At 40.0% G+C, this 72,089-nt stretch overlaps 2 protein-coding genes across 2 annotated transcripts; both read right to left on the minus strand.

Moving 5' to 3' along the window:
- Window positions 1-9,860: 9,860 nt before the first annotated feature.
- On the minus strand, window positions 9,861-44,389 carry LOC129040640 (zinc finger protein 117-like). Its single transcript, XM_054495396.2, is given in 6 exon segments — window positions 9,861-12,247; window positions 12,249-12,297; window positions 14,143-14,238; window positions 14,746-14,787; window positions 14,790-14,871; window positions 44,294-44,389. Coding segments are annotated over 6 exon segments (2,556 nt in total). The 5' UTR covers window positions 44,297-44,389; the 3' UTR covers window positions 9,861-9,963.
- On the minus strand, window positions 28,313-44,432 carry ERV3-1 (endogenous retrovirus group 3 member 1, envelope). The gene is made up of 2 exons (XM_054495397.2): window positions 44,294-44,432; window positions 28,313-31,355 (listed from the first exon to the last, which is right to left on the minus strand). The coding sequence occupies exon 2, from the start codon at window positions 30,965-30,967 to the stop codon at window positions 29,153-29,155; it is 1,815 nt and encodes a 604-aa protein (XP_054351372.1). The 5' UTR covers window positions 30,968-31,355; window positions 44,294-44,432; the 3' UTR covers window positions 28,313-29,152.
- Between the last annotated feature and the right edge of the window lie 27,657 nt (window positions 44,433-72,089).

The following is a 72,089-nucleotide window of genomic DNA, read 5'->3' on the forward strand; positions in this document are numbered from 1 at the left end:
TCATATAACAACTTAGGAAGGATTAGTACAAGCTCAACTTTGTATATGTGGTAGAATTTAGCTGTGAATTCATCTGATCCAGGGCTTTTTATACTATGTAGGGTTTTTTAAATTACAAATTTAATTTTGTTATAAATTTTTCCTCTGTTCAAGACTTCTCTTTCTTCCTGGTTCAGTCTTGGGAGATTGTGTGTATACAGTTTACCTATGTTTTTAAAATTTTCTAGTTTGCATGCATAGAGATATTTATAGTAGTATCTGAGGATGTTTTGTATTCATATGGGGTTAGTTGTGATTTCACAAATCTAACATTCAAATAAATACAGAATAAAAGTTTCAAAGAAATTCAACATTCCCTCACAATAAATCTCTGAAAAAAACAGGTACAGGACAAATGCATCTCAAGCCAATAAATGCCATGTATAACAAAAAAATGCAAAGCTAACAACATACTAAACAGGAAAGTGTTGTAAGCTTTTACTCTAAGAGCTAGAACAAGACAAGGATGCCCACTTCCTTCAGACTTACTGAATGTAGTACTAAATATTCAAGACAGAGAAATTAGAGAATAAAATAAAAGGAACCCAGATTGAAAAAACCAAAAAGTTAAATTATCCCTCTTTGCACATAACATAATCTACAGTATAGAAAAGACTAACACTTCACTAAGAACCACTAGAATAAACAAATTTATTAAACTTGCAGAATTTAAAATCAACATTAAATAGTATCAGCTTGATACATTAAAAATTAACTACCTCAAAATGAAATTTAAAAACAATTCCATCTACAATAACTGTAGTAACTATACTTTGAAATCACTTTAATCAAAATGTTGAAACACAATATATTAGAATCTAAAGAACATTAAAGTAAAAATTAATAAACAAATGGAAAAATAGTACTTATTCACGAATTGGCCTTATTAATACTGCTAAATATCTTTATTAAACAAAATGACCTACAGATATAATGCAAACTCTATCAAAATACCAATGACATACTTAATAGAAATTTTTAAAAAATATCTAAAATTTGGCAGGGCATGGTGGCTCACGCCTATAGTCCCAGCACTTTGGGAGACTGAAGTGGTTGGATCACCTGAGGTTGGGAGTTCGAGACCAGCCTGAGCAACATGGAGAAACCCCATCTCTACTAAAAACACAAAATTAGCCAGGCATGGTGGCACATGCCTGTAATCCCGGCTACTCGGGAGGCTGAGGCAGGAGAACTGCTTGAACCTGGGAGGCAGATGTTGCGGTGAGCTGAGATCACAACATTGCACTCCAGTCTGGGCAACAACAGTGAAACTGTCTCAAAAAATAAATAAATAAATAAATAAATAAATAAATAAACAAACCTAAAATTTATATGGTACCACAAAAGACCCTGAATAGCTAAAGCAACGAAACAGAAAAAAAATAAAAAAATAAAAATAGGCTGAAGGTATCAATATACCTGACTTTGAAATATACTACAAAGTATAGTAACCAAAACAGTATGGTACTTGAATAAAAACAGACACATAGGCCAATGGAGCAGAAAAGAGATCAGAAATATATCCACGTATTTAAGCTAACTTATTTTATAATTTCTTTAAAAAAGGACAGTCTCCTCAACAAATGGGGTTGAGAAAACTTTATATCCACATGCAGAGAAATAAAATGAGACCCTCTTCTCACACCACATATAAAAATCAACTAAAATTAGATACTTAAATGTAAGGCTTAAAACTCAGAAATTACTATAAAAATATAGAGTGAAAGCCCATAACATTGATCTAGGCTGTGACTTTTATTATTTAACCTCAAAATCCAAGGAAATCAAAAGAAAAATAGATAAGTTAGATTACTTGAAATTAAAAAGCTGCTTCATGGAATCTGATACAATCAACAAAATGAGACAACTGAAAAAAATGGGAGAAAATATTTGCAAATCATACGTGGGACAAGGGGTTAATAACAGAAACAGATAAAAAACGTAAATGACTATACAACAGAAGACAAATAACTATTAAAAATGAATAAAAGGCTTAAATAAATATTTTTCAAGAAAAGAAAAATGGTTGAGATATATAAAAAATGCTCAATAAAATTAAACCGTAATACAGCAATTTTACTGTTATATATCCAAAACAAGTGAAATCAGAATGAAGAAACATTTATGCTTCTATGTTGTTTGCAACACTCCTCACAACTAACAAAATATACAACCAACAGTTCAACATTTATAAGTAAATAAAGACAATGTGGTATATATACACAATGGAATACTCTTCATCTTTAAAAAAGAAATTTCTATTATTTTCAATCACATGAATTAACCTGGAGGACATTATATTTGTCTACATGAGCCAGGCACAAAGATTATTTTTCATGATTTTACTTACACAGGATTCTAAAAAACTTAATCCCATTAAAGTAGAGAGTAAAGTGGTGACCACCAGACACCGAGGTATTTAGAAAAAAGGGGGGTTTTGAAAGATGTTGGTCAAAGAATACATAATTATAGTTTAATAGGAGGAATAAGTTTAAGAGATCTTTTTGTACAGCATAGTGACTACAGATCATAATAATGTAGTTGTGTTTTTGAAAAACATTGACAATGTCACATAGTCTGACCACAAAAATGTTAATGATGTGAGGTAAAGCCTTAATTACCTAGAATTAAGCATTTGACAACATATACTTCCAAACATCATGTTTCGCAGAATAAAGTACATATTTATTTATTACAGATGGTAATGGCATGAAAGACACTAAAAGGGCAGCTGTTGATTATGGTCTCATGACTGGCCACCCTGTGAACACAATAAACAAATTTGCATAAAATAAACTAGAAAATCTGGAAGAAATGGATAAATTCCTCAACACATACACTCTCCCAAGACTAAACCAGGAAGAAGTTGAATCTCTGAATAGACCAATAACAGGAGCTGAAATTGTGGCAATAATCAATAGCTTACCAACCAAAAAAAGTCCAGGACCAGATGAGTTCACAGCCGAATTCTACCAGAGGTACAAGGAGGAACTGGTACCATTCCTTCTGAAACTATTCCAATCAATAGAAAAAGAGGGAATCCTCCCTAACTCATTTTATGAGGCCAGCATCATCCTGATACCAAAGCCTGGCAGAGACACAACAAAAAAAAGAGAATTTTAGACCAATATCCTTGATGAACATTGATGCAAAAATCCTCAATAAAATACTGGCAAACAGAATCCAGCAGCACATCAAAAAGCTTATCCACCATGATCAAGTGGGCTTCATCCCTGGGATGCAAGGCTGGTTCAATATACGCAAATCAATAAACGTAATCCAGCATATAAACAGAACAAAAGACAAAAACCACATGATTATCTCAATAGATGCAGAAAAGGCCTTTGACAAAATTCAACAACCCTTCATGCTAAAAACTCTCAATAAATTAGGTATTGATGGGACGTATCTCAAAATAATAAGAGCTACTTATGACAAACCCACAGCCAATATCATACTGAATAGGCAAAAACTGGAAGCATTCCCTTTGAAAACTGGCACAAGACAGGGATGCCCTCTCTCACCACTTCTATGCAACATAGTGTTGGAAGCTCTGGCCAGGGCAATTAGGCAGGAGAAGGAAATAAAGGGTATTCAATTAGGAAAAGAGGAAGTCAAATTGTCCCTGTTTGCAGATGACATGATTGTATATCTAGAAAACCCCATTGTCTCAGCCCAAAATCTCCTTAAGCTGATAAGCAACTTCAGCAAAGTCTCAGCATACAAAATCAATGTACAAAAATCACAAGCATTCTTATACATCAATAACAGACAAACAGACAGCCAAATCATAAGTGAACTCCCATTCACAATTGCTTCAAAGAGAATAAAATACCTAGGAATCCAACTTACAAGGGATGTGAAGGACCTCTTCAAGGAGAACTACAAACCACTGCTCAAGGAAATAAAAGAGGATACAAACAAATGGAAGAACATTCCATGCTCATGGGTAGGAAGAATCAATATCGTGAAAATGGCCATCCTTCCCAAGGTAATTTACAGATTCAATGCCATCCCCATCAAGCTACCAATGACTTTCTTCACAGAATTGGAAAAAACTACTTTAAAGTTCATATGGAAACAAAAAAGAGCCCGCGTCACCAAGTCAATCCTAAGCCAAAAGAACAAAGCTGGAGGCATCACACTACCTGACTTCAAACTATACTACAAGGCTACAGTAACCAAAACAGCATGGTACTGGTACCAAAACAGAGATATAGATCAATGGAACAGAACAGAGCCATCAGAAATAATGCCACATATCTACAACTATCTGATCTTTGACAAACCTAAGAAAAACAAGAAATGGGGAAAGGATTCCCTATTTAATAAATGGTGCTGGGAAAACTGGCTAGTCATATGTAGAAAGCTGAAACTGGATCCCTTCCTTACACCTTATACAAAAATTAATTCAAGATGGATTAAAGACTTAAATGTTAGACCTAAAACCATAAAAACCCTAGAAGAAAACCTAGGCATTACCATTCAGGACATAGGCATGGGCATGGACTTCATGTCTAAAACACCAAAAGCAACGGCAACAAAAGCCAAAATTGACAAATGGGATCTAATTAAACTCAAGAGCTTCTGCACAGCAAAAGAAACTACCATCAGAGTGAACAGGCAACCTACAAAATGGGAGAAAATTTTCGCAACCTACTCATCTGACAAAGGGCTCATATCCAGAATCTACAATGAACTCCAACAAATTTACAAGAAAAAGACAAACAACCCCATCAAAAAGTGGGTGAAGGATATGAACAGACACTCCTCAAAAGAAGACATTTATGCAGCCAAAAAACACACGAAAAAATGCTCACCATCACTGGCCATCAGAGAAATGCAAATCAAAACCACAATGAGATACCATCTCACACCAATTAGAATGGCAATCATTAAAAAGTCAGGAAACAACAGGTGCTGGAGAGGATGTGGAGAAATAGGAACACTTTTACACTGTTGGTGGGACTGTAAACTAGTTCAACCCTTGTGGAAGTCAGTGTGGCGATTCCTCAGGGATCTAGAACTAGAAATTCCATTTGACCCAGCCATCCCATTACTGGGTATATACCCAAAGGACTATAAATCATGCTGCTATAAAGACACATGCACACGTATGTTTATTGCAGCATTATTCACAATAGCAAAGACTTGGAACCAACCCAAATGTCCAACAATGATAGACTGGATTAAGAAAATGTGGCACATATACACCATGGAATACTATGCAGCCATAAAAAATGATGAGTTCATGTCCTTTGTAGGGACATGGATGAAATTGGAAATCATCATTCTCAGTAAACTATCGCAAGAACAAAAAACCAAACACCGTATATTCTCACTCATAGGTGGGAATTGAACAATGAGAACACATGGACACAGGAAGGGGAACATCACACTTCGGGGACTGTTGTGGGGTGGGGGGAGGGGGGAGGGATAGCACTGGGAGATATACCTAATGCTAGATGATGAGTTAGTGGGTGCAGCGCACCAGCATGGCACATGTATACATATGTAACTTACCTGCACATTGTGCACATGTACCATAAAACCTAAAGTATAATAATAATAATAATAATAAAATAAATAAATAAAAATAAAATTATTAAATAACAAAAAAACAAATTTGCATAAAAATAACAGAAAATGTTTAATTTTCTGTTTTGAAGATTAAGCTGCCATAATCTTCAAAAGTTTTCTAGAGAAAATGACCAAGAAGCTGACTATAGTTCGGTGACAAAAAGCAATAACTGTACACTCACCTTCACCCACTAAAAAAATAATGAGTGAAAAATTCCTCGGAATAGTAATATCAATATAAAAAAGAAATATTATTCCAAATATCAAATCCACAGAAGTCATTTTATTATTTTGCAACCTTTAAATTTCACATTTAAAAATAAAAGATTCTGCATGGAAATGTATGTTATGCTATATCATAGAAAATTAAATTTAAAATTCTTCACTTACCACTTGCTCTCTTATAATTTAATTTCTAAGATGTATTTTCTAGCAAATTTTATATTTGCCACAATATATTTGCACTCCAGCCTGGGCAATAAGAGCGAAACTCTGTTTAATAACTTCGTTTAAAAATTTAATAAGTTTTTCCTTTTACAAAGAGAAAAAAAAAATGCTAACTGATTTAATCCTCTCACCTGTGGACAATGTATGCATTTTATCTTAATTAACTGATCAGAAAGTTATATTGATAAGCACTCTCCAATAAAAAGCAATTTTTGAGTGCATTAAAAATACCAACTTTCTCATCAAAACCTACAAAGTACCGTATAAAATGACGGGCATGAAGACAACAGTGAGAAAAGTGTAGCCATCACATAAAAAAAGAAGGAGAAGGGCTGTGATGAATACACAGAAGTCACATAATAAGACAAACAAAACTAAAGGTAATTAGGAAATAAAAGAACCAAAATTTCTTTTTAAATTCACGAAGATTTAGCTTTGCAGCATGGAAAAAAAATGTTATCTGCACATGAAGAATCAATGTTATTTCTTCACTATTGGTATTTTCCATCTCTGACTTGAAGTTACAAACTAACTCCAGCAGGAATGTTTACAGGTTATTATGGAGCATCTGTTACACAGCAAGCCCTGTCATATTTGTTTGCCACATTTATATATAAAAACATCCTCATGACTTATGAAGCATTCCTAGTTCTTACCTGAACAAATTGGCTCAATAAATAAATAAATTTACTTATGTCAATTATAATAAGAGAAAAGAATAAGAAATATAGGCTTATATAGGATTCTCCAATTAAAAGAACAAATGGAATGTTCTAACTAAATACAATTAATATACAATTTTGGAAATACATCTAAAACGTATCTTGTGTACAGTACTAAATTTTATAAAAATCATTTATCATCCATGAATAGCTCACAAAATAAATACCTCATAAAGTATAAAAGAAAAAAATGGTAAGAAACAAGAAAATTATAGGTCTAGCATGACTAACAGGCAAGTAAAAACATAATTTGCATGGAGAAATTCTGAATCATAAGTCAGAAGATTTGGCAGTAATGAATTCAATACAAAGCAGAGTATACATTTACTTTCAGCATTTTTGAAGTTTTCAGTTGTCTAGTACATTACTTTATTAAAATATTTGTTTTGTTCCAATATTGCTCTTTTCTTTTGAAAATAGGTACAAACTCACACTCACACAAAAACAGTCCATAACTTTCTTGCACTTAACATTTATTTTTAGAGTAATATATGGGTATAGTTAACTCTATATAAACCAATACTAAAATTCTGTTATGTTTGCAGGCAGAGAGACATGTTCAAAGAAAAATACATAACAAAATTTTTAAAATGTTTAAGCAGAACCCAGAATTTTAAGACTCAGGATTTTATTTATCTTGTATATAATTTTTATTATACTCATGAAAATGACCCTATAGTCAATAGCAATTTACTTGTACATTTTAAAGTAACTAAAAGTGTAGAATTGGTTTGTAATACAAATGATAAATGCTGGAGTTGATGGATATTTCATTTGCCCTGATGTGATTAATACATATTCATATGCCTGTATCAAAATATGCCATATATGGGATAAATATATACATACACTATGTACCCACAAAAGTTAAGAAAAATACGTTTAAATAAGAAAAAAGAATAAAAATTTAACCTAAGGGAACAATGTTCTTTAATTAAGTTCTTTAGTTTAAAGTCACTGGCAAGAGAAATTATTAGAGATGTTAGTCCACTATGTTATTAAATAGCACATTGTTACTATCTTTTACCAACACCCTTGAGTAAGGTGGGATAGGTTAAAGTTAGTGGCATAATAACACTTCATTGAATGCACAATGGTCTTAACATGTTAAAAAAAAAGTTTAATTAAAAAATTAAGTTCACAATAATCTAAAATTTTTAAAATGTGCTGCATTTTATTACATAAAAGTACAATTAGTAAAATGATATGCTACTAATTTTAATTTAATTTTAACTAAAATAAAAGATATTTTCACTAGAATGCAGAACATTCCTCTGAACACCTCCCTCATACATCATTCAATATTATAAATTAAACACAAAGAGCCTCTCCACTTAGATTTTTATCATGCATCCTACATTGTAATGTCTTTACTCTTCCATAGAAAAGGTAAAAAATATTGCCCATCTAACAAAAAAGAATGTCTCATATCTTTGATGAAGCAACAATTGATCACACGCTTTCACATGTGAATACAATAGAATGAAGAGCATGAAGTAACTTGAGTTGAATTACATCATTCACTTTTTAAAAATTTTGTAATTTTTTAAAAGAAAAAAGTATATTTTAAATGTAATTATAACTAAAAATATTTCTACCTCTTTTAAAGTTATATACAAATAATTTATCTACCAACTTTAATTTTGGATTATTTTCTGTACTCAGCACACTGATTAAGTGCAATGTCTAAAATGTCAGTGCCTTAGATATTTCTACTGTGAATTCTCTGATATTTACACACACTTAATTTTGGATTAAATTTCTTTTATACTTACTGCATCTGCAAAAATATATTTTAGTATAAGTCCCCTGGTGTTTTCTAAGCAGTAGTTTTTGAAAAATGTTTTTCCAAATATATTACATTTGCAGTTTTTCTCCAATATAAACTCCCTGATGTTGATCAAAGCTTGAGCACTGCTTCAGGATTTTCCTTTAGTACATAATGTGTACAATAAAATCTGTGATACAAGTAAAGACACTACAACCCTCTTTATGTTCCTAATGTTTGTCTTCAAAATGAAAACCTTCTTCTCTTTAAAGGTTTATATTTGTCAGGCACAGTGACTCACACCTATAATCCCAGCACTTTGGGAGGCAGAGGCAGGTGGATCACTTGAGGTCAGGAGTTCAAGACCAGCCTGGCCAACATGGTGACAGCCAGTCTCTACTAAAAATTAAAAAATTAGCCAAATGTGGTGGTGTGCGCCTGTAGTCTGAGCTACTCTGGAGGCTAAGGCAGGAGAATTGCTTGAACCTGGGAGGCAGAGGTTGCAGTGAGCCAAGATCACACCACTGCGCTCCAGCCTGGGTGACAGAGCAAGACTCCATCTAAAAAAAAAAAAAAAGCTTTCATTTTCTGATTTTACACTAATTGCTTTTATAATGCTTTTATTAAGCACTAACTCTCTAATGTTGAGTAAGATGTAAGCAGATATTAATGGCTTTTCCACATTTATATTTGTACAATTTTTCTGAAGTGCTTTCCTGTGCTATAAGGTGTGAAAATTAACTAAAAGTTTTGCCACATTCTTCACACTTCTGGGAGTTTTCTCCAGTATAAATTATCTTACCTACAATCAAGTGTGACAACCACTTAAAGGCTCTGTACCATTCTTCATATTTTTAAGATTTCTCACCAGTATGATTTATTTTATGTTTAGAAAAGTTTGAAGGTGTTGTCAAAATCATTGTCACATCTTTCAGGTTTGTAAAGTTTCCAGTATTAATTTTCTTATGTTTAATAAAGTTTGAGATTTAGTTAAAAGCATTGCCACTTTCTTCACATTTGCAGGGTTTCTCTCAAATATGAATTGTCTTATGTGGAGTAAGGGTTGATGATAGGTTAGCTTTGCCACATTCTTCACATTTGTAGGGTTTCTCCCCAGTATGATTTTTCTTATGTGCAGTAAGGTTTGAGGATAAGTTAAAAGCTTTGCCACATTCTTCACATTTGTAGAGTTTCTCTCCAGTATGAATTATATTATGTATAGCAAGGTGTGAGAACTGTTTAAAAGCTTTATCACATTCTTTACATTTGTACAGTTTCTCTCCAGTATGAATTACCTTATGTTTAGTAAGCGTTGAGGACCAGTTAAAGGCCTTGCCACATTCTTCCCATTTGTAGGATTTCTCTCCTGTATGAAATTTTTTATGGTCTGTAAGGTTTGAAGATCGGTTAAAAACTGCCACATTCTTCACATTTGTAGCATTTCTCTCCAGTGTGAATTATCTTACATGTAGAAAGGGTTGAAGACTGGTTAAAAGCTTTAGCACATTTTTCACATTTGTAAGGTTTCTCTCCTGTATGAATTTTCTTATGTGTAGTAAGTTTTGAGGATCGATTGAAAGTTTTGCCACATTCCTCACATTTGTAAGGTTTCTCTCCAGTATGAATTCTTTTATGTATAGTAAGAGTTGACACTTGGTTAAAAGCTTTGCCACATTCTTCACACTTGTAGGGTTTCTCTCCAGTATGAATTTTCTTATGTGTAGTAAGGTTTATGTATAGGTTGAAAGCTTTGCCACATTCTTCACATTTATATGGTTTCTCTCCAGTATGAATTATTTTATGTGTAGTAAGAGTTGAGAACTAGTTAAAAGCTTTTCCACATTCTTCACATTTGTAGGGTTTCTCTCCAGTATGAATTTTCTTATGTTTAATAAGGTTTGAAGATTGGTTAAAAGCTTTGCCACATTCTTCACATTTGTAGGATTCTTCTCCAGTATGAATTTTCTTATATTCAGTAAGGTTTGATGATCAATTAAAAGCTTTGCCACATTCTTCACATTTGTAGGGTTTCTCTCCAGTATGAATTATCTTATGTGTAGAAAGGGTTGAAGATTGGTTAAAAGCTTTGTCACATTCATCACATTTGTGTAACTTCTCTCCAGTATGAATCATCTTATGTTTAGTAAAGGTTGAGAAATGGTTAGAAGTTTTGGCACATTCTTCACACTTGTAAGGTTTCTCTCCAGTATGAATTTTCTTGTGTTCAATGAGTTTCGAGGATCGGGTAAAAGCTTTGCCACATTCATCACATTTGTACTGTTTCTCTTCAGTATGAATTATCTTATGTGTAGTAAGTGTTGAAGATCGGTTAAAAGCTTTGCCACATTCTTCACATTTGTAGGGTTTCTCTCCAAGATGAATTTTTTTATGTGCAGTAAGGTTGGAGGATAGGTTAAAAGCTTTGCCACATTCTTCGCATTTGTAGGGTTTCTCTCCAGTGTGAATTCTCTTATGTCCAATAAGGGTTGAAGATCGGTTAAAGGCTTTGCCACATTCTTCACCTTTGTAGAGTTTCTCTCCAGTATGAATTTTCTTATGTGTACTAAGTTTTGAGGATAGGTGGAAAACTTTGCCAGATTCTCTACATTTGTGGGGATTCTCTCCAGTACGGATTATCTTACGTGTATTAAGGGCTGAAGACTGGTTAAAGGCTTTGCCACATTCTCCACATTTGTAGGGTTTCTCTCCAGTATGAATTAGCTTATGTCTAGTAAGGTTTGAGAGTTGGTTAAAAGCTTTGCCACATTCCTCACATTTGTAGGGTTTCTCTCCGGTATGAATTTTTTTATGGTCAGTAAGATTTGAAGATTGTTTAAAAGCTTTGCCACATTCTTCACATTTGTAGGGCTTCTCTCCACTATGAATTCTCTTATGTGTAGTAAGGATTGAGGACTGGTTAAAGGCTTTACCACATTCTTCACATTTGTACGGCTTCTCTCCAGTATGAATGTACTTATGTTCAGTAAGTTTTGAGGATTGGTTAAAAGCTTTGCCGCATTCTTCACATTCATAACGTTTCTCTCCAGTATGAATTAACTTATGTTCAGTAAGCTTTGAGGATTGGTTAAAAGCTCTAACACATTTCTCACATTTGTAGGGAATTTCCCCAGTATGAATTATATTATGTGTAGTAAGGGTCGATGACTGGTTAAAGGCTTTGCCACATTCTTCACATTTGTACGGTTTCTCTTCAGTATGAATTCTCTTATGTCTAATAAGGTGTGAGGTCTGGTTAAAGGCTTTGCCACATTCTTTACATTTGTAAGGTTTTTCTCCGGTATGAATTCTCTTATGTTTATTAAGGGTTGAGGACCAGTTAAAGGCTCTTACACATGCTTCACATTTGTAGAAATTCACTCTAGTTTGGATTCTTTTATGTTGAGTTAGGTGTGAAAGCATGCAAAATGTTTTGCCACATTGTTGACATTTAAAATGTTTATTTTCAGTATGTCTCATCTTGTGTCTATTTGAATTTGAAATTTTATGGAAAACTTCTACATATTTATTACACTGAAATATTTTGCTCAAGGTAGTTTTCAAACATTGGTTAAGTCCACTATAATCTCCTTTGTGCTGTTTACACTCAACCACACTTTTACAGCCTTTTCTTAACTGTAAATTCTCATATCCACATTTTCTATATCTTCTTAGGGTCACTTTCTGGAAAGAATCTCATGTTCTGCTCTGGTCAAAGGTGTTGGGCAAAATAATAAAACATAACTGAAAGAAATAAAAATAACAAATTACTTCACTTGCTCGACTCAGATGAATATACTTTACAAATCTAACCCATAAAGTTACACAAACTACATAAGCAAGATGGCATAGCAAAATACCACAGGTTCAAATTCCTTCATAGACATATAAATGTAACAAAAGCATATTGACCAAAATACATTTGTAGAAAATTTATAAATGAGTTAAGTGTGTGCAGTGTTCCAGGTTAGCACAATTCCAAAAGCCACACGGAAGGAAAAGAAAAGCTTGTTACATTTACCCAACACAGCTCTTTCTGCTCCTCAGTATAACATAGTGTCTTTAGAAGTACATTACCAACTTTTGCTTTCTTTTTCAAAAGACAAGAAAAATAACACACCCACATCTTTATTTCTGGCTTTATTAGGTGCTTTTGTGGACACTGGTTTCTGTCTCCAATGACATAAAGTGCTGAAATTAACAGTGGTATACTTTGGAATGACATTTTGAGTCTGCTGAGATCAAAGGTAAATGTTACAGCAGGAAAGAGACTGTACTACAGACAGGGAACAGTTGTGGCAAGTGATGACTATTAAGAAGAAACATGAATAAAGTCTTTTAACTAAAAAACAACTAGAACATTTCAGACAAGACACATCCTAAGAACATGTTTGAAAGACTCTCAGGATCTCTAGCTAAGACAAATGGTTTCAGACTTTGCCAGGACAAAGCTACATTATAGACACTGTGACAGGTAGCTTGTTTTTAATGTTCAAATTTCAATTAAAGATTACAATGTATACAAAATTTTAGGGCAACATAGCTCTATCAAATATTATAAAATTTTCAGAAAGCAACCATTAAAAAATTAATTTTAAAAAGTTAACATAAATTGAATAATATTCCATGCATGAAATAGAAACACAGACCACTATTAAAAATCATAAAAATTGGGATAACAAAAATATTAAAAATATCAAAAAACAGAAATTGTGGAGGTAAAAAATATAAAAAAGGAACTGAAAAATTATAAGAAAAACTGATGTAAAAATGAAAAAGGTTAACAAAGAAACTAGAATACACACAAAGATATTTACAACAAGAACATATATAAGCACAATTTTAAAAGTCACAGACAAGAGAATATTGTTGAGTTGCAAGATAAAAGTGATATGTTATTTATAAGCATAGTCTTATGAGGTAATGAGTGAATTTCTTAAGAAAATTTTGCAGGCCAGAAGAGAACTGTGTGACATTGTCAAAGTCCTGAAGAAAATAGCTGTCAAGTGAGAATAATACCAGCAGCAAATCTGTCCTGCCAAATAAAAAGAAAAAGCCAATCCAAAATAGCCAAATCCTGAAAAGGTATACTGGCACTGCATATGCCTTACATATGCAACTATATTTCAAAACAATAGTAGTAAAAACAGAATGGAATATACAGAAAAATAAACAACAACAACAAAAAACAATGGAACAGAAACCACTACTCACACATTTCAGACTTGATGCAAAAAGAGAATTTAAAAAACTGTTTAACATAGAGTTTCTCAAAATTATGCATATTTGTGTGTCCCCCAAAACAACAACAACAAAAAACCAGTCAGATTGTGCAGTCTTTTATATCCCATGAAGAGGACGTTGGCTTTCACTGTGAAATTCAAGACAGATCACTAAAGGGAAAGAGGAATCCTTAGATAATTGAAAAACAATAATGTCCTATGTGAGAGAAAAATAAAAAAAAAAACTCAGGCTTTCCAGAAACTATTTCCTTTGGAACACTGCTTACCAAATCACATTTTAAGCTGTGGCCTTCTCCTTGGCCTTTGACCTCTTCTCTGTGCCATCTGTGTATTCACTCTCACTTACCTAAATGTTTAGCTACCATCTCATGTCTCTTCATATTCCAGGGCTCTTTTCCTTGCTCCAGACAGGTAATCAGGTCTGGCTTAGAGACAGCAATACCTGCTTTATTGAAAATAAATAACATAAATCTTGCACATATTCTCCAATTACCAACCTAGTAATGTGCTCAGTAAAGAGAATGCAATAGAATATTCTAGTAAATTAATCCCCAAATGCTAATTTATAACAAAAATTTCTAAAGATTTAGAAAATATTTTAAATTTGTAGTTTCTTAATTTCACTACCTGGTACTACTGAATCAAAACAATTGTTGTTGGGAGTTAGATTTTAAGGTGTGGGCAACAATATTTTATGCCAATAAATTTCTAAAATTACCACTAATCAAGACTGAATGATAAAGATCAGCTCAGGAATGTGGAAAGTTATGGTAAAGATGAAACGTCTTGAGCAAACTATTTTCTACAATGACAAATCTAAAAGATTTTTTTGAAAACAGGGATCTGAAACTCAATTTACGCAAAGCATAAATCACCAAAAACATTCTACAAAAAAGAGAAATAAAACCTTTAGGGTATATTAGAAAATGTGTATTGAAGTTACCCTTACCCAAGAAAACCAGGTTTCTGTAGTTCTCTAACATCACATGCTATATAAATTCTGCTGTGCAGTGTCCAGGCATTGCCACTCCTCCAAAGAGAATTCTATGGCCACATCCATAAATGTCAATGGTCCCTGAAAAACACAAAAACACACACATACACAAAATCACATACATTTACCAAGTGGCCATGGGCGTAATTTTAAATTTCAAGGTAAAATAAAACAGTAAAGAAAACTGGTTCTGGCTTATAGGAGTGAATGAAACTATCCATAAAAGAATTGTTAACACAGAAATATTTTCTAATGTATTATCTAACCCTGAGAAAAGAAAGTGGCATAAGATCCACAACATCTGTATATATATGGTACTTTTCTGGATAATAAAGTATAAATTAGGGCATAAACGCAAACATGTCTATTTTAAAATGCTATATCTGCATCATACAGAATGAGTTGTGTGTATTTTTGAGATGAAAAAGACATGTTGAGTTAAAAGGTACCTCGCAAGTTTTAATGTGTACGATAAACTTCAGATCTTGTTAATGCAGATAATTTTTTCAGAAGATCTGGAACAGTCTGATATTCTAAATTTCTAAAAAGCTCACCAATAATGTCAATGTTTTTGGCCCAAGAAGAGTATTTTGTCAAACATCCAGTAAGTGGATGAGCCTGTGTTTTTCCCAGTTTTTCTGGCCCATAAAAAGCGATGACAGCTTTCATTTTCCTAAGGCAGATATATGCACAGAAAACCTAAGAAAGAAAGGCACCTGCCAGATTAAATGTGATGGTTTACATGCACATCAGCAGCATAAAGATACTTAATAATGAAGAGAAAAATAATTATAGTAAAGAAATCTGTCCAAGAGCTCTTTCACCAATTGAATCATTAACATCAATTGCACTAGGACAAATTTTTGTAATGTGCTGATGCACACAGAAAAGTGCAGCATCACTGCTGCAATATCGATCTCAAAAGTAAATTAGAGTTTGAATTTAACCATTAAAAAAATCAGTTTTATGGAAACTTCAACATACAGATAATTTGTATGTTCTGTAATTTTTAATAGTGATTTTAAGTAGTCTTTCTTTAGCACCCTAAAGAGCAGGTATCTATCTCCTAATAATTTGTTTCAGAACTTTCTGGGTAATAAATGCCATTCTGTTTGAAAAAGCATTTTATTAATCGTGTTCTGCATAGAGCTAATGGAGAACAGAGATGGAACCTCAACATTACATGTTCTCCTTCTTTACTAAAGACCCCAGCTTTTCCCCAATAGGAATCTTGAGTAGTCACACCCTCCCATGTTCAACAGCCACAGAGGGAACATTTTTCATGTTGCAGATTATAAATTCATAATGAGATTTCTACGTGGCATATAAAGAGCCATGATGTAGAGATGTAGAGAAGCCTCTGGTATGTAGGAAAAAATATTTTTCAGAGACCCTTGACTATCATAAGAATTTTAAAAAGTAGTTAAAACAAACTCATTAGGGAGAAACAACACAATTAGAGAAGTAAAGGTTTGCAAGAACTAAACGCATGGCATTCCAGGAGGCAGAGTGGACACAGCTCTCTATCTGAGACATATTAAGCTAAAAAAAAAAGCCATGTCTTCCTCTTTCTCCTGTTTCTCTGGGATTCCTTTTAAGATGAGATTCTATGGACAAATTACACCTGCATGTTGAGAATATGCTTTTAAAGGTGTCAGCACCACCTGTTTACCTGCTACCACCACACCCACAGGCAGAAGGTCCAAGACCTGCAGAAAAAGTCCACCCATTTTTGTCCTTTGTAAAGAAGAGATTCAGGAAAAATAAGCTGCTCCATGGAGATAAAAATGTAAGTTTCCGACTGGGTGCGGTAGCTCACGCCTATAATCCCAGCACTTTGGGAGGTCGAGGCGGGCGGATCACCAGGTCAGGAGATCGAGACCATTCTGGCTAACATGATGAAACACCCTCTCTACTAAAAATACAAAAATTAGCTGGGCGTGGTGGTGCGTGCCTGTGATCCCAGCTACTCGGGAAGCTGAGGCAGAAGAATTGCTTGAACCCGGGAGGCGGAGGTTGTAGTGAGCTGAGATCGCACCACTGCACTACAGCCTGGGTGACAGAGCGAGACTCCATTCCCCCAACCCCCAAAAAAGTAAGTTTCCGGCCGGGCGTGGTTGCTAACGCCTGTAATCCCAATACTTTGGGAGGCCGAGGCGGGCGGATCACGAGGTCAGGAGATCGAGACCATCCTCGCTAACATGGTGAAACCCCATCTCTACTAAAAATACAAAAAATTAGCCGGGTGTGGTGGCGGGCGTCTGAAGTCCCAGCTACTCTGGAGGCTGAGGCAGGAGAATGGCGTGAACCTGGGAGGCGGAGCTTGCAAAAGTGGAGATCACACCACTGCACTCCAACCTGGGCAACAAAACGAGACTCCATCTCAAAAAAAAGAAAAAAAAAGAAAAAAAAAAAAAGAAAAGTTAAGTTTCCCCGTTCCTGTCCTAATGTGCCCTCCACTGCCACAGACACCAGTAATTTCTGCTACAGTAATGGAAATATGGGCCACACTGCCCTCTCCTTACCAAATCCAAATAGGTCCAGCCCTGTGAACACCCTTTATTGCAAAAGAAAACTTAACTCTCAGGCTGGCATGGTGGCTGACACCTCTAATTCCAGCATTTTGGGAGGCCGAGGCGAGTGGATCACTTGAGGCCAGGAGTTCAAGACCAGTCTGGCCAACATGGTGAAACCCTATCTCTAACAAAAAAACAAAAAATTAGCCGGTGTGGTGGTAAATGCCTGTAGTCCCAGGTACTCGAAAGGCTGAGGCAGGAGAATCACTTGCACCTGGGAGGTGAAGGTTGAAGTGAGCAAAGATCATGCCACTGCACTCCAGCCTGGGTGACAGAGCAAGAGTGGGTCTCAAAAAACAAAACAAAACACAACTCAATTCACATGAATGTATCTTGAACAACTCATACTTGATTCTGTCCTCACCTTAGAGTCACATGAGAAACTTAACTAAAACAACATGGATGCTTCCACCCAGAGTAATAAACATGCGGAAAGGGCACGAGTAAAGAGATTTCTGCAAATTGGTCATGTAATCCTAATTAGAAGCCTGGGCTAATAACCACTTAGGTAAGCATTGCCTTCCAAGCATTAATGAGCTTATAAATCACTTGGTGATTTTGGCCCCACTCTATGTAATGAGATTCTGCAGGTTTGGAAAGGGTCCATGAATGGGTGTTTCAAACAAGTCCCCTGTGAATGCTTCTCCTGGGCTCATTATTAGCATTAGTTAGAGAAAGCAGGCACAGCAGAGTTCCTTACACTCAGCATTCTTGTCACGACACAAATACTTCTAGTTCAAATGAAGACAATAAATTTTCATATTATTTGCTGGCTCTTTAAAGTTTACAGAACAAACAGAAGGCAGCCATATCTTAATAAATCTGCATTTGAAAAACATTTTCACATGTACTAATGCAATGTTTATAAAGCAGGTACTATGTGCTGAAGAGGATATTACAGAGCACTTTACTGGGAATTACACATTATGTGATTTAATCCTCATAACACCTTGGGAGCTGGTACTAAGTGTTTAATAATTCTCAGGATTTAGATTAAAAGTGCAGCATTTTTATTTGTTCTGTTTCTCTGTCACTGATTTTATTTAAAAATGTACAGAATAAAAGCTAAATATAGACAGAGGAGAGGGATACAGAAAGGAAAAGTTTAATGTAGCTGAAAGAAATTTTTATTGTGTTTAATTTTTTGTGACTTGTGGAGCAACTACTGCATCTGCAGGAATAGAAAACAGGTTGCTAAATGGAATATCTCTCTGCAAGCACCGGTTTTAGTAAAAATTTAAAAATTAAGACTCACACATTTTTTCCATTTATCTGCTTTTGGGTTTCAGAAAATTGTGCGCACTGGCTCTAGAAAGGCTGCAGGATTCACTATCCAATACTCTGATCTCTTCTAATCAGTTCTGTGAGACAAGGCTCCAGGGTGGGGCCAGACCTAAATAAGGCCTCCAAAAAGGGTGAATTTGAACAGGGCTGGAGCAGAGAGTGGACCCTATGTAGAATTCTGCTCTCTATGCCACTGGGGTATTTCCAGTTCTGTTTTTCCTAAGTTTACCTAAAAGAAAACTAAATCACACAGTTGTGAAATTTTAATCTTTTTTAGCCACTGCCCTGTCAATTTTATAACATATGCTAATAAGCAATTTAACAAATCTCTTAGGGTTTTGTAGGGTAATTTTATTAGAAAATAAATATGTATTCTTAGCAAGGTATAAGAAATAAGAAGAATAATAACAATGCTTGTGTCCATGAACACCCACTCAAATGATGACATCAGAAGTTACAAAAATATAAAGAAAGTTGCCCAAATAAAGCCCACTTATTTTTTCACACATCTATTCATTGTGCTAACCATATGATGCTTAATTCAACCATGTTGAATTCAGTTGCTTGTCTAGACTATCAGTTCCTGGATGGTAGGGACAATGATGCTTCATCTATTTTTCTAATGGCCATATGAAATGGTAGCAATTGGTTTATCTGTTTGAGTCTCCAGACCTCCTCCTTGTTTTTCACTGAAGTACCAGGAAACTGGAGAAACTCTCATATGGGTACCAAGCGAAGACATCTCTTATATTAGGGGAGGGACAAACACAGGATGACTCATTTCTCTTACACTGAGACAGAAGCAGAATTAACTGCTCTTGTCAGCCTGACACAGTTCTGCTGTGGACATCCTCAAATGTCTGAGAGATGCCTAGGTGATTGTGAGAAGATTCCCAGTGACCTAGGCTGATTGCTTAAGGATAAGCCAAGCAGGGCAGACTCAGGCTGATTCTAAATAGAAAATGGAAATGCCCTGGTGGACCTCCAGAACCTGGATCACCTGTCTTGATTGGCTAGCTCTTGGGTAGGAAGGACAAGAATACTCCAGTATCATATTTTACAGTTAGGTATAGTTCTGGTCATTGCTCTGGATACTTTGTGACCTTGATCTCTCACTCCTAAGATGCCTGTTTACGCTTACAGATTCTACCATCAGATTCTATTTACATCTGGAGCTTCTTACATTACTGTAGCAGGTCACTGAACAAGATCTGAAAAGTTCAAAGAGCCACGCTCTTAAAGGGGGGCTTTAAGATGTCTACGTTGACATCTCACAATGCAGAAAATGCCTCCTGCTGGTTTCCTGTACATTCTCAATCCAAAGTCTGACCCTGCTTTATAAATATCAGGCAGAGGCCAGCTCTTTTATGCAGATTCTAGGTCGAATCAACCTGGCTCTGTATTCTTGAGTGTTACAGCAAGCAGAGTACAACAAAAAAGAGATTTCCTCATAGAGGTTGCTCTAGCACATTCTAAATGATATGTCTACCTAAAAGGAAATCACTGAGGCAACATGAATATAAGTAGACAGTTCATTTGAGCCAACCTTGAGGATTGTAACCTGGGAGCAAAAATTCAAGATGCCTGGAATCTACACTTGGATTAGCAGCAGTTACAAGTGGATCTGTGAAGGCAAAATGAGAGGACAGAGAGTGGGCTGATACATATTGGTTTGTCAGAAATTCTTTTTATTCACAAAAAATAACATTGATTACTAATTGGATATACATTGTTAAGCTATAGGGTGTGGGTTATGGTGCCCAGCATGTCATTATTAGTTTAATTTATACCTACTTGTGGCAATAGCAAGCAGTTTTAACAAGTAAATACACAGTTCAAAGAAGGGAGAAAGACATAACTGTGGTCTAATTTTAATGTCTCTGAGCCTTATAACTAAAAGAATTTGCATTTCTCAAATAAAGGCTTTTTTTCCCCCAAATCTCAAGACCTAGATTCAGAATTTGGAGCTGCAAATTTAGGTCCTGGATGGGTGGAGTAGCAGCAGGTGTCATCTGCACATTCATGGGCATTTTTAAAAGAGGAGAAAGGGAAAGTGGAGATTCTCATGCCTACACGTCTATTCAATGCATGCACATTAATCTAATTGGGTTTCTGGGCCCGGTGGTCTCTGAATCAGCTCAAGGTCTAAAGATACAAGAGTCATTGAAAGAGGTAAAATGGTTGATTGCTGTTCTATAAAGTATTTGGAAATCGGGTCTAGCCTCTCTAGATGTGATTATACAGGACTAGATACCAAATAGGCAGAGGCACGATTCAGCCTGCATATTCAGGGGACAGCATACATTTTGCAGCACAATCGTGAGTTGACTGGAAGCCTGAGACAGAAAGGCCCATCTAGATTAAAGCTTGGTTGGCACCTTATATGTTAATATCATGTATGGTAAGTTTAAACAGTGTTTGGAAAATATAATTAAAAGAAAAGTTTTATCCAGCCCCAGAGTAACTCCACAATGATAAAACAGAAAGAAAACTGTTTCATTACACAATTAAACCAGAATGTGACATGCATCACAGTCAATCTGCTTAAGAGATTGCAAAGACATACTTGTATGCTAATTGGTTATAATCAATGACAAAATAAACTTTTCACAACTTCATGACAAGAGGTAATTTTGCAACTTGAAGCCAGGTGCCTGCTGAAGGTAGGCTCTCCCTTTCCTACAGAAATCATTGAATAGGGTTGAATATCTTTATGGCTATTTACATTTAAAAGCAATGGCTCTCTACTCCCTGAGCACTGGGCTACAGCACTTCTGCTTGCTCTGTCCTGGTGGCTGGTGTCCTCTCTTGACTCCTACCATCTTTCCCTGAGGCACAACCCACAGCACAGAGCTCACAGCTGGCAGAACACATCTTAGGTTATCACCAACTGCCACAGCAGCACTCCGGTGCCACATCAGAGAGTGAAGCCTGAGCGGCAGGAGAGCCTGCAGGCTTCCCAGGTAGGATTGCACTTTCATAATAATGGGAATAGGAGCACTGTTTCAGCCTCAGTTTGTATTTATAACAGAGACAAAGAAAAAATACTGCTGGATTTTCAGTATGAGTCCAGACAGAGATAGCTCCAAGAGCTCTGTGACAGCCCACCTCATTCACAGACACCATGGGATAGTAATGGGGCCTCTAAAATAGAAACCAAAAGCATTCAAGAGAAAACCAGCTCTCACTCTGAGAAAAATTGTATTGAGAGAAAAACAGTTAAAAGCATCTTTTAAAAACACAGGCTAGATATAAGTTTGATCAAGTCAGCCAGAAAATATTCCACTAATCAATTTTTTTAAACACCTAAAGTGCACAGCTACTCTCAGCATGAGAAACGTGAGCATTATGAAGAAAGGGGCCATATTCTCAGCAGAATTTTATAAGGATTCTCTTCCATCTCTGCTGCTCTCTCTTCTCCTAGCCATTAAATGAGAGATCTATAATGGAATACATTTGACAATTTCCAAAGAACACTTTTTTTTTTTTTTGATATGGAGTCTTGCTCTGTCATCCAGGCTGGAGTGTAGTGGTACAATCTCAGCTCACTGCAGCCTCCACCTCCAGGGTTCAAGGGATTCTCATGCCTCAGCATCCAGAGTAGCTGGGATTACAGGCATGTGCCACCACACCCAACTAATTTTTGTATTTTTAGTAGAGACAGGGTTTCACCATGTTGGCCAGGTTGGTCTTGAACTCCTGACCTCAAATGATCCGCCCGCCTGGACCTCCCACAACCATAACTTTCTGATGAAGAATTAGAATATTACTTTATTCATATAGTGGAATACATTTGAGTTTGCATCATGGTGAACTGTAGAGCTATTATGGTTTTTGGGTGGCCAAATCATTCTTGTTTATTTTTCCTGTAATAGCACCATTCCAATTTAGTGAAATGATAAACACTAAAATCATGCTTACCTATAATTAACTCTACTGGATAAATTAGTAAGCATGTCATACTAATATTACTGTAATAGTTTGGTAGTAAATTTCCTTTGAATATTAGATATAAATATCTAAGTATAAATAATGTGCTAGTCATAATGTACATAGGATTTTTAAAAATTGTCTACAACCATAATTCAATTAAAAAAGTTTATATTTCAAAAGTATGAATATAACATAATTTTTTGTTTGTTTTTTTGTTTTGAAACAGTCTCGCTCTATTGCCCAGGCTGGAGTGCAGCGGTGCAATCTCAGCCCACTGCAACTTCCGCCTCCCAGGTTCAAGCGATTCACATGCCTCAGCCTCCCGAGTAGCTGGGATTACAGGCACGTGCCACCACACCCGGCTAATTTTTGTATTTTTTAGTAGAGATGAAGTTTCGCCATGTCAGCAAGGCTGGTCTTGAACTCCTGACCTCAGGTGATCCACCCACCTTGGCATCCCAAAGTGCAGGGATTACAGGCATGAGCCACCATGTCCAGCCGAATATAACATTATTAAAATGACTAAGGGATTCATTCAAAGTAAATATTGTAGTTATATTCACACTAGTGTATAAAATACTGTTTATATGAATGCAGTTTGTCTACAAACACTACATATAACTATGCTAATTGTACTCAAGTAATAAATATAAACCAAAGCACAACTACAGACTCCACTGTTCAGTTCATACACTGAACCATGCTTTTGCAATAAAAGTACTTCGGCCTGCAAATATTACCTGATTACCTTGGATAATCTGTATTCTATCAAAGGAACTTAGTATCTTTTAGTCTTTAGCATTTTTTATTGCTAAATTTAATCCTATCTTCATGTTCAACTTTTGTGTGCTCTTAAAACAAACTTTAATCTAAACAAATCTGTGTCTACTTTAAAAGACAACAAATGGAGAAAATAAATCTTTGCAAAAGCAATGAACCTGAGGTCCTAGACAAAGACAATCCCAAGTCAAAAACAGTGACAAAAGGTTTAACTGTTAATATGATTTACATATCTTTCAAACAACAGAGAAAAAATATACATAAAATTTAAATGCTTTAAGGAAAAATAAATTAAGAAAATATACTTCTGGCAGGGTGCGGTAGCTCACGCCTGTAATCCCAGCACTTTGGGAGGCTGAGGCGGGTGAATCATGAGGTCAGGAGTTTGAGGCCAGCCTGGCCAACATGTTGAAACCCCATCTCTACTAAAGATACAAAAAATTAGCCAGGTGTGGTGGTGTGTCCCTGTAACCCCAGCTACTCGGGAGGCTGAGTACGCTTGAACCCAGGAGGTGGAGGTTGCAGTGAGCCAGATCGTGCCACTGCACTCCAGCCTGGGCAACCAGGCGAGACTCCGTCTCAAAAAAAGAAAGAAAGAAAGAAAATATCCTCCCTTTTTTCAAGTGGAGAATAAAGCTTCTTATTTCTAATTTGTATTTTCCACTATAACAGCCAGGTCTCTGGACATGTTTTTGAACTATTGGACATCTTAATTTTGCATGCCATGTGCACTTGAGAAATGTTTATGGGAAAAAAAGCAGAAGAAAGAAAGGTGTTATAAAAAAAAAATCCATGGGTGTATCAATCAAGAAAAATGAAAAGAAAAGTCTCAATCATTTTAGGAGGTTTATTTCCCAAAGTTAAGAATGCACAGCCAGGAAAAAGGCCTATGTCTTTCTCCCAAGAAAATTTTGGGGGCTCCAAATTTAAAGGAGAAAGGATGAGATACTGAGAAGTACAAAACTGTTATGTAAGAGGGAGGTAAGGAAAAACAGCCATTCATGTCATTGTCTGTCAGTGAATCTGCACTTTTTTAACATAAGATGACACAGACAAATGGGGAAGACGAAAAATGCAGGTAATCTGCATTTTTACATAAGATAACATAGACAAAATGGGGCAGGGGAACAATCAGATATGCACTTGTGTCTGGTGGACCAGGTAAAGATAAGCCATCAATTTACATTTCCATGGTATAATTTTAACAGAAACACCTTAGGGTAAAGATCTTGCAGCTCACTAGAAATTTTCTTGTGGGCAAAATATAAGGGAGTCATGTAACTTCTCATCTTGTAGCCATCTCATTTAAGAACCAAAAGGATAGGTGGGTTTGTGTGACCCAGTTCCCAGCCTAACTTTTCTTTTTGGTTTAATGAGTTTGGGCTCCAAAGATTTAATTTTCTTTCACAGGTACACATGAATAAGACAAGTTCTAAGAGATTTATATTTAGATTCTGACAGAATAATTTTGGGAGACTACAACACCCCACAGACACTATTAGACACATTTTTGAGGCAGAAAACTAACAAAGATATTAGGACCCAAACTCAATACTTGACCAAATAATCGTAATAGACATCTACAAAACTTTCCATCTAAAAGCAATATAATATACATTCTTCTCATCACTAAGTGGCCCATACTCTAAAATTGACCACATAATCAGAAATAAAACAATCCTCACCAAATTCAAACATCCACAAATTATACCAACCACACACTCTGACCACAACTTGATAAAAATATAAATCAATATAAAGAAAACCACTTGAAAGCATACAATTATGTGGAAATTAAACAACCTGCATCTGAATAACTTTTGGGTAAATAATAAAATTAAGGCAGAAATCAAAAAGTTCTTTGAAACAAATGAGAACAAAGTACAACATACCAGAATCTCTGCAACACAGCTAAGGCAGTGTTAAAAGAAGAATTTATAGCACTAAATGCTCACATAAAAAAGTTAAAAAGATCTCAATTTAACAACCTAATATCATAAATAAAATGAGAGATGCAAGACAAAACCAATCCCTAACTAGCAGAGGGCAAAAAATAACTAATCTGACCTGTACTGAAGGAGATTTAGATGTGAAAAACTATACAAAAGATCAAGAAATCCAGGAGTTAAATCTTTGGAAAAAATTAATAAGCTAAATAAACCACTAGCCAGATTCATAAAGAAAGAAGATTCAAATAAAGACAATTAGAAATGACAAAAGGAACATTAACCCTGACCCCACAAGAATACAAATAACTGCTGAAGTCTACTATAAACACTTCTATGAACACAAACTAAAAAATCTGAAAGAAATAGTAAATTCAGCCGGGTGCGGTGGCTCACGCCTGTAATCCCAGCTCTCAGGGAGGCAAGAGGCGGGAGGATAGCTTAAGCCCAGGAGTTCGAGACCTGCCTGGGCAATATAGTGAGACCCCATTCTCCACAAAAAGGAAAAAAAAAAAAAAGACAAAAAAAAAAAGAAAGAGTAAATTCATGGACAAATATATCCTCCCAAGACTGAACAAAAAAGAAATTGAATCTCTGAGTAGACCAATAACAAACTCCAAAACTGAATTAGTAATGAACAGCCTAGCAACCAAAAAAAGCCCAGGACGAGAGAGATTCACAACTGAATTCTACCAGATGTACAAAGAAGAGCTGGTACCATTCCTTCTAAAACTATTCCAAAAAATTGAGAAAAAAACACTCCCCTTCAACTCATTATATAAGAACGCCATCATTCTGACACCAAAACCTGACATAGGTATAACAAAAAAAGAAAACTTTAGGCCAATATCCTTGATGACCATTGATGCAAAAATCTTCAACAAAATATTGGCAAATTAAATTCAACAGCACATCAAAAAGCAAATCCACTATGATCAAGTAGGCTTTATCCCTGGGATATGAGGCTGGTTCAACATACACAAATTAATATATGTGATTCATTACAAAAACAAAAATAAGGATAAAAACCACAAGATTATCTCAATAGATGCAGAAAAAGCTTTCAAGAAAATTTAACATCTTTCACATTAAAAACCTGCAACAAACTAGGCATAGAAGGTACATACTTCAAAATAATGAGTTCTCTATGACAAACCCACAACCAACATACTGAATGGACACAAGCTGGAAGCATTTCTCCATATGAAAACTGGCACAAGACAAGGATGTTTTCTCTCACCACTCCTATTCAACATAGAATTGGCAGTCCTCACCAGAGCAATCAGACAAGAGACAAAATAAAAGGCATCCAAATAGGAAGAAAGGAAGTCAAACTTCCCATTTTTTGCAGATGTAATTCTATATATAGAAAACCTTATAGTCTCCACAGAAAAGCTCCTTAAACTGAAAAACTGAAGCAAAACTTCACAATACAAAGCAAATGTACAAAAATTAGTAGCATCCCTGTACATTAATAACATCCAAGCCAAAAGCCAAATGAAAAACACAATCCCCTTCACAACTGCCACAAAAAGAATAAAACATCTAGAAATACAGCTAACCAGGGAGGTGAAAGACCTCTACAACAAGAATTACAAAACACTGCTTAAATAAATCATATATGACACAAATAAATGGAGATTAATTTTATGCTCATGGATAAAAAAGATCAATATCATTAAAATGGCCATACTGCCAAAAGAAATTTACAGATCTAATGTCATTCCTATCAAACTACCGAAAACATTCTTAACAGAACTAAAAACAACTATTTTAAAATTCATATAGAACCAACAAAGAGCCCGAATACCCAAGGCAATATATATACACACACACACACACACATATATACACATATACACACACACACATACATATATATAAAAGACTCATAGAACAAGAAACAGAATAGATAGCCAATAAATAATGCCACAATGCCACACACCTGCAACCATCTGATCTTCAACAAAGCTTACAAGAGCAATGCGGGAAGAATTCCCTATTTAATAAATGAGGCTGGAATAACTAGCTAGCACTATGTAGAAGATTGAAACTGGATGCCTTCCTTACACGATATATAAAAATCAATTCAAGATGAATTAAAGACTTAAACATAGAACTTAAAATTATATATACATATAAAACCTGAAAATAATCTAGAAAATAACCTAGAAAATTCTAGACATAAAAACTGGCAAAGATTTTATGATGAAGATACCAAAAGCAATTGCAACAGAAGCAAAAATTGACAAATGGGACCTAATTAAACTAAAGAGCCATTTTGCAGCAATGGAAACAATCAACTGAGTAAACAGAAAACCTACAGACTAGAAGAAAATATTTGCAAACTATGCTTCTGACAAAGGTTGAAAATCCAGCATCCATAAGAAACTTAAACAAATTTATAAAAAAAAAAAAGAAGCAGCAGCAGCAGCCAGGAGCGGTGGCTCACACTTGTAATCCCAGCACTTTGGGAAGCTGAGGCAGATGGATCACGAGGTCAAGAGATCCAGACCATCCTGGCCAACATGGTGAAACCCCATCTCTACTAAAAATACAAAATTTAGCTGGGTTTTGTGGCGTGCACCTGTGATCCCAGCTACTCGGGAGACTGAAGCAGGAGAATCACTTGAACCTGGGAGGCGGAGGTTGCAGTGAGTCGAGATCATGCCACTGCACTCCAGCCTGGTGACAGAGCAAGACTCCGTCTCAGAAAACAACAATAACAACAACAAAAAGAAAACCAAAAACCTAATTAAAAAGTAAGCAAAAACATGAACAGATACTTTTCAAAAGAAGACATACATGTGGCTAACAAGCATATGAAAACAAAATTCACACTGTTAATTATTAGAAAAATGCAGAGAAAAACCACAATGAGATACCGTCTCATCCAGTCAGAATGCCTGTTGTTAAAAAGTCAACGACAGATGCGGGCTAGGTTGCAGAGAAAAAGGAATGCTTATGTGTTGTGGGAATCAGGAGGCCGGAGAGATCACAAGGTGGAACAGGAGGATTTTATTTAGGTGGCCACTGGCCCAGCAGATTAACATCCAAAGGCTGAGCCCTGAACAAAGACAGAGCTTGACTTTTATACATGCATCAGGCAGGGGCAAGTCAGGTTTTTGGCACAAAACCTGCGAGGCGAGAAAGCAGTCTTACAGAAGCAGAACAAAGGCAGTTAATCATACCGTGACAGGTTTTACAACAGGCTTTGCAACATGAGCCTATCTTACTTAAACATGTCTTGTGACCTTGCCATGCTACAGAAAGAAAAACAAGAACTTACAAAATCTTTACAGACTTGCAGAAATAGTTACAAAAATAGTTGTGAGAGCAGAACAAAGAATAATGGTATGGGGAGAAAATTTCAAAGGGGGAAACTGATAAGGAGAACTGGTTTTTCTCATCCCTGCTCCTGGAGCCCATTCCTTCGGAGCCCCTGCCTGGCCTTGCAGATAATTATCATAGATCCAGCAGGACTTTGGAGTGAGTCAGACTGGTCAGGAAAGGACTTGTTTTCCCTTTTCTATTTCCTGCTTCATTCCCCCCTTTGATGCTTTTTATAAGTAAAGTTTAATAGAAAGCATCACTATCTTCATTTAGTTCTTCAATAGGAAGTAGCTCTTTTCTTGGCAGGGGTTAATACTTAGTTAGGGCCATTAGTCGTGTGGTAGTCTGTCTGTCCACAAGAGCCTCTATGGCTGTTTGGATATTTTTGACAATGAGGGGTAAGAGACAAGGGAGTATAAGGCAAACTCCCAATATGGCTAGAACTATTTGTACTAAGGTTTTAAATCCTCCAAGGGATGAGAACCAACCTCTGAAGAGGGAATCTGGAGACTATCCTTTCCAAGTCTGAACTGGGATGTGGGCTAACTTTTGGATTTTAGCAGTTATTTCTTTGATGACCTTTCCTTTGTCGTCAATTTCCAGGCAGCAGTTAGTAAGGTTGAACTTTCCGCATACTCCCTCTTCCTGGGCTAGGAGGTAGTCTAAGGCCAGTCTATTTTGATAAATGGCATTTCTCATTTTTGTGGCTTGCTGGGCAAGCAGATTCAAGGCCCCTGCAGTTTCATTGGTAATGATTTCTAGTACTGTCTGCAATCTTATAATGCGGTTAAGCATGTAAATTGGGGTGCGGTATCCCCACATTCCATCTTCTGCCCAGGTGGCTGGGCCATAATATTGAATTATTCTTTCAGGAGGCCATTCATTGTCCTTCCGATCTCCTATAGTTATGCCTCTTTTGCTTTTCCTTTTAGTTTCATCATAGATGGGGTATCCTAAGGCTTCTCCCTGTTTTAGGGGCATTAGGAAGAAGGACGGCCTAATTGTCCCCAGTACACAGGCCCCTGACCATTTAGCTGGCAGTTGTCGATAGGCCTGTGGCCCACAGATCCAGTAGAGGCCAGAGGGCGCCTGCCAGGTATTTGGAGCTTCAAGGTGGTACCAAGAATGGTTTAAAGATGGAAAACGAGAGAATGGGCTTGGGTGAGGTGATTCAGAATTATTGCTTTTGCCCCTCCATAAAGTCTTTCCTAGTGTCTCGTTGTAATATTGTTGTCCTAGGCAAGTTAACTCTCCTACTGGGTCTGTAAAGGCCTTTCCCCAGCGAGCAATACAGAATTTTCCAATAATGGAGGTTTTTAAGAACCAGATGCTCTGACTTGACGGTGCAGGTTCGAGGGAAGAGGCGGTTAGAGTGAAATTATCTTGGGGCATTAGTTCCCTTGCTTCCCATGGCCATTGGTCTCCCATGTTCGTTCCCCCACAGACATAACATGAAGCGACGTGCAGGCTGCTGGCTATGTTTTCAGCCAGTTGGGCGAATAAATTTCTGGCCAAGGGAGGGGGCTCAGGCAATTTCTGGTTAACATGCTCATAGAATGACTCAAAAACTCGGAACTGTTGGGTTGAGCGGGTCCGAGTTTTCTTTATGATATATAGATAGACATAGGCTCCTGGGCCAATTTCTTTACCGCTGACTCGTGCCCCTAGCGGTGCCTTTAAACCTGTTGTCCATATGGGCTGATCTGGCTCTAAGATGGTAAGATTTACAGAATTGCAAGTGCTTGTTTTACAATCTGGTTCTAATGGTATTTTGGTAAGCATAATTGGCCCTAGTGATTGTTGGTTAGTGGACCACGTTGTGCAGTCCCAGCAAGTTGTTACTGGGGAATCGGCGGAACAAGCAGGGGGTGCACACCTATTTTTATGGCAGCTACTATAGTACTCCGTGGAACTGAAGATTACGGGAAAGAGTGAGCCCATGGATACTATCTGGCAAACATCAAAGTATAAGGATACGACACCCTTGCCAGAGGGAAATACCTTGGTTTGGTTTAGAAGATCCCCTTCCTTTGACCCGACATGAATTTCAAACCAGGTCCCAGGTGAAGACTTAGGGTCATAACACACATAAGGCTGGCCCCTTCCTGGGTCACAGACTGAGTAGGTTGTCTGGTTGTGAGTACAAGTTCCTAGGCAGGTCCCAGCACACTCATAATAAGTGTGATACAACAGGGTTTTAGTCATGATGTTCCCCGACCACGTAGTGTGGGTGCAGTGGAGGCATCCCTCCCAGGGTTCTCCTTTTAACATGGATAAGGGGAGTAGCAAGAACAAAGTGATGAGTAGCATGTTCATACCCAGCATGGACAGAAAAGGCTTTTTCCTGGGGGGAGAAGGCTGAGCAAAGTGACAGCTTAATAGCAAAATAATTAATATTACAAGGAAAATTACTGGACTTCAGATTTCTAACCACATTTACTTCCCTGATGATGACTCAAGCTTCGGCCGTGCGTAGACTAGTCAGCTTCCGCGGTGACTAGAGCAGGGCTGTTGTCTCCTCAAGCTTCAGCCGTGCGTGGACTGGTCAGCTTCCGGAGTGACCAGAGCAGGGCTGTTGTCATCTCACTGGCACCTTGGTTCCGTCATAGGATTAGCTGGGTTGCATGGTCTAGGTCCTGTTGGCTGGTTCACTTGTCCTGGGCTGCTGGTTTCAGCTGACTGGATGGATGGATCCAAGGCACAATTCCTGCAACTTTAACAACAGTGGGAATAGACAAGATTACAGTATGGAGCCCATCCCATATGGGTCCCACAGTGGTTGGGTTTTATTTTTTGACCCAAAGAGAGTCCCTGGGTTTAAAGGGGTGTATTGGGTCTATCAGGCTTATGGGCATTCTTTCCTGTACCCAGCCATGGACACTTCACATGGCTATCCCTAAAGCCTGCATTTGCCTCCTTAAAGTTAATTCCCCTAGTTCACAGAGATTACCCTTAATGTGACTTATGATTGGGGGTGACTGGCCAAACAGTATTTCATAGGGCGAATACCCAGTTTGTTTGGTGGGGGTGCACCTAACTCAAAGGAGGACCATGGGCAGGACTTGATCCCATCTCAGAGGGGTTTCTTGGCAATATTTCTTCAGTAGCTGTTTGAGTGTCCGGTTCATGCACTCTACTTTTCCTGAGCTCTGCGGCCGGTAGGCTGTGTGTAATTTCCACTTTATTTTTAACACTCGTGTTAGTTCCTGAATTATTTCAGCTAGAAATGCCAGTCCGTTGTCTGACCCTAGAGTCAGGGACAGTTCAAATCTGGGGATAATGTTTCTTAATAGTATTTTAGTCACTTCTCATGAGTTCTCGCTTCTGGTGGGGAAAGCCTTGGCCCATCCTGAAAAAGTGTAGACAAGTACTAACATGTACCGATAGCTCCCTGCCTGGGGCAACTCGGTAAAGTCCATAAGCAGGTTTTCACAGGGCATGGTTCCTATTTCCTGAATTCCTGGGGGCCAAGTGGGCCCTTCTCATGGGTTGTTCTGGGCACAGGTTAAATATGTTCACAAACAGCTTGGGTGATGGCAGTGAGTCGCAGCACATAGAAATGGCGTCCTAGTAGTGTTTCTAGTGCCGTTTTTCCCACGAGTTCCGTGATGCAATTGCTTTACAAGTTTGGGGGCCACCATTTTGGGAATGGCCCATCTCCCATCAGAAAATTTCCACCATCCTCCTTCAATATATTTTCCAGTTTTTTGGGCAAAACAGACCTTCTCATTCGGAGAGTAATTTGAGACCTCCTGGAGGGGAGGCTCTGGGAGGAGGGGCATAGCTAAGGCTTCCTTTTTAAAATGAGGTGTAACCATTGCTGCCCATTTTGCCTCCCTGTCTGCCTTTCTGTTTCCTTTTGCCTCTGATGTCCCTGCCCTCTGGTGTCCCCTGCAGTGCATAACTGCTACTTTCTCTGGGAGCCATACAGCATCTAAGAGCTGTAGAATTCATTCTTTCCATTTTATTTCTTTGCCCGTGGCAGTTAAGAGTCCTCTTTCTTTATATATAGCTCCATGAACATGCAGTGTGGCAAAAGCATATTTGGAATCTGTGTAAACATTGACCTTTTTGTCTTCTGCCAGCTGGAGAACCCTCATTAGGGCTGGTAGCTCTGCCTTCTGGGCTGATGTTCCAGCAGGCAGAGGCTAAGCCTCCACCACTGTCTAAGGTCACCACTGCCTACCCAGCCCAGCAGACCCCTTCCAGCACAAAACTGCTTCCATCTATGAAGTATTCTACATCTGGGTCCTTGAGTGGCTGGTCTGTAAGGTCTCCTCGACTGGAGAATACCTCATCCACTGTTGCCACAGTCACGGAAGGTGATTCCCAGTTCGACTGGGAGCAGGGTAGCTGGGTTAAGGGTGTTCACTGTTTCTAAAGTTATGCGGGGATTTTCATATAGGAGCCCTTGGTATCAAGTCATCCTTGGGTTTGATAACCAATGCTGCTCTCTCTGATCCATTAAAGTTATAACCGAGTGTGGTACCTGGATGGTCAGTTGTTGCCCCAGGGTCAGTTTGTCAGCTTCTTGTGTCAATAGGGCGGTAGCGGCTAGTGCTTTACAGCAAGGAGGCCACCCTAGCACCACAAAGTCCAACTGTTTGGATAAGCACACCACTGGGCAATGCCATGATCCTATGACTTGAGTCAGGACCCCTATAGCCATTCCCTTTAATTCATGGACATACAGAAAGAAAGGCTTAGTTGTATCTGGCAGTCCTAAGGCTGGAGCCTGAGTTAGGGCTTCTGTGATTTGTTTAAACACCTTCTTCTGGTAAGCCTTTCAGAGGAGGGGTTCCTTTTCACCCTCCCTTGTGGCTTCATACAAGGGCCTGGCCAAAAGTGAGAAATTTGGGATCCAGATATGGCAGAACCCTGCTGCCCCTAAGAATTCCCCTATTTGGCGCCAGGTGGTTGGAGTTGGAAGGGCACAAACGGCTTGCTTTTATCCATGGTCAAGCCGGCGTTCCCCTTGGCTTACTATAAAGCCTAAATATTTAACCTTTTCATGGCAAATTTGGGCCTTCTTTTTGGATACTCTATACCCTGCTTTCTGTAAGAGATGGAGGAGGTCCTGGGTTCCCCAGTAACAGTCCTCTTGGGTTGGGGCTGTCAAAAGAAGGTTGTCTATGTACTGCAACAAGGCACAGTTGTCATTTGGTGGGGTGTATGGCTTGAGGTCTGAGGCCAGTGCTTCCCCACAGATTGTGGGAGAATTCTTGAACCCTTGTGGGAGTCCAGTCCAGGTGAACTGTCCCCCCGTGCCCGTGACTGAATAGTCCCATTAAAATGCAAAGATGGCTGACTAACTGGTGCCAGGCAGAGACAGAAGAAAGTATCCTTTAAAGTCCAGGACTGTAAACCAGGTAGCATTTGCTAGCATAAGTCCCATTAAAGTATACAGGTTTGGTACTACTGGATGTATGGTCACCGTGGCTTGGTTTACAGCACGCAAGTCCTGCACCGGTCTATACTCATCAGATCCTGGTCCAGGCAATGGTTTTTGTACCAGCAAAAGTGGAGTGTTCCAGGGTGACTGGCATTGGATTATGATCTCATGGTCATAGAGCCACTTTAAATGCTTATAAACACCCTAAATATCCTCTTGGGAAAGTGGGTACTGACAAACCCAAACTGGAGTTGCTCCTGGTTTTAATTCTACTACCAGTGCCTGATTTACAGCCAGCCCAGGTGGGTTGTCTTCAGCCCATACTCCAGGAGTTTTATCAATTAGCCTAAATAATAATTTATCTTCCTCCTGCGTACAAGGCTGCATTGGTGCCTGTACTTCATGTATAGTCTCCATTCCTCAGCCTGCGGGATGGTGAGGGTTAACACCCTGGCCTTTGGTTGAGTTAGGCTTAAAGTAATATCTCCTTGTGACCCAAAGGTAATCTATGCATGCAATTTTTGGAGTAGGTCTCTTCCTAGTTGAGGCACTGGATAATTGGGGAGATACAGGAATTTATGTTGGACCTCTCATCCTCCAATGACACACCTCCTTGGCTGACAAAACGGCCTCTTCTCTGGGACCCCTGTAGCCCCAATAATAGTTGTATGATCTTTGGATAATGGCCCTATGGGCTGTGTCACTACCGAGTGTTCAGCCTCAGTGTCTATCATAAAGTTCATTAGCTGGCCTCCTACTTCTAATGTGACCATGGGCTCCTGGGGGCCTAAAGAGAAGGAGCCCAGTCTGGCCTAGTCTTCATATTCTCCAGTTCCTGCCAACCTGATCAAGTAGGTATCTGACTCCCTTGGGACAAGATAGCCCTTGGCTGGCAGTTTTCCAGTTTTATAGTCTCTGTCATTTTCTTCATTGCCCTCTGGACATTCACCTTTCCTGTGTCCCCTCTTTCTGCACTGCGCACATTGATTCCTACATAGTCTTGGCTGACTTTCAGGTCTCTGCCTGGCCTGAACCCCTCCATGTCTGTGGCTATGTCTGCACCCTCTCGCGATGCTAGTTTCCCTTCCTGTGAGGGCTGCCACTAGCAGATTGGCCTTTTTCTTAAGTCTGATCAGCCTCTCTTTGTCTCCTGGTTACGGTTAACGTACACCTTGGTGGCCACTTCTAAAAGCTGAGTGGCATTCATCCCGTGAAACCCTCTAGCTTTTGCAGCTTTCGCCTGATGTCTCCCTGGGCCTGCCCTACAAACGCTGTGTTCACCATGCGCTGGTTCTCAGTAGCCTCAGGGTCAAACGGGGTGTAAAGCCAGAATGCTTTACAGAGTCTCTCATAAAACTGACTAGGACTTTAATCAGTCTCCTGCAGCACTTCCAAGATTTTCCCCATGTTGACTGCCTTTTTCCCACCTTCCTTTAGCCCTTGCAGGAGTGCCTCCCAGTACCTCTGTAGGTACTGTAATTGGGCTGCATCATTTGGGTCCCAGTGTAGGTTGGCTTCTGGGAATTGGCCCTGAGCATATGCCTGGACATTAAGTGTGCCTTCTGATGCATTGTGTTCCAGCCAGTGGAGGGCTGCCTGGGTCACCCTTCGGCGTTCCTCGGTGTTAAACAGCATCAGGAGGAGCTGTTTGCAATCTGGCCACGTTGCATTTTGTGTCTGAAAAATGGACTGCATCAGATCTGTCAGGGATTGGGGCTTCTCCGTGTAGGAGGGAGTATGGTGTTTCCAGTTTAGGAGGTCAGTCGTTGAAAAAGGCTGGTAAATAAAAGTCCGTTGCCCCCTCTTGGACCTGCCCCTGTTCATCATAATAGATAGGTCCCCGTGTTTCATGGAGGGGCATCTGCCACACTCTGGTGTGGCCAGATCGAAGGCGGCCTGCTTGATCATCCTGACTTTCCTTCTTGACCTCCTGAGGCGGGGGCTCAGATTTCCCCCTTTGAGGTGTAGCCTGGGGTGTGTCACCATCTGAGTCTGGCTGCTCAGGGGCCATCCTTGGTAAAGGGGGACACATTGGCACATAGGGAGGAGGGGTTTCTATCTCCTCTGGTGGTTCCTGCAAAACTGGTTTTTCTTGTGGCTTTCCTTTTATCTCTGTAGCTGACAGTGAAGCTGATTTTTCTTTTACTTTAGGCTTGACTCGAGCTATGAGCGTTTTGCAGTAAGAAGCCAGGCAAGGTTGCAGCCATGCAGGTCGAGTTTGAACTATATTTAGCCATGAGTCAATATAAGGAAATTGCTCTGGATGCCCTGGCTGTCCTCCGACCCCAGTCACCACCTTAAATACATGGCCAATTTTTTCCCTATCTATAGTTCCTTTGGCCAGCCATCCAAAATTGAAAGAGGGCCATTCTATTTCACAGAGAGTTCTCAACCTCTGGGGGGTCAACTTGATCTCATAATACCCTGTATAATCTTACTTAAAGTTCCTTAACATACATTCTAATGGCATGGGTTTCAACGACTTCCCTCCCATTTCCTCCCAGTTATGGCACAACCCACTCACTCTTCCTTTCATTTCAGACTGATTAGACCGTGTCCCTTGCGGGAGTATTTCAGACACTGCTTAGCTTTAATGGAGGGTTCGTATGAGTCCTGAACCTGGACCACCACAATCTATAAATTGTGGGGCACCTCCCTAAGCCATATGCCGTAGCCCCATTCGCTGATGGTACAGTCTATGCTAAGAGACCTGTGGCTCCACACACGTCACTCAGCGTGTTGGTTCCTCTTGGAACCATCTCTTTCACATTTATTCACACACCTCCCCACTTCCAGTTTCCTTTCTTAACCAACTTAGTGAGCCACTCTCATGTCCTGGGTCAGTTGGGGTGTAGGTTTCTTCCAACTTTGCGAGCTCCTCTCACGTCCTGAGTCGGATTACTAGGTACACCCCAGGAGGTGATCAGGCTCCCCTTCCATCCTTATGGGACCGGTCCTGCCTTGGGCCCAAACCTTACTGCAGTCCTGTAGCGTGAAGTCCTGGAATCGTCCTGTAGCCCCTTAGGTTCCACTGCACTGTCAGGGAGGGGCGCCGGGTCGCGGGAGAGCCAATCTCCCCTCCGGGTTGAAGGTCTCCCAATGGTGCCTTGGGTCACGGGTCTCCCCCGGCCCGGGGCTCCAGTCCCACAGCCAAAGGAGACAGTAAACCTGTAGTTTCCCCTCCTGGCTGGCTCGCCAAACTGTTGCGGGAATCAGGAGGCTGGAGAGACCACTTGGTGGAACAGGAGGATTTTATTTAGGTGACCACCAGCCCAGCAGATGAACATCCAAAGGCTGAGCCCTGAACAATGACAGGGCTTGACTTTTATACGTGCAACCAACAGGGGCGGGTCAGGTTTTTGGCATGAAACCTGTGAGGTGGGAAAGCAGTCTTACAGAAGCAGAACAAAGGCAGTTAATCATACTGTGACAGGTTTTACAACAGGATTTGCAACATGACCCTATCTTACTTAAACATGTCTTGTGACCTTGCCGTGCTACAGAAAGAAAAACAGGAACTTACGAAATCTTTGCAAACTTGCAGAAATAGTTACAAAAATAGTTGTGAGAGCAGAACAAAGAATAATGGTATGGGGAAAGAATTTCAAAGGCGGAAACTGATAAGGAGAACTTGCTTTTCTCATCCCTGCTCCTGGAGCCCATTCTTTCGGGGTCCCTGCCTGGCCTTGCAGATAATGTTATCATAGCTCCAGCAGGACTTTGGAGTGAGTCAGACTGATCAGGGAAGGACTTGTTTTCCCTTTACTTGTTTTTCCTTTTATATTTCCTGCCTCATATACACTGCCTGTAGGAGTATAACTTAATTCAACCATTGTGAAAAGAATTGTGGCAATTACAGAACCAAAAACAGAATTACCATTTGACCCAGGCACCTGATAATTGGGTTTATACCCAAAAAAATATAAATTATTCTATCATAAAGATACAAACACATGCATGTTCACTGCAGCACTACTCACAATAGCAAAGACATGGAATCACCATAAACACCTATCAATGGTAGACTGGATAAAGAAAGTATGGTATGGCACGGTGGCTCATGCCTGTAATCAAAGCACTTTCTTTTTTGTTTTTTTTTGAGATGGAGTCTCACGCTGTTGCCCAGGCTGGAGTGCAGTGGCGCAATCTCTGCTCACTGCAAGCTCCACCTCCTGGGTTCACGCCATTCTCCTGCCTCAGCCTCCCAAGTAGCTGGGACTACAGGTGCCCGCCGCCACGCCCAGCTAATTTTTTGTATTTTTAGTAGAGACGGGGTGTCATCATGTTAGCCAGGATGGTCTTGATCTCCTGACATCGTGATCCACCTGCCTTGGCCTCCCAAAGTGCTGGGATTACAGGCGTGAGCCACCGCATCTGGCCAATCACAGCACTTTCAAAGGCCAAAGCATGTAGATTGCCTGAGGTCATAAGTCTGAAACCAGCCTGGGCAACGTGGCAAAACCACATCTCTACAAAAAGTACAAAAAGAAAAATTAGCCAGGCATAATGGTATGCACCTGCAGTCCCAGCAACTTGGGGGGCTGAGGTAGAAGGATTGTTTGCACCAGGGAGATTGAGGCTGCAGTGAGCCAAGATCACATTACTGCACTTCAGCCTGGGTGACAGAGTGAGACCCTGTCTCTAAAACTGAATAAAATAAAATAAAATATTTAATAAAAACAAAATACGGTACATAAATTCAATGAATACTGTGTGGCCATAAAAAAGAAGATTGTGTCCTTTGCAGAAACATGGACAGAGTTGGAGACCATTATCCTTAGAAAACCAATGCAGAAACAGGAGACCAAATGCATGTTCTCATTTCTAAGTAAGAGCTAAATAATAAGAACACATGGACACAAAGAGAGAAACAACAGTCACTGAGTTCTAGTTTAGGGTGGAGGGTGAAAGGACAAAAAGGATCAAAGAATACCTGTTTGGTGCTATGCTTAGCACCTCAGTGACAAAGTAATCTGCATGCCAAGCCCCCCGTGACACAATTTCACCCACATAACAAATCTGCATGTGTACCCCTGAACCAAAATTAAAAAATTCATGGGTGGGGGATAGCATAATGTACGTGTAAGGACTGGTCTGTGCTACAGATAGTGGCCCAGGTGGGACTGTCCTCTGATTTATTTCTGTGTCCATGCAGGCAGATGAGACTATGAACAGGTGGTCCAGAACCCTAGACTGGTGGAGAGAACAGGTTGCTACTGCAGATTCAGTGTCTGGGAAAAGGAATATGTCAGGAGACTTGTAGACACTTTTGTGGGTTTTTGGCAAGAAACACCAGGATGAAAAATGCTGTGGTGAAATTCCTAAGGTGGTGCCTAGTCCTGGGAGGGGTGTGAACACATCAATGTCTAGTGGGTATGTTTTTGAGTGGGTGGAAATCCTGAGGTGGCAGCAGTGGGAAAGGGGGGTCTGTTGTAAGAGCTCTTTTCCTCTAAGTTTTCAGTCCTCTCTCACAGTGGGAGTGGGAGGAGACCTCAAATCCCAGGACAATGGGCAGTGTGACAGCCTGTGTACAGGAGAGCAGAGTCTCTCATTCCCAGATACCCAGAGTTCCATTCCAGGCCAGGCCTCTGAGATGTCTTTCTTCTGGCACCAAAATTGTAACGTTTGCTGAACGCCAAGCAATTCTTCAAAACCAACACATTGTCTAAAATTTGAATTATGACCCCACTCAAGAGTCAGCACAGACCCTGATCCAGGGCTCAATCTCACAACACTGTCTTCACTGCAGACGCCAGTCACAAACCCTATGGGTCCGTCTATGCTTTTGAGCTACTGTTTAAAAATTCAGGACTCCCATAAATCTCTCAAGTTCAATAATTTTATAGAGCTACTCACAGAACTCAGCAAAATACTGTAGTTATGTTTACCCATTTATTATACAAAATACAACCCAGAAAACTCAAGTGGAAGAAATGTATAGGACAAAGAAAAGACATGGGGAAAGATGAAGCACATAGATAATCCTGGTAAATAGTGTTAATAAAATTCTCTATCCTTTGTGTTCTCCAGGAACAGTTTATGGAAAGAAACATCCTTCCATTATGACTTAGATGGTGCTCTCTTGTCCGACTTATCACATAACCAGACACTGACTCTGCACATTTTCTTCTTTTTTGTATTAAAAAATTAGCTAAATTTGTCTTCAGTGGTCAAAATAAAATGCTTTTTTGTTTGTTTTTTGAGATGGAGTCTCACTCTGTCACCCAGACTAGAGTGTAGTGGCACGATCTTGGGTCACTGAAACCTCTGCCTCCAAGGTTCAAGCAATTCTCCTGCCTCAACCTCCAGAGTAGGTGGGATAGCAGGCACATGCAACCATGCCTGGCTAATTTTTATATATCTTTTTAGTAGAGATGGGGTTTCGTCATGTTAGCCAGGCTGGTCTCGAACTCCTGACCTCAAGTGATCCACCCGCCCTGGCCTCCCAAAGTGCTGGGATTACAGGCGTGAGCCATCGTGCCCAGCCTAAAATACTTCTTAATCAAACTTTACTTAAGTTTATCTCCTTTCCACAGGCTCCTGAACTTTAAGCTACTCTCAGTCTGAGCCAACATACAACCCCATTTTATGTTCCTCCTAAAAACTTGCTGACTTCATGGTAAAACGATTTCTGATCTAAAATCTGATTTTTTTTCATCCTCCATTTGCTATTCCCCTCTGACTTCTAATCTTTTTTGCTCTTCCCTAAGAAAGATAGCCTTTATCTGTTTAAACTTTGCAATCCTTAAAGCTCTTATAGTTGGTACTTCCTTCTGTTGCAACACTCTTTTAGAATTCAATTTTTTTTTTACATAAACCTAATTTAGCTCATTTTACAAAGTCTAGAAACTGCCTCAAAACAGTAACAATTTCATCTTCATTAAGACCCTCCCAATCCCATCCCATCTTAATGTTAACTGCATCTGCCTGTGGGTCCCCAGCTTTCCAGGGCTCTGTAGCTTCTCTCAGTATAAAGGCTTCTTCCATGGCTAGAGTGAGCAGGCTGGGACATCTGCAGGGAAGGTTTCCTAGAAAGAACGAACTGGGCCTTTAATACCCTCCCTCCCCAGCTGGGCCCAGTGGCTCACACCTGTAACCCCAACATTTTGGGAGACCAAGGATCACCTGAGGTCAGGAGTTCGAGACCAGCCTGGATAACATGGTGAAACCTCGTCTCTACTAAAAATATAAAAATTAGCTGGGTGTGGTGGCACCTGCCTGTAATCCCAGCTACCTGGGAGGCTGAGACAAGAGAATTGCTGGAACCGGGAGGCGGAGGCTGCAGTGATCCAAGATCTCACCACTGCACTCCAGCCTGGGCAACAGAGCAAGGCTCTGTCAAGAAAAAAGAAAAAGAAAGAAAGAACCTCCCCCCTTTTTGCAGGCTCAATATTAGCATTAGCTTGGGGTCACTGGGCACAAGCTTTAATTTCCATGTCAGAGTTATTCACTTGGTTTTTTAAACTGAAAAATTCAGAAAAATTACTCAAACACATTGTTTATATAAGGGAAGGAAATTTTAAGGTACTTACATTTCATACCTCAATAAGAAATACAAAAGCATTTATTCCTTTAAGACAATATATTATTATTTCCATTAAAAATCATGTAGTAAACAATTGGTCATATGGGAGCACTTCTAGGAGATACCAAGTTTCCTCTCATAAAATTTAGCATTAACATCACATATCAAGATGATAGAGTATAGAGCAGAGGTATTCCCTGTAACAAATCTACCCTGCAAAAAGAGGAACTGATGTTTTCATGAATGTAACTCACCAATTATCCACCACATTTTCTTATGGAAATGTATTCATTTTCTACAGCCAAAATGGAAGAGAGATTTTCCCTATTCTTTTCCTCTGTAGCACTCTAAAAACTAAGCATTGGAATTCTGTTGGATGTCACCTAGTCATTAAAAAAACACACCTGGCTGGGCATGGTGGCTCACGCCTGTAATCCCAGCACTTTGGGAGGCCAAGGCGGGCAGATCAGGCAGATCACCTGAGGCGGGGAGTTCAAGACCAGCCTGACCAACATGGAAAAACCCTATCTCCACTAAAAATACAAAAAATTAGCTGGTGCATGGTGGCGCATGCCAGTAATCCCAGCTACTTGGGAGGCTGAGGTAGGAGAATCGCTTGAACCCAGAAGGCAGAGGTTTCAGTGAGCTGATACTGAGCCATTGCACTCCAGCCTGGGCAACAAGAGCAAAACTCCATCTCACAACAAAACAAATCAAAACAAAACAAAAACAAAAATACACACCTGAGAAAATTTCTAAACTCGGTCTGGGAAAGAAAAAGGTAAATGAGTTTTGTTTTTGTTTTTGAGACAGAGTCTTCCTTAAATGAGTATTCTTAAGAATGGAATATAGGATTAGATATTGATTTTCTTCTGAGCCCCACCTCTTTTGTGCCCTTTGTAAACATTTTCTTACCTTTTAAGCCCTACTAATAAAATGCAAGTTACAGTTAAAAAACCGTAGTCAAAATAAGTGAACAAATCTTTTCAAGGTGACAAACCCAGAGAGCGGCGGTGCTCATTAAAAAACAGATGTGTCTGACTCATATATCAAGTCAGGCCACCCAATCCCTTGAGAGATTCTTCCACCCCCATCCTACTCACTTAAGTGTTCAGTGACAACCCTCTCCAGAGACACTGTACTAGGCCCCAGTGAGAGCCCCAAGGTGCATTTCACTTTGCAAATTGTTGCACCATGTCACTGGGGCCAGGTTTGATTTTTTTTTTTTTGTCTTTTGGGATACTATTTTCTCTTTTATAATTCTTGGAGAATCCAGGTGGCAGTAATTATTTGTGTTTTTCCTTCATTACCACCATCTGATTGGCTGACCAGCAACGTGTCTTCGAGAAATGGAAGCCGGGTTGCTTGAAGACAATCTTAACTTCTCTAAGGGTTTGCTTTTTAAAGGAAGAGTACCCCAGGAGACTCCTCTCAGCCCCAGGGCATCCACCTGCTCCCTTGAGAGGCTACACTCCAACTTCAGGCTGTCCTGTCTCCCATTCCCAGATATGCGAAGTTTCATTCCAGGCCAGGAGCTGAAATTTACTAGACATTCTAGCATACACAGCCACAGTGGATATCTTGATTTATCCCCAGACAGTACTGAAACCCAGAACCAGGGAAAAAACTGAAGGGTGGCTGAGGACACATTACCTTATAAAGTTTCCAAAGGGAAACCCTGACCCAAAAATATTCTGATAAGGTTTCTGTGGCTAGAGGCAATAAAAGGAAAGGAGGCACAGAACATTTTTTACAATACAGTGTCAGGGGATTATTCTTTGCTTTCTTCTCTTGGGAAATATTTACAAACAGAAAACAAATCTTTTTTTAAATGCCAGCCAATGCTTTGTCAAAAAATGATTAATTAAAATATGGTACCTAAAATGTACACTAAAGTGTACATTAAAGGACAAATAGTTGATAATGTGAATTAGGGAGGGGAAATTGGCATTTGGGAATGTCAGAAGGAACTGGAAATTTACTGCAAGCCAGAGTTAGGCTAGAGGAATGGGAAATGGGGAGGAGTCTTGAGACCCTGCTTGAGACAGAAGTGAAAAATGCAGAGGAAAATCAGTGCCCTGTGGAGTGTGAAAATAATTAAGTGGCAGGCAATTAGACTGAGGTGGCCCCAGTCCTAGGGTTGCTACTTTCAAAAAAATCTAACTCGAATGCTTTTTTTCTAAAGTATTACATTGGGGGAAAATAAAATTCAGGCTTAACCAACTATAAACTGCCAATTAATTTCTCATTAACTACAAAACATAGCTTGGTGCTCTACAATTCTTGAATTACTCTTTAATTAAATTCTTTAATATTTTTGCGGAGACTTCCACAAATTTTTAATAGAAAAAAAGGGGGACTGGGAACCCCGCAGACCAAAGCTCTTCCCATTCATGAACTCTGCACCCCGAGTCAGTATTCTCCCCTGACGACCGTCCCCTGGTCCCTGCACAATCGGGGAGAGATGCGGCAGTGGGGGCAGAGCTGCCCACAGAGGACTCCAGGCCAAGGCACAGTCACTGCGCAGGGAGGAGACATGACGCCCGGGGTCCAAGCTGTCAGCCCGGCCGCCATCCTATGGCTGAAGGGGACTGAGGGCCGAGCTGCGCCAAGAACTCGGGGCCGCGGATTTTGGAGCCAACTGCGGGGAGGCCAGAGTCCCGCCACAGCCACTTCCCACCAGTTCCAACCAGCCCCGCCCCCTCTCTCGGGATGTCGGACCTGGCACTCTCACCATTTCTAGGCTTCCAGTGGGTCCTGGCGTCTTAGCTGTGGATCTCCCAATACCTGCAGGTAACGAGGCCACAGAGGCTGGGCCTCTAGGAGCAGAAGACACAGCGCAGCGAAGACTACACCAGAAGCTCCGGCTGCAGCCACAGACAAAGGCCCCGCCAAACCCGGAAGCCGTCCTGTCTGCTCTAGCTGAGTGCCTGATTGGACGGGTCCCAGCCCAGCGTTCCTGACTGGATAATGTTTAGGGCCCCACCCCCTCAGGCCTTGATTGACAGAAGACGTGCTCAGATGCTGGGCTGAATGTAGAGTGAACCCTAAGCCTTTTCAGGCAGAGCTTCCTCCCTGAGCTGACCCAGGCCCTCCCCAGACGGCATTTGCCTTGTAAGGCAACCCTCTGAAATAAACTGTGAGCCATGTGTGAATTCTAAATTTTCTAGTAGTTAAGAAGAAAGAAGAAACAGGTGAAATTCATTCTAACCATTTAATAACCCAATATATCCAAAATATTATTTTAGTATAGGAGCAATATGTAATTATTAATGTAGTGTATATATTCTTGGAACTAAATCTTTAAATCTAACTCTGTATTTTACCTTTCTGGCACATCGCAGTTCAAACCAGCCATATTCCAGGCATCCTGTAGCCACACATGGCCAATAGCCACCACATTGAAGTGCAGCTCTGACGTCAGGGGGTTGAAGGGCCCTAACATCCCTTTTCTGCCAAAGGTGAGGCAAGAGCCTCTCCCTACCAACATCTCTCTTCAGTTCCACGGATGAAACAGATAGTGGCCATAAAAAGAGCAGACGACAGCAGGAATAAAATTACCTCAGGTACTGAGGTTACAAGCACTGCTGGCCACCAGTTGCTCACTTTTCTTCAAGAGATTAGACATGAACAAAGAATGATGAGGTCACAGGATAAGAAAACTCTGTCTTTAGATCTGTACACAGTATAGACCTCCAGTGTTTAGAAACAGAGAAAATAGAAAAAGGCAAACTCATGTTGCTATTTGGCCTCGGCCCTAATGGTTAGGCTGTGGTTTTCTGTTGTCTCCTGTTGTATGTGGTGCTGTTTGAGTATAATCACCAATCACATGTATACATGTCCACATGTATTTCTGCATTTCTCAACATTATCTTACAAGACATTCAACTTTAAATCAGGGGGAAAAAGTTAGTACTTTTAGGGTGCCCACTATTAGAAGGTAACTAGTAATCAGCCTGTCATTAAAGCCTGGCATCTTACCTGCACTGGGTGCATGTATTAGTTAGCTGTTACAGTGTAACAAACCATCCAAAACTTATTAGCATCATAATTGAGATGGTCAGGCATTTAGGCTGGGCTCAGTGGGACCATTCTTCTGGTCTCAACTGAGCTCTTTCAGACATGTATTATCAGCTGCTTGTTGACTAAGCAGCTGTGCTTCTGGGAGTGAGCTTCTGCTTCTGGGGCTGTCAACAGAGGCAATTTGCTTCTCCTCCCCATGGTATCTTGTCTGGCTTACATGGGCTTTTTTTCATGGAGATGGCAGCATTCTGAAAGAAAAACAGAAGGATTCAAGACCTTTTGAGCCTACACCTCAAACTAGCACACTGTCATGTTCATGAGTTTCCACTGCCCTGAGCAAATAAGGCCAGCCAGATCCAGGGATTGGAAAACAGATTCTGGATCTCAATGGGAACAGCTGTAAAAGCACCTGGCAATGGGCATGGATACAGGAGGGATAAAAAATTGCTACCATTTTTGCAATCAGCATCATTCTGCCTTTTTTTGCATATGTAGTTAATAGAACTCTTCCATATCAATAAATTGTCCGAAGACCCACAGCTACTAAGTGGCTGGGCTGGGACTCAGGATCAACTCCGTGTGACCTTTGAAATCCTGGAGAGTAACATTTCTAAAATAGAAGTCAGATTTCTTTTAGATTTGTGCCCATATAATACTGTTTATTATTAGAATAATCTTAAAATGGCTGGGCATGGTGGTTCACATTTGCAATCCCAGCACTTTGGGAGGCCGAGGCAGGCAGATCATGAGGTCAGGAATTCGAGACCCAGCCTAACCAACATGGTGAAACCCCGTCTCTACTGAAAATACAAAAAAAATTAGCCGGGTTTGGTGGTGGGTATCTGTAGTCCCAGCTAGTTAGGAGGCTGAGGCAGGAAAATCTCTTGAACCTGGGAGGCAGAGGTTGCAGTGAGCAGAGATCACGCCACTGCACTCCAGCCTGGGTGAAAATTAATAAATAAATAATCTTAAGGAATTGCAGAAACACATGGCGGCTCACACCTGTAATCCTAGCACTTTGGCAGTCTGAGATGGGAGAATCACTTGCACTCAGGAGCTCAAGTGCAGCCTGGGCAACATAGTAAGATCCTGTCTCCATAAATTTTTTTTTTTTTAAATTAGCCAGGCATGATGAGGCATGCCTGTAGTTCCAGCTCCTCAGATAGCAGAGGTAGGAGGATTACTTGAGCCTAGAAGGTCAAGGCTGCAGTAACCCATGTTTGGTTACACAACTGCACTCTATCCTGGGTTATAGAGTCAGACCCTGTCTCAAAAAAAAAAAAAAAAAAGAAGAAGAAGAAGAAGAAAGAAATTGCAGGAGCATTTGAAAAGGACATAGAATAATTTGGAAAAAGTAGCTGAGGGATGAGTTGAGAAAATCAAAGCCAACCCACACATTACTTATTTTTTATCATAGAAAAAAATTGAAAATTAAAAAAAAAACTCTAGAGAAATTAAATATTACAGAGTTTAATTGAACAAAGAATGATTTGCAGATCAGGCAGGCTGTGGAGCCAGAGTAGGCTCAGAGAAACTCCAGCACAGCCACATGGTAAGAAAAGATTGATGAACAGAAAAAGCAAAGTGACACACAGAAAATGAAAGTGAGGTACAGAAACAGCCAGATTGGTTACAGCTTGGGATTTGCCTTATTTAAACATAGTTTGAAGATTTGATATCCTTTTATTGGGAAAATCACAGTGGTTAGTACAGGAATGGGTTACAGTTAGGTTTCAGTTTACTATGTACAAAAAGAAAAAAAATGTATTGACCAAAATTAAACATGAAAGGGGACAGATTCAGGCTATAACTAATTTAACAATTTCTCGCTTTTGGTTATCTTCTCAATTTTGAGAGACAGACCAAAACTTTATATATTATATTCTGCCATCATCAAAAATATACTTATTTAGTCTCAAATCTCACTGTGAAATAGCAGAACTGTGAGTTTTGTAAAGTGGAAACGAAAATTTGAGGATATTAATTTTTTAAAGAATTACAGTAGAGGGGACCTCCTTATGTTAAAATTTGCTGCTTACAGAATAAAAACAAAACCTGGCCTGTTTTGGTATCTACCTATTTTCTTAAATTTTTAGTTTGAGTATGTCATATTTAGCATGAGTGACTCCATTTTGGTTTGGTTTGGTTTTGTCTGTTTGGGCCTAGTGCATAAGCTCAGTCCAGAATAATAGCCTCCAATAATTTCTTTTAAAAATTCCCCCATTTTGGTTAAGTTTTCACATAGGTCAGAGTGTGACCAAAACTTAGGGCCTTAGTGCCTCTCTCAGTTTCCATTATTTTGGGTTTTTGTCCTTATCATGTCATTTATAGGTTATGGTGTCCTCATGGTCACATATATCTTTGAGTTTTCATCATTCCCATTAAAGAGAGACCATTTGACATTCTAGAGATGACTGCATGCAAACATTTATAACTTTTGAGAGAATACAGTGCAGTAGGGAGACTACTATTCTGACTATCAGGAGGATAACACCAAGAGTTTGAAGTATGCTTTTTAACCAGGGTCCCCATGAACAAACCAACTAAAATTAAATAGATCAAATAATTAGCTAAATAAGTGGTCTACTCATTTCAACCAAGGAGTCTGTTTCATTTTTCTTTTTCTTTTTCTTTTTTTTTTTTTTTTTGAGATGGAGTCTTGCTCTGTCGCCCAGGCTGGAGTGCAGTGGTGCGATCTTGGATCACTGCAAACCTCCGCCTCCCGGGTTCAAGTGATTCTCCTGCCTCAACCTCCCGAGTACCTGGTACTACAGGCATGTGCCACCACGCCTGGCTATTGTTTTGTATTTTTAGTAGAAATGGAGTTTCACTGTGTTAGGTAGGATGGTCTTGATCTCCTGACCTTGTGATCTGCCCGCCTCGGCCTCCCAAAGTGCTGGGATTACAGGTATGAGCCACTGCGACCAGCCGAGCCTGTTTCTTAAACCCCTGTAATGAAATCTCTGTAGTACCCGATGTATTTCTCCATGTGCAACTACACGTCTTAGCAACTACACAATACTTTTCTGTTTATCCAGTAAGTAATCTAAAGAAATTCTATTATTTAGCACAACTTTAGTAAAAAATTTAAAGTCTATTATGTAACTACAGCCTTTACAGTAGAATCTGCTCTAGAGAATATTATGAAGAATAAGTGCCTAACCATTGCCTGATTTACTCTAAACCATGAAAAAAAAGACCAAACAAATGATGCTTATTTAGAATAGCAATGGCCTCCTGGCAATGCTCTTTAACCTATTCTGAATAAATTATCTTTAACTTATGAAGTAGGTTAAAAGCAGTGGACCTATATTCTGCTTCTGATATTATGAGCAAACAAATGTCCCATTAGAATTTTTTAACCACATTGGCCCTTCATCATTTATCTACCAAGGCATAAGTTTGTTCATATATAAGGTTGGCTGCAAAATTCTCTACATATAAATGTATACCTCATGTGAGTGCACACAAGAGATCGTTTTTAAAATTTTTGTTATGTGTAGAGCCATAAGAAAAAACTGTGAATGATGAGTGTCATGATAGCAGAGATATCTTGATTTTTTGATCTTGTGTGCAAAGCTATCTACATCAAGGTTGCCGTTTGCTTTTGAGGAGATACTTTACTGGTTAGCTTTACCTTAAGATCTCCAATGGGTATACAATTGCAAGAGTTTGGAGGGGCCCTTCTGAGTTGTAAGATTATGAACCAAGGCACAAGTTCCCAAAGTCATGCTGCGCTGCAGCTGGCAAGCAGTCTTAATCTCTTGGTTCTACATTATAAAAGGTTTTATTGCCCTCAGTCAGTAGACTATTAAAAGCTTTCTTGTCCGAGCACAGTGGCTCATGCCTTCAATCCCAGCACTTTGGGAGGCTGAGGTGGGCGGACCACTTGAGATCAGGAGATTGAGATTGGCTTATCCTGGCCAACATGATAAAACCCTGTCTCTACAAAAAATATGGAAAATTAGCCAGGTGTGGTGTCACACAACTGTAATCCCAGCTATTCCCGAAGCTGAGGGATGAGAATTACTTGAACCTGGGAGGCAGAGGTTGCAGTTAGCAGAGATCATGCCACTGCACCCTGGGTGACAGAGTGAGACTGCCTCAAAAAGAAAAAGCTTTCTTTACTTCGTGAAAATCTGCTTTGCTATAATGCATTAAGGCCTTGCTGCATTTAGTCATATTAGACTTCAGTACTGGAAGATACATGAGATTCTATTATAAGGCGCATAGGCCTTCCAATGACTATTTTATAACGGTCAACACATTGTTTTCACTCTAAGTGGATCTGATTATCATCAATCTGGAATTACAAAAGCAATCCAGTTATTTTAGTTAGCTTTGCTCAATAATATTGTGTCTATAATAACTTTTTTAACAGTTTTACAACTTGTCTAGCAAAATAAGTATTTCATTATTGGAGAGTTTTTCAGAAATGTCCCATGAGGAAAACACGTTTTCTAATATCCTTTTAGCTACTGTTAGAATGTCATCCTTCTTACATGAGAAAGCTTTTATACTACCAGAAAACGTGCATTAAAAAAGACAACTGAGCCCAGACGTGGTGGCTCACGCCTGTATTCCCAGCACTTTGGGAGGCCGAGATGGGCAGATCACGAGATCGGGAGTTTGAGATCAGCCTGGCGAATATGGTGAAACTATGTTTCTACTAAAAATTCAAAAATTAGCCAGGAGTGGTGGCAGGCGCCTGTAGTCCCAGGTACTTGGGAGGCTGAGGCAAGAGAATCGCTTGAACCCGGGAGGTGGAGGTTGCAGTGAGCCAAGGTCGTGCCACCGCACTCTAGCCTGGGCGACAGAGCAAGACTCCGTCTCAAAAAAAAAAAAAAAAAACAACCGAACAAACAAAAAAAAACAGGACAATTGAATAAAAATTATGTATAAATGTTTAAATATCCTATCAGGTAGCAGAAATGTACATAAAGTTTTGATTGTCTACTTAAAATTGGTCTTAAACTATTTTAATAATTTAGGCACTACACACACACACATTTTATTTATATTTAGTTTAGATTATTTGATATTTTCTGTGATGAGTAATAGAATGCAGAGCTTTTAATAATGGAAACTTTAAGAACTCTGGAATGAACAAATGGCTGTCTAGGTTCTCCAAGAGTCTACACGTAACATTAAATTTATTTCATCTTGATCGGGCGCGATGGCTCACACCTGTAATCCCAGCACTTTGGGAGGCTGAGGCGGGTGGATCACGAGGTCAAGAGATCGAGACCATCCTGGCCAACATGGTGAAACCCCGTCTCTACTAAAAATACAAAAATTAGCTGGGCATGGTAGCGCATGCCTGTAGTCCCAGCTACTAGGGAGGCTGAGGCAGGAGAATCGCTTGAACCTGGGAGGCGGGGGTTGCAGTGACCTGAGATCGTGCCACTGCACTCCAGCCTGGTGACAAAGTGAGACTCTGTGTCAAAAAAAAAAGACAAAAAAAAAATTATGTCGTCTTACATACCAAGACTTTTCCTCCAATTTATGTGCATAGCACTGATAACTGAGTGGTTCTCATAGGTAATTTTACTTGGATCACAGAGTTTATTTAAAGAGAACATCTAAAAAATTTCAGTACTTGCTGATTTAGCATAAAAATGTGGCAGAGTATTTTTCTGATATTCAATTAATTTTCGTCTTGCCTGGGCTCACAGTTTTATGAATCTGTCTTTTCATGGGAATTCTCATGATCCTTACCCAGTTCAAACAATATGATCCTAAAATTATCAGAAACAAGACTCAACTTGTCTGGTCACTTTCCATCTTTTTATGAACCTCCTAAAGACCAATACTCTAGGATTTCGTGTGCTTTTGAGGTTTTTAGAAACTAAATAAGAATTAAACCATTAACTGTGAAAATTGCTTAAATGATTATGAAAAAACAAATAAAAAATTGATTATATCTGTTGCCTATAATATTTTTTCATGATAAACATGATTATGACTAATAGCATATAAAGAGATATATATTAGATTTTTAGAAATTCTATAAAATTTTGGAATAAATATTAATAACATATTCATTAAAATATAAGTTGAAGGGGGTCAAACATCTTTTTTTTCTTTTTGAGGTGGAGTCTCACCCTATCACCCAGGCTGGAGTGCAATGGCATGATCTCGGCTCACTGCAACTTCCACCTCCTGGGTTCAAGTGATTCTCCTGGCTCAGCCTCCCAAGTAGCTGGGATTACAGGCGTGTGCCACTATGTCCAGGTAATTTTTTGTATCTTTAGTAGAGATGGGATTTCATCATGTTGGCCAGGATGGTCACGAACTCCTCACCTTGTGATCCACCTGCCTCGGCCTGCCAAAGTGCTAGGATTACAGGTGTGAGCCACCGCGCCTGGCCCAAACATCATTTTTAATTTGACAGTGCTTCTCATGCAATTTAACATATCAAATAATCCTGTTTATCACTCTTTTGGATGTTGCATTGGCTCTCTGTAGCATCTAAAAGTTAGGGGTCAAAAACCAATAATTTTAAGGTCAGGCATTGTGGCTCATGTCTGTAATCCCAGTACTTGGGGAGGCCGAGGCCGGCGGATCACTCGAGGTCAGAAGTTCGAGACTGGCCTGGCCAACATGGTGAAACCCCATCTCTACTAAAAGTACAAAAATTAGCCGGTCATGGTGGCACACGTCTGTAATCCCAACTACTTGGGAGGCTGAGGCGGGAGAATCTCTTGAACCCAGGAGGTGGAGGCTGCAGTGAGCTGAGATCAGGCCACTGCACCCTGGCCTGGGCAACAGAGCAAGACTCTGTCAAAAAAAAAAAAGGCTTTTTAAACAGTTTCACTCTTGTTGCCGAGGCTGGAGTGCAATGGCATGATCTTGGCTCACTACAACCTCTGCCTCCTAGGTTCAAGTGATTCTCCTGTCCTAGCCTCCTGAGTAGCTGGGATTACAGGTGTCTGTGACCATGACCAGCTAATTTTTTGTATTTTTAGTAGAGATGGGGTTTTACCATGTTGCCCAGGCTGGTCTCAAACTCCTGACCTCAGGAGATCCACTCATCTCGGCCTTCCAAAGTGCTGGGATTACAGGTGTCAGCCACCATGCCCGGCCAAAAAAAGACAATTTTTAAGCTGAAATTTGATTTTAGAAAGACTGTCAAATATGTCAGAGGGTTAAAATACTTGACCAAAATAGGATCACAGGTCACCATAAAATAATAGTCATTCATTTAGCCAAAGTGATAATTAAAAGATTTTTAAAAACAAAACATTTTACTGTTTGATACAGGAGATTAAGTTTTTCAATCAAAAACCTGAAAAAAGGCAGTATGAGAAAAATTCTACCTCTCTTTTAAAATTTATTCAAAAGGTAAACAAAAATACATTACTGTGTCATATTAATAATAATACATAAAATTTTGTTCAAAAGAAAATCAGCTTTTACTTTTGTATTAGTACATTATTAATACTAAAGTTAATTTTGGTGAAACTTTAAAAATAAATCCATTAACTATATTATTTTTGTCCACTCTAGATTTCTGTACATATTTTATAATATTTTAACTTCTAATATTTTAATCTACGTTCATCTTATTTTTTCAATTTCAGACAACCATTAAGTAATTTCAAACTAGACAAAATGTTTCTAACTTTCTTCATGAAAGCATGCTTTGATTTTGTTTATACACTCTCTATACCAAATTGTTATTCCTTAAATCTAGTAGTTTTAATTATACATATTAATTACATTAACTCTGAGCAACCAAATTTTTAGTGAAATTTCCAGGAAGTAATTTTGAACTGTTTTGTATCAGTATTTTTAGATAAAAACCATTTTGTATTTTAATAAAAATGTTTTCTCAAATTTTCTGTTAACTAACAGATCTAAATATATATAACTTTTCTATATCATATAAAAATAAGATTCTAGTCATGCACAGTAGCTCATGCTTGCAATCCCAGCACTTTAAAAAGCCAAGACACAAAGACTGTTTAAATCCAGGAATATGAGACCAGCCTGAGCAACATGGCAAAATCCTATGTCTACACATAATACAAAAATTATGTGGGCATGGTGGCCTGCACCTGTAATACCAACTATTACAGGAGGCTGAGGAAGGAGAATTGCCTGAGCCTGGAAGGCTGAGGCTGCAGCAAGCCATGATCAAGCCACTACACTCCATCCTAGGTGACAGAGGGAGATCCTTTGTGGAAAAAAAAAAAAAATGGCCAAAACATATAAACTTAAACTTATGGAGTTGTTTGTGTTTTTTGTTTTTATCATTATTATTTCAATAGAGGTGGTGTTTGGTTACATGAATAAGTTCTTTAGCGGTGATTTGTGAGATTTTGGTGCATCATCTCCCCAGCAGTGTATGCTGTACCCAATGTGTAGTCTTTTATCCCTCACCACCCCCCACCCTTTCCCCAAGTTTCCAGAATCCATTATGTTACATAATTCTTATGCCTTTACATCCTCGTAGTTTAGCCCCCACTAAAAAGTGGGAACATACAACACTTGGTTTTCCATTCCTGAATTACTTCACTTAGAATAATGATCTCCAACTTTATCTAGATTGCTGTGAGTGCCATTATTTTGTTCCTTTTCATGGCTGGGTAGTATTCCATGGTATATATACATATACCCTATTTTCTTTATCCACTCGGTTGATGGGCATTTAGGCTGTTTCCATATTTTTACTATTGCAAATTGCGCTGTTATAAACATGCGTGTGCAAGTGTCTTTTTCATATAATGACTTATTTTCCTCTGTGTAGATACCCAGTACTGAGACTGCTGGATCAAATGGTAGTTCAACTTTTAGTTCTTTAAGGAATCGCAGATAGGAGGAGCCAAGATGGCCGAATAGGAACAGCTCCGGGCTACAGCTCCCAGCGTGAGCGATGCAGAAGACAGGTGATTTCTGCATTTCCATCTGAGGTACCATGTTCATCTCACTAGGGAGTGCCAGACAGTGGGCGCAGGTCAGTGGGTGGGTGCACCGTGCGCCAGCCGAAGCAGGGGCGAGGCATTGCCTCACTTGGGAAGCGCAAGGGGTCAGGGAGTTCCCTTTCCAGGGGTGACAGACGGCACCTGGAAAATCGGGCCACTCCCACCCGAATACTGTGCTTTTCCCACGGGCTTAGGAAATGGTGCACCAGGAGATTATAGCCCACACGTGGCTCAGAGGCTCCTACGCCCACAGAGTCTCACTGATTGCTAGCACAGCACTCTGAGATCAAACAGCGCGGCGGCAGCGAGGCTGGGGGAGGGGCGCCCGCCATTGCCCAGGCTCGCTTAGGTAAATAAAGCAGCCAGGAAGCTTGAACTGGGTGGAGCCCACCACAGCTCAAGGAGGCCTGCGTGCCTCTGTAGGCTCCACCTCTGGGGGCAGGGCACAGACAAACAAAAAGACAGCAGTAACCTCTGCAGACTTAAATGTCCCTGTCTGACAGCTTTGAGGAGAGCAGTGGTTCTCCCAGCATGCAGCTGGAGATCTGAGAACCGGCAGACTGCCGCCTCAAGTGGGTCCATGACCCCTGACCCCCGAGCAGCCTAACTGGGAGGCACCCCCCAGCAGGGGCAGACTGACACCTCACATGGCCGGCCAGGTACTCCAACAAACCTGCAGCTGAGGGTCCTGTCTGTTAGAAGGAAAACTAACAAACAGAAAGGACATCCACACCAAAAACCCATCTGTACATCACCATCATCAAAGACCAAAAGTAGATAAAACCACAAAGATGGGGAAAAAACAGAGCAGAAAAACTGGAAACTCTAAAAAGCAGAATGCCTCTCCTCCTCCAAAGGAACGCAGTTCCTCACCAGCAACGGAACAAAGCTGGATGGAGAATGACTTTGACGAGGTGAGAGAAGAAGGCTTAAGACAATCAAATTACTCCGAGCTATGGGAGGATATTCAAACCAAAGGCAAAGAAGTTGAAAACTTTGAAAAACATTTAGAAGAATGTATAACTAGAATAACCAATACAGAGAAGTGCTTAAAGGAGCTGATGGAGATGAAAACCAAGGCTTGAGAACTACATGAAGAATGCAGAAGCCTCAGGAGCTGATGCGATCAAATGGAAGAAAGGGTATCAGCCATGGAAGGTGAAATGAATGAAATGAAGCAAGAAAGGAAGTTTAGAGAAAAAAGAATAAAAAGAAACGAGCAAAGCCTCCAAGAAATGTGGGACTATGTGAAAAGACCAAATCTACATCTGATTGGTGTACCTGAAAGTGATGGGGAGAATGGAACCAAGTTGGAAAACACTCTGCAGGATATTATCCAGGAGAACTTCCCCAATCTAGCAAGGCAGGCCAACATTCAGATTCAGGAAATACAGAGAATGCCACAAAGATACTCCTCGAGAAGAGCAACTCCAAGACACATAATTGTCACATTCACCAAAGATGAAATGAAGGAAAAAATGTTAAGGGCAGCCAGAGAGAACGGTCAGGTTACCCTCAAAGGGAAGCCCATCAGACTAACAGCAGATCTCTCGGCAGAAACCCTACAAGCCAGAAGAGAGTGGGGGCCAATATTCAACATTCTTAAAGAAAAGAATTTTCAACCCAGAATTTCATATCCAGCCAAACTAAGCTTCATAAGTGAAGGAGAAATAAAATACTTTACAGACAAGCAAATGATGAGAGATTTTGTCACCACAAGGCCTGCCCTAAAAGAGCTCCTGAAGGAAGCGCTAAACATGGAAAGGCACAACCGGTACCAGCCACTGCAAAATCATGCCAAAATGTAAAGACCATCGAGACTAGGAAGAGACCGCATCAACTAACGAGCAAAATAACCAGCTAACATCATAATGACAGGATCAAATTCACACATAACAATATTAACTTTAAATGTAAATGGACTAAATGCTCCAATTAAAAGACACAGACTGGCAAATTGGATAAAGACTCAAGACCCATCAGTGTGCTGTATTCAGGAAACCCATCTCATGTGCAGAGACACACAAAGGCTCAAAATAAAAGGATGGAGGAAGATCTACCAAGCAAATGGAAAACAAAAAAAGGCAGGGGTTGCAATCCTAGTCTCTGATAAAACAGACTTTAAACCAACAAAGATCAAAAGAGACAAAGAAGGCCATTATATAATGGTAAAGGGATTAATTCAACAAGAAGAGCTAACTATCCTAAATATATATGCACCCAATACAGGAGCACCCAGATTCATAAAGCAAGTCCTGAGTGACCTACAAAGAGACTTAGACTCCCACACATTAATAATAGGAGACTTTAACACCCCACTGTCAACATTAGGCAGATCAACGAGACAGAAAGTCAACAAGGATACCCAGGAATTGAACTCAGCTCTGCACCAAGCGGACCTAATAGACATCTACAGAACTCTCCACCCCAAATCAACAGAATATACATTTTTTTCAGCACCACACCACACCTATTCCAAAACTGACCACATACTTGGAAGTAAAGCTCTCCTCAGTAAATGTAAAAGAACAGAAATTATAACAAACTATCTCTCAGATCACAGTGCAATCAAGCTAGAACTCAGGATTAAGAATCTCACTCAAAACCGCTCAACTATGTGGAAACTGAACAACCTGCTCCTGAATGACTACTGGGTACATAACGAAATGAAGGCAGAAATAAAGATGTTCTTTGAAACCTACGAGAACCAAGACACAACATACCAGAATCTCTGGGATGCATTCAAAGCAGTGTGTAGAGGGAAATTTACAGCACTAAATGCCCATAAGAGAAAGCAGGAAAGATCCAAAATTGACACCCTAACATCACAATTAAAAGAACTAGAAAAGCAAGAGCAAACACATTCAAAAGCTAGCAGAAGGCAAGAAATAACTAAAATCAGAGCAGAACTGAAGGAAATAGAGACACAAAAAACCCTTCAAAAAATTAATGAATCCAGGAGCTTGTTTTTTGAAAGGATCAACAAAATTGATAGACCGCTAGCAAGATTAATAAAGAAAAAAAGAGGGAAGAATCAAATAGATGCAATAAAAAATGATAAAGGGGATATCACCACCGATCCCACAGAAATACAAACTACCATCAGAGAATACTACAAACACCTCTATGCAAATAAATTAGAAAATCTAGAAGAAATGGATAAATTCCTCAACACATATACCCTCCCAAGACTAAACCAGGAAGAAGTTGAATCTCTGAATAGACCAATAACAGGAGCTGAAATTGTGGCAATAATCAATAGCTTACCAACCAAAAAGAGTCCAGGACCAGATGGGTTCACAGCCAAATTCTACCAGAGGTACAAGGAGGAACTGGTACCATTCCTTCTGAAACTATTCCAATCAATAGAAAAAGAGGGAATCCTCCCTAACTCATTTTATGAGGCCAGCATCATCCTGATACCAAAGCCGGGCAGAGACACAACCAAAAAAGAGAATTTTAGACCAATATCCTTGATGAACATTGATGCAATAATCCTCAATAAAATACTGGCAAACAGAATCCAGCAGCACATCAAAAAGCTTATCCACCATGATCAAGTGGGCTTCATCCCTGGGATGCAAGGCTGGTTCAATATACACAAATCAATAAATGTAATCCAGCATATAAACAGAACCAAAGACAAAAACCACATGATTATCTCAATAGATGCAGAAAAGGCCTTTGACAAAATTCAACAACCCTTCAGGCTAAAAACTCTCAATCAATTAGGTATTGATGGGACGTATCTCAAAATAATAAGAGCTATCTATGACAAACCCACAGCCAATATCATACTGAATGGGAAAAAACTGGAAGCATTCTCTTTGGAAACTGGCACAAGACAGGGATGCCCTCTCTCACCACTTCTATTCAACATAGTGTTGGAAGTTCTGGCCAGGGCAATGAGGCAGGAGAAGGAAATAAAGGATATTCAATTAGGAAAAGAGGAAGTCAAATTGTCCCTGTTTGCAGACGACATGTTTGTATATCTAGAAAACCCCATTGTCTCAGCCCAAAATCTCCTTAAGCTGATAAGCAACTTCAGCAAAGTCTCAGCATACAAAATCAATGTACAAAAATCACAAGCATTCTTATACACCAATAACAGACAAACAGCCAAATCATGAGTGAACTCCCATTCACAATTGCTTCAAAGAGAATAAAATACCTAGGAATCCAACTTACAAGGGATGTGAAAGACCTCTTCAAGGAGAACTACAAACCACTGCTCAAGGAAATAAAAGAGGATACAAACAAATGGAAGAACATTCCATGCTCATGGGTAGGAAGAATCAATATCGTGAAAATGGCCATACTGCCCAAGGTAATTTACAGATTCAATGCCAGCCCCATCAAGCTACCAATGACTTTCTTCACAGAATTGGAAAAAACTACTTTAAAGTTCATATGGAACCAAAAAAGAGCCTGCATTGCCAGTCAATCCTAAGCCAAAAGAACAAAGCTGGAGGCATCACACTACCTGACTTCAAACTATACTACAAGGCTACAGTAACCAAAACAGCATGGTACTGGTACCAAAACAGAGATATAGATCAATGGAACAGAACAGAGCCATCAGAAATAACGCCACATATCTACAACTATCTGATCTTTGACAAACCTGAGAAAAACAAGCAATGGGGAAAGGATTCCCTATTTAATAAATGGTGCTGGGAAAACTGGCTAGCCATATGTAGAAAGCTGAAACTGGATCCCTTCCTTACACCTTATACAAAAATCAATTCAAGATGGATTAAAGACTTAAACGTTAGACCTAAAACCATAAAAACCCTGGAAGAAAACCTAGGCATTACCATTCAGGACATAGGCATGGGCAAGGACTTCATGTCTAAAACACCAAAAGCAATGGCAACAAAAGCCAAAACTGACAAATGGGATCTAATTAAACTCAAGAGCTTCTGCACAGCAAAAGAAACTACCATCAGAGTGAACAGGCAACCTACAAAATGGGAGAAAATTTTCGCAACCTACTCATCTGACAAAGGGCTAATATCCAGAATCTACAATGAACTCCAACAAATTTACAAGAAAAAAACAAACAACCCCATCAAAAAGTGGGTGAAGGACATGAACAGACACTTCTCAAAAGAAGACATTTATGCAGCCAAAAAACACATGAAAAAACGCTCACCATCACTGGCCATCAGAGAAATGCAAATCAAAACCACAATGAGATACCATCTCACACCAGTTAGAATGGCGATCATTAAAAAGTCAGGAAACAACAGGTGCTGGAGAGGATGTGGAGAAATAGGAACACTTTTACACGGTTGGTGGGACTGTAAACTAGTTCAACCCTTGTGGAAGTCAGTGTGGCGATTCCTCAGGGATCTAGAACTAGAAATTCCATTTGACCCAGCCATCCCATTACTGGTATATACCCAAAGGACTATAAATCATGCTGCTATAAAGACACATGCACACGTATGTTTATTGCGGCATTATTCACAATAGCAAAGACTTGGAACCACCCCAAATGTCCAACAATGATAGACTGGATTAAGAAAATGTGGCACATATACACCATGGAATACTATGCAGCCATAAAAAATGATGAGTTCATGTCCTTTGTAGGGACATGGATGAAGTTGGAAATCATCATTCTCAGTAAACTATCGCAAGAACAAAAACCAAACACCACATATTCTCACTCATAGGTGGGAATTGAACAATGAGAACACATGGACACAGGAAGGGGAACATCACACTCTGGGGACTGTTGTGGGGTTGGGGGAGGGGGGAGGGATAGCATTGGGAGATATACCTAATGCTAGATGACGAGTTAATGGGTGCAGCGCACCAGCATGGCACATGTATACATATGTAACTAACCTGCACATTGCGCACACGTACCATAAAACCTAAAGTATAATAATAATTTTTAAAAAAAAGAGAAATTAAAAAAAAAAAAGGAATCGCCATACTGTTCTCCGTATTTATTGCACCAGTTAACATCCACATCAGCAGTGGAAAAGTGTTCCTTTTCATCACATCTATACCAACTTTTTAAAAATTATATATAAATATATATTATATATATTGTATACATACTTATATATTTATATAAATATTTTATATATATAAAATATATATATAATATATATACATATATTTATATACATACATATATTTACATATATACAATATATTTACATATACATATATTTACATATATGCAATATATTTATATATACACAATATATTCATATATACACAATATATTTATATATACACAATATATTTACATATATATACAATATATTCATATGTATACACAATATATTTATATATAAATATATAGTATATATAAATATATACAATATATATAATATATAGAAATATATTGTATATAAATATATATACAATATATTTATATATAAGTATATATAAATATATTTATATATAAATATACAGTATATTTATATATAAGTATATATACAATATATTTCTATATAAATATACTGTATATTTCTATATAAATACACAATATATTTATATATAAATACACAATATATTTATATATAAATACAGTATATATGTACAATATATTTCTATATAAATATATATACAATATATTTCTATATAAATATATATACAATATATTTATATATATACACAATATATTATATATAAATATATACAATATATTTATATATAAATATATTATATATAAATATATATACAATACATTTATATATATTCAATATATTAATATATAAATATGTATACAATGTATGATATATAAATATATATACAATATATTTATATATTATATATACAATATATTATATATAAATATATAAAAAATATATAAATATATATACAATATATTTATATATAAATATATATACAATATATTTATATATAATATATTTATATATCAATATATATACAATATATTTATATATAATATATTATATATCAATATATATACAATATATTTATATATATATCAATATATATATAAATATATACAATTTATTCATATATATACAATATATTCATATATATATACAATATATTTATATATAAATATATATACATATATTTTTATATATATACACAATGTATTTATATATAAATATTTATATACATTGAGAAGGAGTCTTGCTCTGTCACCTAGGCTGGAGTCCAGTGGCAAGATCTCAGCTCACTGCAACCTCTGCCTCCCAGGTTTAAGCAATTCTCCTGCCTCAGCCTCCCAGGTTTAAGCAATTCTCCTGCCTCAGCCTCCCAAGTAGCTGGGACTACAGGTCCACGCCACGTTGCCTGGCTAATTTTTGCATTTTTAGTAGAGATAGGATTTCACCATGTTGGCCAGGCTAGTCTCAAACTCCTGGCGTCAGGTGATCTGCCCGCCTCGGCCTCCCAAAGTGCTGGGATTACAGGCATGAGCCACTACGCCCAGCCTGATTTTTTAATCATAGCCATTCTTGCAGGAGTAAGGTGGTATCACATTGTGTGTTTTTTCTGTTTGTTTTTTTGTTATTTGTTTTTTGTTTTGTTTTGTTTAGTTTTGTTGTTTGAGAGTCTCGCTCTGTACCCGAGTCTAGAGTGCAGCAGTGCAATCTTGGCTCACTGCTACCTCCGCCTTCCAGGTTCAAGCGATTCTCCTGCCTTAGCCTCCCCAGTAGCTGGGACTACAGGTGCCTGCCACCACACCTGGCTATTCTTTGGTATTTTTAGAAGAGACGGGGTTTCACCATGTGAGCTAGGATGGTCTCCATCTCCTGACCTCGTGATCCACCCGCCTCGGTCTCCCAAAGTGCTGGGATTACAGGCATGAGCCACCATGCCCGGCCCACATTATTCTGATTTGTATTTCCCTGATAATTAGTAATGTTGAGCATTTTTTCATACATTTTTTGCCCATTTGTATATCTTCTTTTGAGAATTGTCTATTTATGTACTTAGCCCACTTTTTAATGTGATTATTTGTTTTTTTCTTGCTGATTTGTTTGAGTTTCTTGCAGATTCTGGATATTAGTCCTTTGTTGGATGGATAGTTCGTGAATATTTTTTTCCCTCTGTGTGGGTTGTCTGTTTAATCTTCAGATTATTTCTTTTGCTGTGCTTTTTAGTTTAATTAAGTCACATTTATTTATCTTTGTTTTTGTTGCATTTGGTTTTGGGAACTTGGTCATAAACTCTTTGCCTAAGCCAATGTCTAGAAGAGTTTTTTCTATATTATCTTCTAAAATTTGTATAGTTTCACATATTAGATTTAAGTCTTCAATCCATCTTGAGTTGATTTTTTTTTAATGTAAGTTTTTTTTAGGCAGAGTCTCATTCTGTCACCCAGGCTGGAGTGCAGTGGTGGGATCTCAGCTCAATGCAGCCTCTGCCTCCAGGGTTCAAGAGATTCTCATGACTCAGCCTCCTGAGTAGTTGGGATTACAAGCATGTGCCACCACACCCGCCTAATTTTTGTATTTTTTTTTTTTTTTTTTCAGATGGAGTCTTACTCTGTCGCCCAGGCTGGAGTGCAGTGGTGTGATCTTGGCTAACTGCAAACTCCCCCTCCCGGGTTCAAGCACTTCTCCCTGCGTCAGCCTCCTGAGTAGCTGGAATTACAGGTGCCCACCACCACGCCCAACTAATTTTTGTATTTTTAGTAGAGACAGGGTTTCACCATGTCAGCTAGGCTGGTCTAGAACGCCTGACCTCAAGTGATCTGACTCCCTCCATCTTTCAAAGTGTTAGGATTACAGGCATGTGCCACCGTGACCGGCCTTGAGTTAATTTTTGTGTAAGGTGAGAGATGAAAATTCAGTTTTATTCTACTACATGTGGCCTGCCAGGTATCCCAGCATAATTTTTTAATAGGGTGTCCTTTCCCCACTTTATATTTTTGTTTACTTTGTCAAAGATCAGTTAGCTGAAAGTATTTGGCTTTATATCTGTGTTTGCTATTCTGTTCCATTGGTCTACATGCGTATTTTTATATGAGTACCATGCTGTTTTGGTAACTACAGTCTTATAGTATAGGTTAGAGTCAGGTCATGTCATGCTTCCAGATTTGTTCTTTTTGCTTAGTTTTGCTTTGCCTATGTGTGCTTTTTTGGTTCCATATAATTTTAGTATTGTTTTTTCTAGTTCTGTGAAGAATTGTGATGTTATTCTAATGGGAATTGCCTTAAATTTGTAGATTGCTTTTGGCAGTATGATTATTTTCACAATATTGACTCTACCCATCCACAAACATGAGATGTGTTTCCATTTGTTTGTGTCAATTAAAATTTCTTTCAGCAGTCTTTTGTAATTCCTGTTCCTGAGGTTATTTTTTTTTCCTCTTTCTTTCTTTTTTTTTTTGGGATGGAGTTTCACTTTTGTTGCCCAGGCTGGAGTGCAATGGCGCAATCTCAGCTCACTGCAACCTCTGCCTCCTGGGTTCAAGCGATTCTCCTGCCTCAGCCTTCCAAGTAGCTGGGATTACAGGTATGCGCCACCATGCCTGGCTAATTTTGTATTTTTAGTAGAGACTGGGTTTCTCCATGTTGGTCAGGCTGGTCTCGAACTCCCAACCTCAGGTGATCCACCCACCTCGGCCTCCCAAAGTGCTGGGATTACAGGCATGAGCCACCGTGACCAGCCATTCCTGAGGTTTTAATAACCTGATGTTTCTCTCCTGTTGGAGACAATCCTGAAGATCAGTTTTTACCCCAGAGGACTGACCAACAAGAGATCAAGGTGTGCTTGAAAAAGCTGGTGTAGGAGTTGGTTCAGGAAAGGTCAGGCTGTCCAAGCATTCAGGAATACCTGTGTGACTCTCCTTGTAATTAGCCCTCAGGTCCCAGAGAGCTACTCACTGCATGTGTCTTTGACCTGCTGTTGATTTATCTCCTCTGCTAGGAAGGTGGCTGATGGCTGGGCTATTTACACCTAGGAGGGTATTCCAGGCCAGGCCCCAGTGAGCCTAAAATAACCAAAAAGGTCAGAATCTAATTTGAAAATAATTTCTTCAAGGTAAAATATTGAGGGTGGCCACAAGGAGAATAGATTTAAGTTGCCCTGAATATATATTTCAATTAGCAACCATTAAAAGTGGGTATTTTTGAAAAAAACAACAAAGCAGTTTCTAAGTTGTTTACCAATGATTTACATTGAATTCATAAGCTATTGATTGGCTATATGTTTTTCTTTGTTTTACAAATTCCCAGAAAGAGAAATAATGGGTGAGACAGCTAGTCCAAAATGAAACTTTTTTAAACAATTGTCCCTGGGCACAGGTGTGGGGTGAGACTGAAGTCCCATACTTTCATTTCTGCGTGCTTGATAAATTTTGCAGCCCTCACAGATCTGAGACTGTTCTGAGATATTTTTCTTCTCTCACTTCCTTGTTCAGGACACATGAACCATTAATAAGAAAAATATTTAAATAAGAAACTCACCAAGCCAGGAGAATAATGAATGCCTGGATGTGCCCTCTAGGAATCTGGATCTCTTCTCTTTTCCCCACCCTGCCCTCAACTCCCCTTACATACATACAACCTGGATCACAAGACCAAGAAAACCACTCCACCAGCCACTCAGAGAAGAGCCACAAAAGGACCCAGAACTTCTGCATGGCTACCTTAGAGCACCCTAAAATGTGCTAACAGCCATTGTTAGCATTCAGGAGCTGTTTATTCCCATTTTCACACTACACTAAAGAATTTTAAACAGTCACAAGATAGACTGGCTGGAAGTTGGTGCTTGGAACATCCCACGTCACCTAAAAGTACAGTGCTGCAGTCTCAGGTACACATCTGCCCATCTGCTACCCAAATAAAACAATTGTTATCAAGAAACCAGAGCCCATGCAATGGCGATGCATCAGCTGGGCGTGGTAGTGGCCAGCTAGCAGGGCCTTGGCTTTGTAAACTAAAGGGTATCTAAGACAGGTCTCAATCAATTTAAAAAGTTTTTTTTGCCAGGGTTAAAGACATGCCTGTGACACAGCCTCAGAAGGTCCTGATGACATGTGCACAAGGTGGTCGATGTAGAGCTTGCTTTCATACATTTTAGGAAGACATGAGACATTAATCAATATGTGTAAGATGTACATTGGTTCGATCTGGTAATGTGGGACAACTGGAGTTGGGGGCTTCCAGGTCATAAGTAGATAAGAGACAAAAGATTACATTATTTTGAGTCCTTGATAAGCCCTTCACTGAATTCAAAATTTAGTCTGCCTCAGTGAATCTGCATTTTTACATAAACGATAGGGCAGAGGAAGAAATCAGATATGCATTTGTCTCAGATGAGCCTCAGAGGGATGACTTTGAGTTCTGTCTGCCCTTTGTTGACAAGGAATTTCCTTATGGGCAAATCGTGAGGAAAATATGTAGCTTTTTATATTTGTAGCTATCTTATTTAGAAATAAAATGGGAGGCAGGTTTGCCTGACATAGTTTCCAGCTTGACTTTTCCATTGGCTTAATGATTTGGGGGTCCAGAGGTTTATTTTTCTTTCACAGTGGGGACCACTTTTATTATCTAGTGTATATGTTTAAATTAGACAGAATAAAACATGATATATATTCATAAGTAACAAATATAGGTTAACAAAAAACTTGTAAACACAAATGTACCTAATGCTACGCCTCTCAGAATAGCCCATCCTAATTCTTCCACTGCTCATTGACTATAATTTCAATAGACTTTTCCCATAATGTTGTAGTGGATCTTAATGTCAGAGGCATTCAAATGACAGGGACAGGAGGCAGAGAAATTTTGGGAGGGCAGATCCTTGGTGAGGGCCCCACCCTCGTGCCAAAAAGCCCGATAACACTGCTCAAAGTGAAAATTTACATCTCTGTTTTCCTGCTTGAATGTTGCCTTTTCCAAAATCACCCATGTCCCACCCCACCCCACTTCTTGTGCCCACAAAAAGCCCAGGCTCAGCCAGCAGAGAGAGGAGAAGCAGCTGGACATTGGAGACTATGGTTGGACATTAGAGAGAAGGAGCTTGACTTCACAGAGAAAGCATGATGGAATAATTTCAGAGAAAAGTCTGGCCAGGGATGACCAGACTTCAGGGGAAGATAATCTTGCTCAATATCCTTTTCTGCTCCCCTTCCTGCTGAGAGCCACTTTGATTGGCAATAAAATATCTCACATTTACCATCTTCAATTTGTTCTTGCAACCTCATTCCTCCTGGATGCCAGACAACAACTCAGGTGCCATGAGTATGGGTGCAAAAGGCTATCACACTGACCCTCCACTGAGCTGTTAACATTTAAGCTATCCATGGACAGCAAAGCTAAAAGGGCACTGTAAGAGTCCTTCTGGGGTTTCAGAAGTCATGAGCATCCCCCAGATGCTGCCATGGGGCCAGTACAGAGTTTGCTCCTGCCAGGGTCCAAAAGTGTCTCAGCTCCTGCACCCACTCACCTGCAAGCTCCACCTCCCACAAGCGGTGGAGCACAGCGGGTTGAGTGAGTGGAATTTGCCCTTGCCAGCACCCGTGCACTCCAGTTCCCACCTGTGAAGGTGTCAGAGAGATATTCTGCTTCAAAATCAGAGCGACTCCATCTTAAATAGCAGCTGGGTGAGATAAGGCTGAGACCTACTGGGCTGCATTCCCAGGAGGTTAGGCATTCTAACTTTCTATCAGGATGAGATAGAAGGCCAGCATAAGATACAGGTCACAAAGACTCTGCTGATAAAACAGGATGTGGTTTAAAAAAATGCCAGCCAGAACCCACCAAAACCAAGATGGTGATGCTCATTCTCACTGCTCATTATATGCCAGTATAATGCATTTGCATGCGAAAAGACTCTACCACCAGTGCCATGACAGCTTACAGATGCCATGGCAAGATCTGGAAGTTACCCTGTAGCCTCTAAAATGGGGAAGAACCCTCAGTTCTGGAAAATTTCTGCCCCTTTCCTGAAAAACTCATGAATAATCTAACTTTTGTTTAGCATATAATGAAGAAACAACTATAAGTATAATCAATTGAGCAGCCGATCTCACCACTCTGTCTATGGAGTAGTCATTCTTTTGTTTCTTTACATCTCTAATAAAATTGGTTTCACTTTACTGTATGAACTCATTCTGAATTATTTCTTATGGGAGGTGCAAGAACCCTCTTTTGGGATATGGATTCAGACCCTTTTCCAGTAACGTTAAGATAAGGTTGGCTAGGCGCAGTGGCAGCACTTTGGGAGGCCATTGGCAGGTGGATCACCTGAGGTCAGGAGTTCTAGACCAGCCTGGTTAACATGGCAAAACCCCATCTCTACTAAAAATACAAAAATTAGCTGGGTGTGGTGGTGTGTGCCTGTAATCTTAGCTACTCAGAAGGCTGAGGCAGGAGAATCATCTGAACTCGGGAGGTGGAGGTTGCAGTGAGCTGAGACTGCACCATTGCACTCCAGCCTGGGCAACAAGAGTGAAACTCTGTCACACACACACACACACACAAAAGAGAGAAGATTATGTGTGGGATTCTTTACTCAAGGAATTCTTTACTCAGTGAGTGAATTCAGAGAGTACAAAGTTGCAGAGGGAGAAAGAAATGTCTTTGAAAGGATTATGAGGAACAAAAGTCACAGAAATGATTCCCATTGTTATTTACTGGTGCATATATTCTCACTTTGGGAGGAAATGCATCTAATTTCAGACCGTGGTTTATAGAAGGTGCTATGAATCAGCAGCAAGTTCATATCCAGAACTGCTCACTACAGAGGATTTTGTCTCCTGGCTGGTATCATAAATTTGTCTTTCACTGGCTCCTTTAAAACTTCTATAATGGTGGTAGATTTCAGTAAAGTGGAGCCCCCACAACCCAGCCTGTTATAGGTAGATAGATAGATAGACATGATAGGGGCAGGAGAGGGCTCTCCCCTACCTCACCCACTAAAAATGTTAGGTGATGGTTTGGCAATTATGGCATTGCCTCACTAAAAGTGATAAATTGGCAGCGAAAGCCAGGGAGAGGCCAGTTCCCGATGGTCCACACCTGCTAACATTTAAGGGTTAATTAATGGCAGGCCCCAGGGAAAAGCAACTTCCTGGGCATGCACACTGACAGACAAAAAAGGCAAAGTATGGTCTTCTGGGTACACTCCACCAGAGAAAAGAAGAAAGCCTCAGATGGGCATGCGTTTAAGTTCCTAAACATACATACATACATACTGCATGTACTCAATTCCCAAGGGTAAGGAGGGCATCACATCTGCAGAAAGCCCACCCTAGGGGAAAGAGGTGAGTCTATAAAGTCCCAGGATCAAAGTTAAAGACCCCCCTTTTTTCCCTCTTTTTAACCTTCAGGCACCCACTTGGATCTCTTCCAAGTGTTCTTTCCTTTCTTTCCTGCTCTAAAGCCTTTTAAATAAACTTCCATTCTTGCTTTGAAACTTGCCTTGGTCTCTTTTTCTGCTCCTTCAGTCGAATTCTTTCTTCTGGGGAGACAAAAATTGAAGTTGCTGGAGACCCACACAAACTCGCCCCCCAGTAACTCGGATCTCTTCCGTTGGTAACAAGCCTGCCCACCCCTTGCATCCAACCAGCAGTGACATCCACCTTGAGCATGCTGAGGTACGGCATGCCATCGGTGCCCACCTTCCTGCTGTTCACCTCCCCATGCTAAGCCACTTCACACCACACAGTGGAGCTCCACCTCACTGCCCAGCACCACCATCTGGTTGAGCAGAAGCCATGTATGTGGATGGGCCAGTGAGGACGGCAATGTGTGGGGGCACACAATAGCTGGACAGATTCCTCACTGCCTGACTCTGCCTGCAGCCCTCACCCAGCATGTCCAGGCCATATGCCTGAAGGATACTGCCTGATACTGTTTTGCTCTGTGTCTCCACCCAAATCTCATGTCAAATCGTGATCCCCACATGTTGGAGAAGGAGCCTGATGGGCAGTGATTGAATCATGGGGGTGAACTTCACTTACCCCTTGCTGTTCTTGTGATAGTGAGTTCTCATGAGATCCGGTTGTTTAAAAGTGTGTGACACTTCCCTCTTTACTCTCTCTTCCTCCTGCTCCATCCATGTAGGATAGGTCGGCTTCCTCTTCACCTTCCGCAATGATTGTAAGTTTCCTGAGCCTCCCCAGCCATGCTTCCTGTATAGCCTGTAGAACCGTGAGTCAATTAAACCTCTTTTCTTCATAAATTACTTAGTCTCAGGTAGTTCTTTATAGCAGTCTGAGAATGAGCTAACACAATGGGGAGCTTATTCTCCACTAGGCTCTCCATGACCAGGCTCCACAGCTGGTGCCACTACTGTGGGTGGATCCTCAGGTGAGAGGACTGGATCACAGGCCCTGCCCTGCAGAGTCCTCCACCCTGGACCCCACACTCACACTCGTCCAGGTCCAAAGGTCATGCGTCTACCACCAGGCTGACCTTGATGCCCTGATGTGATGCACTTCATGGACTTCCTTATGGTTCTCCAGCCAGGAAATGGAGAGTGTTGGATTGCTGGTGGCAAAGTGAATGGGTTCAACAGCTGGCATGGCCAGCAGCTCTTTGTCCATCTGCTGGGGCCGAGTCCAGTAGGGGAACCCTGGCACATGAAGGCCACAACAGAGGTGAGGAACAGAGGCCCATCTGACCTGACCCCTTCAATGGGTCCTTCTGGCTAACTCCAGACTCAGTTTCCCCTTCTGTGGAGGGAGAGTGTTGGCTTTTTAAGGACTCCTGCCTGGGCTGGACTAGACTCCCATGAGCAACACCACCATGTCCCCCAAACCCTGGGCATTCTCAGGGCCAGGCTGTGTGTCTCCTCGCTTCTCTGTCTGCTTCCTCCAAGCTGCTACTCCTGTTGAGAGGCCCAGTGTGCTCCAATCTGACCTGGAGAACTTCAAGGCATGAGGGCATCTTCCAGGGAAGCCCCTACCCTCCAAAGGAGGCACACAGAGGCAGGCCCACAGGGGCATGGTCCAGAACTCAGAGGGCATCCCAGCTGGGTGCATGAGCCAGGACAGGCATTTGTAGCAGTTTTCCAGGAGGGTGAACTCAGATGCCCACAGTGTGGAGAACCTAGAAGGCAGTGGGATGGTGTCTGCCCACTAGAATCTGAGGCTCTAGGCCACCCTATGCAGTGTTTCAGGACCTGGTGGGCACCTAATAAGGATAGAGTTCTAGAGGCTTGGCCTCCTGCCCATCTTGGTGTCTAGGGCTGCTGCCACCCCCTCCTGCACAGCCCAGTTGGCTTTCCTTTTTCTTGGGGGCTGTGGTGGAAGCTGCCTTCCTGTGAAGATTCATGGGGTGTCTGGGCCAGCATCTGTCAGAGGGAGGCACCAGGGGCCCAGGACAGAGGCGGGAAGGAGCCCCTCCCCATGGTAACCTCACTGTCATCTACTTGCAGAAACACATCCATCCCTCAGAGGAGGACACTGAGGCACGGGTGGGAGCAATGTGGGCAGAAGCTGGGAAGAGGTACCTCCCAGAGCTCTGAGCTGCCCTCCCAGGCCTCCCAGGGTAGGTGGTGACCCACAGGGTGATGGAGAGAGCCCAGCAGGCTGTGGCAGAGACTACTTCTGGACCTCAGAGACCACAATGACAATCTGCCCACTGCCAGATGGTGCCTTCTGAAAGGTGGCCTGCCAGTGACCCTCACAGCCCAACCAGACATGGGGCAGAAACCCAGTCACCTGCCTGGGATACCCAGATGGGCAGGAGCAAGAAGGGACTCAGAGCAAGAAAACCAGAGTGTGTGTTCCAGGGTAGTGGCCGAGGGCTCAGCTGAGCTGAGAAATTTAGATCCTCTCCTGGGATCTGGGAAGGGACATGGAGCAGCCCAGAGGCCAGCCATGACTGGAGCCTCCACCACTGTAGGGTGTTGAGTGAGGAAGCACCCTGCAGCATGTGAAAGTGGGGGGGGGGGGTGAGAGTCTCTCCCTGCCCTGAGTCTCCTGACCCAAGTCTGATGTCCATGAGGCTATGCCAGGCCAGCCTGCTGGGGAGGATCACATTTTCTGCTGGGGAACCTTGTTCCCAATTCCAGGTCGCTACAGTTAAGGTCCTCCAATGCATTGGGGGAGGCATGGGGTAGTATGAAGGGGGAGCAACACTCCATCATAAGGGCTTTGGGTCAGCCCCAGAGAACAAAAATCAAATTTAGAGTGCTGTCTGAAGCTGACCACCCTAAGGGATTTTAATTTGGAGGTGAGATGAGGCCCTGGGGTCAGGAAAGGAACCCATCTTGTTTTGGACTCTTCAGCTGTCATGGGTAGGAGATTTGTTGCCAGCTATGTGCTTTAATTGAGCCTAAGGGGAGGGGGCACCCAGAAGGGACTCTGAAGCCAAAGGTGAGAGTCCTGTCTTCCTGCCTCCCCAACTCACTCCCCAAGAGTACACATTGGGCAGTAGAGTTTCCTTACAAAGTCAGGAAAGAAAAAATCCAGAGACCAGGCAGGCTAATAAATGCTCACCAGGAATATCTGGCCTAATAATCAAAACAGCTGTGCCATATTCATTGTCTGGGACAAGGGAGAAAACTGAGGTTCAAGGTGGACACCAAGAGTCTAGCCAGGCAACTGGCAGCCTGGAGCCCTAGAGGTCCCCGCAGACATCGCCCTCCAAGCCCACCCACACCCAACCTTTTCGCCAA

This window comes from Pongo pygmaeus, chromosome 6 (assembly GCF_028885625.2).
Source record: "Pongo pygmaeus isolate AG05252 chromosome 6, NHGRI_mPonPyg2-v2.0_pri, whole genome shotgun sequence".
Lineage (NCBI taxonomy): Eukaryota > Metazoa > Chordata > Mammalia > Primates > Hominidae > Pongo > Pongo pygmaeus.

Bases quoted from the DNA above. Each gene is read 5' to 3' on its own strand.
- ERV3-1 (XM_054495397.2), bottom strand. From the start codon at position 30,967: ATGCTGGGTATGAACATGCTACTCATCACTTTGTTCTTGCTACTCCCC.